This window comes from Strongylocentrotus purpuratus, unplaced genomic scaffold, assembly GCF_000002235.5.
Source record: "Strongylocentrotus purpuratus isolate Spur 01 unplaced genomic scaffold, Spur_5.0 spur5_scaffold_14, whole genome shotgun sequence".
Taxonomy (NCBI): domain Eukaryota; kingdom Metazoa; phylum Echinodermata; class Echinoidea; order Camarodonta; family Strongylocentrotidae; genus Strongylocentrotus; species Strongylocentrotus purpuratus.
Genome location: NW_022145599.1, coordinates 13,961,918 through 14,022,865, shown reverse-complemented (window position 1 = coordinate 14,022,865; position 60,948 = coordinate 13,961,918). Strand labels below are relative to the sequence as shown.

Sequence of the window (60,948 nt, the reverse complement as noted above, 5' to 3'; positions counted from 1 at the left end):
AAAAGTCAGTCCAACTTTTTGGTCAACAGTGTATGTAAGCACAATAACTTTGGGGGAGGAGTGGAGGTGCGTGGGACAGACCAGACAAGTTAGCTTGATAAGTTTTCAGGTACTAATCATTCCACTCCTTAATTTGAAAAAATGATTGATATGTCAGCACAGAAAAAAGTCAGTGGTTTGGATGTACCTGATTTAAACAAATAAATATAATATGTCTGTATTGTCATAAGCCAATCTAACCTCATAGTATGTCAACAAAATATGAAGTTATGCTCCCACATAATTATTGATAATTATGTCCTAAACATCTGGTGTTCAGCTTATACATTACATAAACTACTTGGAACAGTTTTAAGCAAACTATAAAAGCCATGTTATCTGCAGATGGCGTGTAAGTGAACTTTTGGGGGTGTTTTCGTGCGAAGCTAACCAATTTTTCCTATTTGCAAAATTATTAAATTTGGTTGACATGGTTAACGTTTATTTCATACATCTAATGTATCCTTTGTTGAGCTATCTTGTAAACAACCACAACCTAAGTGTATTAATTAAGAGCAATTGAATGTTTGTTTGTTTGTTTATTTTATTATAGCACGGTGTCATACTTCAGCCAATGCCAATGCCGATGTAAATATGTATGTTAAAATGGTATCCCGTGTGTTAAGCTATAAGAGATTATAAAAATGTACGTTTTCAATCGTTTGTTTTCTTTATTTTAAATACGTTGTTATCATCTGTTCTTTATTTTATTTTCATTTTCTTTAATGTATTTTCTATTGATATTGAAAATAATTACATTTACATATTTCTTTGTAAATGATCACGGATAATTCTTGAATGATCAGTTATTTCATGAGGATTAATTTGTATTTTACCTGTTTATATGCTTATGTATTTATCTATTTTGTTTTTGCTGCTGTTCCTCTTTTTATTCTTACCAAACAGGGCCTCATGGAAGACCATCGAATTGGTGATATCTCCCACACTGTATAAATATCAGAAATAAATAATTTGCATACATTGTATCTCTTTCTAATATATTACTTAACTCCTTAATCAAGAAAGTATTCATCATCCTACAGTAAATCGTCATCATAATGTAGGTATTCATCATCGTATCTGCCCCTGCCCTTGTCATATCTCATATCAGTGTTGTGGGTGTTGGGTTTTCGATTTCTAAGTTTCATGCAAAATAAATAGAATATTTCCATTATCCCCAACCAGTATTGAATGAACAGAACAAATATGCTTTTGGGAGCGTCGGGAATTGCATAGAAAAGATTCGATCGTGTCTCATGAATATACTTTTGTTCTGCTCTTCTTGCGGTAATTTTTTTTATTTGCCCCCGCACTGCTTTTTCTTTCGTGCAAATTCAAAGGATTTGCTCGGAATGTAGATATATTCGATTGTTCTCGAGCAGAACTCAGACGTCATTCATCAAATATTTGCCGGTCATTGTTGAAATCACAATTCACATATTACTAAATGCGGCGTCGACAAAAGTTCATGGAAGATTAGTTATTCAAGTTTAATGTATGTCTGTGGTGTACTGCCTTCAGTGATCTTGAGCATTTCGGGTTTTTTTCTAAGGAAGAAGAAAATCCACAGAGCGAAGGAAAACGAAGGCAACTTAAGACGATCGCAACTATTTTCAAAAAATCAAAGTAACTTCAAAAGTCCTGTCTTTTCACTTTTCTCTTCACTTCATATCGTGTTTTCTGTCGTAATGCAATATTTACAAAAAACAAAGGTTGTAGGAGGGAATGTAGGAGTAAAATCACAACGAAGATGACAAAAAGTCGTGGTATGTGTCGAAGTAATAGGGAATGATATCAGGTCAGTCACTTATCATTCGGAGATAAATGAGCCAGTTCGTAGATACTATCTGCGCATGGGCAGACAAAGGTCATTCGTACCAAAATTGAAAATTAACCGCGATAAATACTGGATAAGTGCATGATCATGAAAGTGAAGTAATCATTATTCATTTATGAACTGACGGTATATTTTATGGAACACAGGTGGAAGTATTCTGCTCAAGAAGGCAAACAAAAAGTATATATAAAGCTCATCCATGACTATGATTGTTCTAGAATGCACAAAGTGGAACTACTACATGTGTAAAATATCTGTGGATATTTGGGATCATTTTAAGTATTGTGGGATGGCTTAGCGAAATTATAGTGACAGGACGGACGAAAGCATGAAATAGGCCATTTTCGTTATGTAATCAAATTTAAAGCACAAATCTTTGCTAAGTGCCTCGTTACAAATTATTTCATTCACCTGTTACAAATTATTTTATGTCAAGAGTCAGAATGTGAATAGCATACACTAATTGTTGCTAGGTAGGAAACGGATGCTTGTCCTACCTAACAACACGTAATTTATGCAATATAAACTATTCGCTACTCTCTTCGACTGCAAAGAGCATCTTCTCTTTCGTTATTTTACTTCCGCTTTCGTAGTTAGCACGTAACATAAGTAACCCCGTACCTTCACAGATCTTTTGAACATAAATAGATATGCCACTTTGTGTGTTTGTAGTATAACTTCTCACATAATAATAATATTAGTAAAGATTTATAATGCGCCATGTCTGTCAAAAATGACACTCCTGGCGTAGTTGTGTGGCAATTGTATAATTGTGGGCATACGAACATCAAGTGATTCAAGAAAGAAAGTAAAATACACATAAGTTAAAGTAATAAAGGTGCTTCATGAATTTTGTTTGTTTCCTCCTTGGAAATAAATGTTCCACCCCTCCCCTCTGTGTCGTGGAATAAACAAGCGGTGCATAAACGAGTGATGATTGCATAACTTTCATGAACATGTAAATAGTATGTGTCTCAGTACGGTTTAATTAATAGTCCTCTTTACCAATGTATTTTAATGTATGCATGTTTCTCTCCAGAACCCCTAGTCACTTATTTAGTTTATACGCCTGTGCACAACAATGTATCTATAGATGAAATTCACTTTGCACACATTAGTGCTTTTTGGTTAGTCCTTATGGTTGTCAAAAGAGACTTTTATTTCAGAAGATTTCACAAATTGGTAAACAAGTCGATTTGATACAGATGAGCATTCCTGGTTACTTTGCTGATAGTACCTACAAACTGGCTTATTTGAAAGATGTAAAGAATTTTTGTTGGCATTGTCATCCTTTGAACAGATGTATGGTGCATTTAATTAAGTACAAGTGCGGTGATGAACACTGATGAATGATCATCTGCGCTAAGTGAATATCGGGAGTTATCTTTTAATGCCTTTCCTGTTTTTCTTCAGATGGAAAAAGAAGAAAATCTCTTCATAGTAAACCAGTTCATAGCTGCAGTCGGAGCATGAGCAGATAAAGTAATTGCAGACCAAATTGTGAAATACACGGAGACAAAATACTGGATGCGTACTCATAAAAGTTGGGTAATCATTATTCATTTATGCACAAGCAGTGCACTCATTATACACAGGTGGAGGTAATCTTTGAAAAGGGGGAAATAAAGGCTATTTATGTAGCACATCCATCGCTGTAGGAGTGATAATTACAAAATGTACAAAGTGGGACCTGTTCATGTTTTGAGATCTGTGGATATTCGGGGTCATTTGGGGCATGTGCTAACCGTGAACTGGTCTATTGTATTACGACTCTATTCCCGTCGTGCCCAAATGTTGGGGACTTGGTTTCTATGGTTTCACTATCAATATTTAAGGAGGGATTTATGTATGAGAAAAACAAATACAGAGGTGAGTTCTCTTTCTTTGTCTACGTTATTTTCTCCGGGGCAATACGTACTCCCGCAAACACACAAAAGCTCCCAATCTATACTTTGCAGAACAACAATGATGTCATAATGTGATTCATAATCCTTAAACCTTTGCCGTATGCGCGGCAGATTGGGGAAATAAGTAGTGCGTTCTACTATCGCATTCAGTTGTGTATATGGCCCATTGTTATGTGTTATGTGATGGCATTCAATGAATAGGACCAAAATATGATAACAACGAATATGATCAATCGATAAAATGGGGGTGCATCAACAGCGAGGCGTTCTCTACTCCTGCATGAGTAAGGTTCGTTTTGTCGAACAAAGGTAGGGAGTGTCCGTGGTCGAATATTTTGCAGCACTAAACCTAGCCTTAACGGCTTGGTGATTTCATAAATTGACAACCTCTTAAGGCTAGCGAAATACACTCATCCAATGTACAAGGTTTTATATGACCTCCTACTCCTCAAGCAAAATGATTATGCTGACATTTGCTGCCCTATACTGCTCTCCTTTAATACGCCAACATCAGTAAACAAGTGCAGTTTCCAACAAGATGGCTGCACAAATGGAATGGTCATTATGTCCTACCTAAAGAAGGGAGAAAAAAAAACGAAAATTAATCATAATTGAATTGTTTGCAGTTAAATGTAAATCATGAAAAGGTTTTATAATGTTTCTATCTGACAGCGTAGACGACGTTATCAATGTTAACTGAGACTCTGGAAAGTACTAAACTACAATCATTGACTGATATTTGATATGTAGCCAATTTTGTTCATTGTTACAGATCCCGATATTTTGAAATCATTAATTTAAGTTTCGAAAGTCAGTTGTAGTTTATGACATCGACTATTTTAGTTTTTCTGATGTTTATAATAAGATGATTTAACTGTCACTTTGGCTTGAGGTAATATTCATTCATTTATTGCAACCATGAGTTGGATTTCATACAATAAAGAAGACAGGCATAAAAATGGTTCACAATATACTTTGTACCATAAAACTGTATAAATTGACACTTTAAATACATAGATATGAAAAGAAAAAGAAAAAGAAATACTAAAGAGCAATCGCATTTAAACATAATTATAAGGTACATGGGTTTTCACTGGACCAATAATGATATATAAACTGACATCAACGTATTATTCAACAATTAAAATTGAGAAAGATATTGAAAGAAAGAGAGAGACAGTAAACCCAAATTGAGTGGTGGTATAATGCATTATTCCTAAAAATATATCCAGTCAAAATCAATTGATATTAAAAGATTATTTCATTTTAAATTATTTTGAAATTCATATAATAAGCAAATGTGTATTTTAAGTAAAACGCTTACACGGCATTTTAATTCAATATAATATTGGCAATAATTATTAATATCAAGTCAAATTATTCTTTCAGTGTTAAATTATGTTCAGAAATTTATTTGACCACTGCAACATTTCACAACCCTGAATCTGATCGAGATAATAGGGACTTTTAGATTTGCGTGGACTGATACGTGGTACTTCCATTCACGGCAGTGCTTTAACAGGACGTCGATCGTAGCATAGACCTATTGTCTTCGTGCGAATCTAAAAGTCCCTAATAATAGACCAGTTCACGGTTAGCACATTACTGCAATGACCCCGATTATCCACAGATCTTCGAAACATGAAGAGGTCACACTTTGTACATTTTGAAAAAATCACTCTTACAGCGATGGAGGTGCTATATAATGGCCTTTGTTTTCCCTTTTCAAAGAATCCTTTACGAAGAATACTTCCACCGGTGTATTATGGAGTGCACTGAAAGTGCATGAATGAATAATGTTACATAACTTTCATGAGCACGTATCCAGTATTTCGTCTCCGTGTATTTCAAAATTTGTTCTGCAATGACCTTTATCTGCTCATGCTCAGACTGCAACCGTGAACTGGCTTATTAAAGTGACGAGCGACAGAATCAAATGGGTTAGTAAATGATCAGATCTTGCTCGAATGCTTTTTATCACATTAGACCCATTTACATAGCATAAAACACGATTGAAATACCATTTACACGCTCGGAAAACCCCATGAAAACAGTCGCCACTTGTCGATACATCATGCTCTGCTAGTCCACAATCTGGCCGATTTAATTTTGATCTCAGTGCGACCTCCCCTACTTATTCACTGCCACCAGAAGAGGGCGTGATTCTTTTCAAAATGAGGACGCCCGGAGGCGGCGAAGAAAACAAATTGTTGATAACGCCACCTTGGGACGCTTGAATTAAGTGTAGGAAATATACACTTCTATTGTATACAACCGGTTAGATTCTGGACTAATGCTCTGCATGACCAAAACGTGAGCAAAAACCGGAATAGTTAACAGTTTTTTCTTCAGCACGAGCATTTACACTGAAATGGAATTATTTATGGTAGTTATCTAACAAATTCCGACTAAACTACAGAATGTGGAAAAACCAACGGTTTTTGCTTACAGTGTGATGTGTGATCTTGTTTAAAAAAAAAATATATATATATTTTTATTTCTGCGTTCAAAAACTTACAAATTCATATTCAAAGTACAAACATTCGAACGATAATAAATACAATGAATAAAATGTTTACAAAAGTAATCAAATAGAAAATCATGTACAATTATATCATGAAATAAACATATACGAAGCATACAAATAAGATAAGAAATATATAATAGTTTGAACATATTTGTGGCTTACACCCAGTAAATAAGATCGATTGATCGATCTGTAATTGAAAAACAAAATCTTGGAACCAGCGGGATTTGAACCTGCCATCCACTGCTTGCCGGGCAGCGACTCTACCACCAGGCCATCACTGGTCTATGGCACAGTCACGATGAACTAGAAACAAATACCCAAGCCCTCCTGATTCATTCTGACTCATTAATATTCATCAGTCCGCCATAGGACAATAACTTTATTAACGTAATGCTTCCTGGGAGAAATTTTAATAGTTTGAACATATTTGTGGCTTACACCCAGTAAATAAGATCGATTGATCGATCTGTAATTGAAAAACAATTTTTGTTTTTTTTTCTGACTTGTTTTTCAATTACAGATCGATCAATCGATCTTATTTACTGGTGTAAGCCACAAATTTGTTCAAACTATTGAAATTTCTCCCAGGAAGCATTACGTTTATAAAGAAATATAAAGTAAATATTTTCCAAAAAATTAGAGAGGTACTTTAGAACGCATGAGACCACGATCGTGAGCGGTTAGGCTCGACATATAAACACAAAGCCCCGAATTCACAAAGGAGGTTTGTCGACAAGCCTCCTTTGTGTTTTCGAGCCAAAGAGTATAAGGAAAAGTGAAATAGAAATAGATCGTTCAATTATGGAATAGGGGACTTTTGGCTTTATTGGTTTATGTGCTTGCAATAAGCAATTCCTTCAACTCAACCCCTCTCTAACAAAACAGGTTTACTATCTTCATTTGATACAGTAGCAAGATGTGCACCATAGCATTTCTCACCTCGTACAATGAATTCAATTTGACTAGAAATGTTGCCTTCATAACGTTTACCTCTCTTAGCTAAAATCCTTATCACGTGTATCTGACACTTGCACGTCAGCCTCTGTTATTACAGTTTTTGAGCACAATGATTCCCATGAACTTTGCTTGCCTTACAGTACCTCTTGGCAAAACATTGCTCCAAGACGGATCTCACACCATTCGACGGTTGTCCGATGCCAATTATTTTCATTTCTTAGACAAGGAGAATGGGTTGTTGTTTTGATACCACCCTTGAGTGTCGTTGTGTTCCAAATATACATGTCTTTATGTACATTAAAATATATTTACAAAAATAAAAATAAAAAAACCCAGAGTTTGTCAAATGAGGAACTTACCTATGCACACACCTCATCGAAAAAGTTGGTTCCATATGTTGAGGCATATAAGTGCTGATGTGAAGTTTCACTGTTGTGACATGCCGTGTATCGGTACTATTTGATGGAGACGTTTATATTTTGATTGGCAAATGAACCAGCAATGCAATTATGGGATTAAAGTGGATGTCACTTGGGTCATTCTTAATTGTCTTCCTTCTATGCAAATGCGTTGTTTCTCAGGGTACGTATACAATTCAATTTCCGTGAATTCCTTTTAGATATAAATTGTGAGATAGTTGAATTATATCTTTATAACACGCTTGAGACTGCTTAAATGATCTTAGCGTAGGCTTATAGAGAGTTAGAACCAAAAAATAGGTGTCTATTTTTACTGCAAATATTTGTGTTGCCCTATTCATGTCTACTCTTGGGTTCATACCACCTGGACTGCTGTTTATTGCAAATTTATGCAAATTTAAACAGGTAATTTGTATGCGAGTCATTCGAATTGTGACAGATCCCGTTAATGTGAAAACGTTAATTGAAGGCCGAAGTCACATGTAGTTTATGATATCGATGGTTTTAGTATACCTGGGCCCCGTATTATAAAGAGTAATGATTGATCCAAATCAATCATAAGTCCTCCAATCAATCGCAAGTTTGCAGTCTCCTATCACTTATGTAAATAGTTGCGAATGATATCAACTCTTTTTAAGACGGGGACCTGTTGTTTGTAATAAGATGATTTAATTGTTACTTTGGCCAAACGAAATATCAAGTAAAATGATACTTTTAATGTTAAATTTTGTTTAGATTTTGATCTGACCAATGTGAAAATTTCGCAACCTTGACTTTGATCGTGATCTATGTGTTAGAAGATAATATTCAAAGTGACGAGCGACATATTCAAGTGGGTTAATACATGATCAGATCATGCTCAAATGCTTTAGGTCTAGCTAGGCCCATTTACATAGCAGAAAACACTGCGAACCTCAAATAATTAGCTCTTATAAAGAGGGGGAGACAAATCCTAATCGCATTTTAAGCACAACCTCATCATGAAAGACTGAAAGAACCTTTAATAAGTTCCATACTTACATCAACTATAAATGCGAGCGAAGTCAAGAAAAGGTTGCTTCAAATTAGGGGCACATGTTATGGAGAAAGGAAAAAGGGGGTACTTATCAGGAGGGAAAAGGACATTTATTAGAAAAGTAAAGGACTACGTGCCAGAGTAAAAAGAGCTATGATCATATGTGAAAAGGGGCAATTATCGTACCTGAAAACGGTAACTCATGAGACTGGAAAAGGGGCATAGATTACAGAGGAAAGGGGGAAATTTATGAGAAGGAAATGGCGTTTTTATTAAAATAAAAAAGGGATATTTATGAGAAGGGGGGGGGGGGGTCACTCTTAATAAAAAGGAAAAGGGGCACTAATCCGAGGTAAAAAAAAGGGCACTCATAAGTGATGAAAAGAGAATTTTATTACAAAGGAAAAGGGGCACTTATCTAAGTTAAAGGAGCCCCCGTCAGATCTGAATATGGGCACTCACCAGAGATGAAAAGGGACACTGAAGGAGAAAGGGCACCTTATAAACTAAAAGGGGCACCTCTCAGACTTGAAAAGGGGCAGTCATCAGCTAGGGTTAGGGGGCTATTATCAGAGGTAGTTTAGGGACACTTCTTGTACCTGAAAAGAAGCAGTTTCTTTAGCTAAATAGGGGCACTTGATAATAGAAAAGGGGCTTTTAAAACGAAGAATATTGGGCAGATGTCAAAGGGGCACCTAACAGCTTCTGATAGAGGCATTTATCGGTGGCGTCAAAGGGGCATTAATCTTGAGGTAAAAGGGCACTTATTAGACACGAAAAGGGGCACGAGTCAAAATGAATGGGGGCACTTATTGGTAGTGAAAAGCGGCACTCATCGAAGCTAAAAGAAAAAGGGCAATCATCAAAAGGGGAAGGAGCATTTATTTAAAAGGGCCAAAACATCAGTCCAAAGACTGTTCTTCCATAAAGAAATAACATATATACATGTTAAAAGAAAGAAAGAAATAGAAACATCGTTGGAATGACAACTGCACCTAATCGTTCCTTCGCCACAAATCCGGGGTGCTTATATGCAACGAGATTGGTGATTATCAGGAAGAGCGTCGAAAGTTCTTTGTGTTTAATCTATTATCGTTTTATTTTAATTCACGAAGTGTTATGTGATCAATAGTATTGGTGAATATTTTTGATATTCAGTTATAACAATTTTATCTACTCGTTTATTTACCGTTTTATTTGAATGTTGGCCTTACATGATTTTACTACGACTGTAGCATTTTATTATTTCACTAGAAGACAGAAATGAGTTTAATTGCGACTTTGTGATTTCGTTATTTCACTTTACGCCTACGTGTTACGGACTTACTGAACAATAAAGTGAGTTTACACGTGATACATATAATCAGTCAAACGTTTACATTTATATTCCTCATCTAGCACCGACCGGGGTGTATTTTCAGGTTCACTTACTGAACTACATCACCGTATCATGGACAGCCCCGCTAAACCCGACTGGAGTGACTGGGTATGTTGTACAATATACAGCAGGGGGAGTGGATAGGACCGAGGTGATTGGAGACCCTACCGTTACAACAATAACCTTGCAAGACCCCAACCTAGCTGCTGGCGACCTGGGGAATGTGCTCGTGGCTTCTTTAATGGGTGAAGATGTCGATCCAGCCAACATCGTTCTAGCTGTCGCTCCTCCTCCAGCCGGTGAGTTTGATTTGGAGATTTAGATGAAAATATAATCAGAAAAAAACAAACTCAAATGGATCTTAGTTCCAATCTAGTTCAACCAAATCAAACAGAGCATGAAATGACCTTGATTTTAATATGAAAGAAATTGGAAAAAAATAAAAAGAGACAGTGAGAGCAAGAGAGAGAGAGATAGAGGGAGAGAGAGAAAGAGAGAGAAGGAGAGAAAATAAAGGGAATGGGGTAATAGGGAGCAGTGAGAGATAAAGAGAGAAAGAGAGATAGAGAGAGAGGGGGAGGGGTTTCAAGTTTCAAGTTTATTTGTTCCTCATTTTACAAAAATATATAGACAGACATATAAAATAAAAATAGTATATACAGTGCGTCCCAGAAAAATACGAAACCGAGAACTATTGATGTTTTATCATAACTTAATCACAATATAATTAATAAATGACAAACATTTGGAAAGCTTAGATCCTCTTCTTTCATTTGATGCAACTCATATAATGCATATTTCACAGTGTATATACAGTGCATCTCAGAAAAAAACGAAACCGAGAATTATCGATGTTTCATCATAACTGAATTACAATTATTATTAATAAATGATACATATTTGTAAAGCTTAGATCATCCTCTTTCATTTGATGCAAATCATTTGATGCATATTTCGTGCATGAGAGATTACAAACAATTTTGAAGAGAGGAAACCCAAAAGTCATCTGGCGGGTGGTATCTAAATTTCAAGGAGAAAATCACATTTCTAGAAAATTCAATTTCTGCCTTTTCATATGACACCTCAATCGGGAAAAAAGAGCCTGGAATAACAAAGTTCTGTTTGTTTAAAGTAATGCTTGCATTACAATAATTTGAATAAACTAGTTCGTTTTCACTGGCTGCCTGCCGTAGCAACAACCAGGGTTGACAAAAGATTTAACTCCGTTTCGTTGCAGATCAACCATGCACAAAGAAGATGAAAGACTAGATGCATGGCTGATCGTTAACGAAACGGAGTTAAGTCTTTTATCAACCCTGGTTGTTGCTACAGCAGACAGCCAGTGAAAACGAACTCGTTTAACCAAGTTATGGAAATCCAAGCATTATTTAAAACAAACGGAACTGTGTTATTCTTGGCTCATTGTTCGTGATTGAGGTGTCATATGAAAGGGCAGAAATTGAACTTCCTAGAAATGTGATTTTCTCCTTGAAATTCAGATACCGCCCGCCAAATGACTTTTTGATTTCATCTCCAATTTTTTTTTGTAATCACTCATGCGTGAAATATGCATCATATGAGTTGCATCAAATGAAAGAAGATGATCTAAGCTTGACAAATACGTGTCATTTATTCAATTTAATTGTGATTAAGTTATGATAAAACATCGATAATTCTCGGTTTCGTGTCTACTCAAATCTTATGATAGATTAGGCGGAATGTGAGGAAACTATTGAGAAATGGTGACAGGGTAAAACACCCACCAAGTCCCCCACCAGTATGCCTGTGACAGACACAGCAAATTAAGATAAGCAAAGATTGAAAAAGTAGGATTACACTGAAAAATATGACATTTGAGGGTTTTTTTCACATTTTCTACCCGAACAAAAATAAAGTTTATTTCTCGTTATTCAACTGAATTGTGGAAGAAATTGAAATAAAAGTGAATAACAGGTTGTATCAATAAGTTTGTATCATGAGGTTAGGAATCATCAAAATGGGCTCAGTCTTTCTGAAAATCACTGAACACATGTATCATAGACATTTGATCAAAAGTTTTAATCTATTTCTAGTCATATTTTGAGCATAGAGGAAGAAGCATTGCTTTAAAAAAAAAAATATTTCCCTGATAGGAATTAAATAATGAGAGAGATCACTAATATAATTAACCTAAAGCAGAATTCAACCTTCTCTTTATTAAAGAAGTTATCATTATTTTACAGCCATTTTTTAAAACTTTCTATTCTTGCATTCCAGCTATACCTCTTGCTCCAACAGGCGCTACCATACAACAGACATCCGATACAAGTTATACTATCTCCTGGGGTAACCCGGGAAACGTTGATGGATATGTCATCTCGTACGACCAGGGGCCTGTCTCTATAGAACTGCCAGTTGACAGGACGTCAGAACAGATCCTTGATCTCACACCGAACGTAGACTACGTTTTCAACCTGTACAGTCAACGGAATGGTATTAGAACTCAAGCACAACTCTCAGTCCTGCCTCCTGTAATACCTCCACCAGGTAATTCATAAAAGCATATTCATGCAAGCTTTCCAACTTTAATCCTTTTAAAGTTATAAAATCTTGTTAAAATGTGAACTACAGAAATCATAATAATAATAATACTAATAATAATAGCCTAATAGTCCACTCCAAATGTTATTAAACCGAAACGGAAATTCTTTTTGCCCAATTGATCGTGAGCCCGGCAGCCACTGAGCAGCGCCAGATCGACGTTGCTCTATACCTTATTGTTGAACGCCAAACAAGGTAGCAACAACTCCCATCTTTTAACGTCTTTTGGTATGACGCGGCCGGGGTTCGAACCCACGACCTCCCGGTTGTGAGGCGGACGCTCTACTTACTGAGCAAACACTCCGGTTAACATGTCAACATGAAGTAAATTTCTCACTTTTCTTTCATGATTTAACTCATTTCAACTTAAATATTGCTAAATAATTTATAATCCAACATTTAATTTTTAGGTTCCAGATAAGAAGTAAAAGGTGCATGCAAATGAGTTCATTATTATGATCTATTTGCATTTGAGTTGAGGCTGTATGCATCTATCAAACATAGCTGTCAGGCTGAGTACGATAGATGCATCATGCATAAATAGCCTCAACAAGAGCAGATATATCCTGTTATAAATCATGAAAGAATAATAACATGCTTCATTTGTTGTATACGACAAACTCCAAGATCGTTGTTATTTTATTGCAGAAGAAGTGTTTTTAAGATTGTTCAATGTCATTATTGATGGCAAATAAATCTCAAGTTTAGTAGACTTGTATTTTAGCGTGCAATGACACAAAATTGAGCGCATTTATTTCTACATGCATACACATGCTGGGATATGCAGGTTTTAGCCCACCTCATCGCTTACATCAGAATTGTCGAATAACGCGTGTTTTTCATTAAAAAAAATGTGTGATATCATTAATATAACATTAGATAAATCGCGCTCGACTGGGCTCAACCAGCCATTTGATTAAGATCTAGGAGTGCAGTTTTATAATAGTGTTTAGTCAAGAAAACAAATGTTCTATATTCCGTATCTCTTGTCTAAATGGGGCTACCTATTTCTGCAGGATATCAATCTCCTTTAATGTTTTATTGAATAAAATCAATTTATTTAAATTATAGATGATACTGGTATCACTATTGACGAACTGGGCGAGGACTTCATCAACTTTATCTGGGACCATGACTCGACACAGGGCATTATATCTTACGTCGTCACACTCTTTGCTTCTGATGGTACCACAACAGTGGTCAAAGCACAACCTCTTGTTCCCATGACAAGTATGACCCATCGATTCAATGGACTTACTCCAGGAACACAGTACGTCATTGATGTTGACATCATTACGAGTTCAAATCCAACTCCAAGTGATTTTGACAGAAAACCTCAATTTACACGTAAGCACAATAATTTTGTAAATACTGATTGTACCGTACATGTGAAAATATAGAGGTGTTGGGGTGATGTGGCGATTTCTTGCAATGGCACCTATTTTGTAATGTCTGTTGTCAAGACTTTGATCTACTTTTGCCTCTTTTGACCTTTCTGATAGGTTTGAGCTTAAGCTGGAAAGATAATGTCCGCATATTGTGGAAGCACAAAGAAACGTTATATCATATCATTCTCTCATCTTACTGCATTGTATTTATTTCCATGAGCTGTTTGACAAAGCTGATGCAGGGTTTTCCTTGCACCCTCTCCCCTTTCCTACGGCACGATTTTCTTAGATACAAAAGAGGGCTGCAAACAAATAAAGGTTCAGGTTTACATTGTAGCCCTCCTTTTTTGCTACATTATGTTTTCATATCATGTTTCGTATTGATCTAACATGTTAACGTTAGTTATTGTACTAGAAATATATAACCAACATTTGATTTATGTTGGGAGAAATAAATGTTTGAAACATGATAGAGAAACCACTACATTTATATATATATATATATAAACACCCAACACAAAAGGAAATTGGACATTATTTATTGTTGAGATTTCAACTAAATATTTGATATTATTAATTAAAATGAATATACAATATTCAGAAAACAATATAAATTCTTCAAAGCTCATAAAAGATTTTGTGCAATGTCATGTTCGCAATATGATACAAATCATATAACATTGGCAAAGGCATTGGGAAATCAAGTTTTTGGGGATAAAAAGAGAAATTAATGGGATTAAACTATATAAAGCAATTGATAAATAGTGAGGACGTGACGTCACAAACTGATAACCAAATTGGAAATGTGTGTTGTGATTTCCATTGTTCTATAATTTTACATACTTTTTCAAAAAATCACAACTTTCTTATTAGTTATCCGATTTTGCTCAAACCTTTTTTGATTGGTTTGTCTGATTTTTCTGCTTCTATTGAAAGTAAGTTGTTTTTTCAGTGGATTTGTACCCTAAGGACTCGTTGTTTTATGACTTTATTTTCAATCGTAGTGCATTCTAATCTGACATTGAATTTGGCGATGAATCCCTTATTTCCACCTATCTGTAGTTTATAAATTTCGCTGTCCATCTGGTAGTAATTGATCTAACTAAATTGGTGTAGCGTATGAAAAATTAAGGATCAAATATTACATTCCTCAATTTGTTTGTAGTGTGCATCAACTTTTTACATCTCATCATGTACATACACCTACCTTCTATTTTTTTTTAATACATTGTATATTTCTAATAATGTTTTAATTACACTTGATGGCAAAGAAAGTTAATAGATCCGTTTGAACATCATATTTTTTACAGGACCAAAGCCACCTACAAACGTCATCTTTTACCAGCTCAGTGATTCCGCCCAATTATTCAGATGGCAACCTCCGCTTCCGCCTAACAACTTCTTTATTGACTACTTGGTGTTAGCCGAAAATGCGAACACAGGGGTTGTCCTAGAGAACGTCCTACCCCAAGGAGCTTCGAGCAATGCTATACGTGGTCTTCAGTCAGGGGCTAATTATAACTTGGGCGTCTTTACTAATATCGAGCCTATTACGAGTGTCCTCGCCGATTTCACGGTTGTGCCATTAGGTAAGCGACTTGTCTATATTTTAAGTTCAAATAGAAATGTTAAGGATATATATTTATTAGTGAATTGGACACTACATTCAGGCCGAATAATTTATTAAGGAACAGCGAAGATCAAGAGAGAGTTGTGTATAAGTTGCAAATGAATGAAACAGTAGAACCAAAATAAATGGAACATTAGTTTTATCACGAGTTTTTATTCATAAAATCAATTTCCCTAAAACTATATACAGTCGGTACTGCAGGTGACGTGACCATTGGGGCAGTTACAGCTCGTGAACTGGTGGTTCTCTGGATGTCCCAGGGCATAGATGCTCAGTCCTTCGTAGTGCACCTGTTCAGTGAGGATGGCACACAGGAGTATTCGCAAACTTTCTCAGCTGGAACTTCATCTGCGATATTTGAGAAATTGACACCTGACACCCTGTACACCGCTGTCGTCGAGGCCATAACTACGGCTGGAGGCTCAACAACTGTTGGCTCTGACTCGGCAACAACCAGTAAGAAATGACAGAATCTTGTCAGCAATCCCACAAAAGAATACAAAGATAAAAGGATCAAGTAGATTAGTCTGTTGATTACAGCTACAAGCCTCATGTTAACTGGGTGGAACACACCAATGCTCCAATAGGGTCAATCAGTAGGCATTTTTACAGAATAGGACTTTTAAAAATATTTAATAACATTAATAATATTTGGTTCTTGTATAGCGCATATCACACATAAACGTCTGTAAGCTATTCCAAATTTGGAAAGTATTACATGTATATTTACTGTCTTTGAGGGGATATGAGACTATGCTGCCTAGGTGCTATTGTATTGCCTCTGTATTCAAGTCTAACAATTATGGTTATATTGAGAAAAGTAAAGTATAAGTTTGGAAAATCCTTAATACAACATTTGTTTGGAAAAACTTACAGAATGAATTGATACGGAAAGTGCTCAATATCTTATACTGTAATTTGTTAAACTTCCCGTTCTTTTAATTCTCGCTCTCTCAGGTCTCATTAATTTAAGTAGGAATTGTGACTTTAGACTCATAAGGCAGCAAAGAAGAATCTGAATATGTTGCTGATGTTTTGTTGATGAATATAAACCACGCAATTTTTAACAGCAGTAGATCAAATCACTCACTTCAGTCAGTTTCGAAAGTGCATTAGCAGGGAGAAGAATGTTCAACTATGCTATTGCCCTTATATAAGGGTAGTTTGAGCTGATGTTGGAGTGTATAACCCTATAGCTACCAGCCGGCATGCGTGATATATATAGCAAGATTATTTACTTTATAGCTTTTTTGTAACCGAGTAAACAAATATTTTTAGGTATTTGGCCTACTATTTATATGTTGAAATTTCATATAGCTTCCAGTAAAATGTTAGAAAAAGCAATTGCTAGCCTTTACTAGTTATTTTACGTTACAGTTCCAAGTGCTAGGAGATATTACAGTAAAGCATTCCTTTTTTGGTAGCAGAAAGATCTATTTTACGTATTACCATTGCAGGTCTACTTAATTTCTACTTACTGAATGGCAATGTTAATTATTGATCTCACAGATGTGGAAGAAACCAAGTTAGAAATAGTATTAAAGCGTATGTGTCTTATCTTGTCTAAAATACAAACTGAATTTCGCAGTATTGTGTAATGCTGATCGTAATAAGACTTAGGAAATCGTCAAGTCTTAACATAGCCCCATCATTTAGAAATAATGAACGAATCAGATACAGTTTTGGTCATTATGCAACGTAATACAAGTAAACAGATATCAAATTTTTACATTTCATGGTAATTTTACGCCGTGAATCTTTAATCAATGAATTGGTTTGATTTAACCGAATTCTGACTGTGTGTCATCTCGTATTGTTACAGATACTCTACCGGATTCTACTAGCGTAATTGTGGATAGCACAACTTCAACTTCAGCAGCATTGTCGTGGACCGCTGTTACGGCAGTCACAGGCTACATCATATCATACATCAGTCAAGATCGCTCGGATACAGGGACGTTTGTCTCAACTGGGCCCGGTACCATAGCCACCGTACCCGGTCTACAACCACAGACAACGTATACATTCTCTGTAGTAGGAACAGATGGAACTGATGTCGTAAATGTAGGAACAGCTGATGGAACAACAGGTAAGAAAGGATAAATGATGACCCCAAACCACAAAGAAAGCAAGACATGCAGTTAAATCCTATACTAAGTTGATCTTGGTATGTCATGTTACTAATTCATAATATTTGTGATAGCTCTTAACATGCCGTGTTCATCAGTAATTATTATCTCTATTTGTTAATCATGCTTTATTAAAAACATTGCTCACATTATTCCTACTTTAATGAAGCCTTGAATTAAACTCAAAGGTACTTTGATACATGTTCAAACTTGTAAATTTAATGGGGGAATACTTGCATGCCTTAAAAGTGTACAAACTACGGCAAAATGCGTTTATCAGCTCACAAGGCCGTTAACCATGGTCTGTACATGCCCATACAGGCGGTAAACATTCGACTTTGGCAATTCAAAGTTGTGTGTAATGCCGTTCAAATTCAAAACAAATTGACAAACTATACAAAACTTAAAACCTCTGTAACCTTAAAATGTGCTTTACATTTAGTTGTATTATATCGTCTGGTTATCCCTTATTCCCACCATTGCTCTAACAACTGACTGAGCACTAACGTTTACAATAAATGTACTGTTCAAAATGTCTTTTGTAGCGAAAGTGTCATTTTAAACGCAGGAATATACTGTAGTAAAATTTAGTGTCCTTGTCATGATGACATATCTTCGTTTCCGTCATATGCCTTGCTCAATGTAATAATGTCTCTGTTAAGTTATTAACAGTGGAGAAATCTTATTTTGGATACTATCTTTGTTACAAAAGTACACAGTCAACTACTTTGATACTTGTAGTATAATCACTTGTACTCTTCCTCGTGTTTCCCTGATCCTTGAAGTTAGTAAACCATTTATTTCATCGGCTTTTCGAGTTGGATGGAGACAAGATTGTGCATTTGACAAATAAGCAGATGTGGGGGATTTGTCGCAAGTAGGTATGATAAGACAAGAAGCTGAAAGGCTGTCCAAAGCGAATTTAGAGCCTTTGAATATAGGAGCAATCCCCTGTGAAAGCTAAAATGAATTACTTCAAACATGAATTATTACAGCGTAAATAATTTAAATCTATTTAACTAAATTCAGTTTGGTTTATCAAAAATACAGAATAATAGTCTATGAACTAATTGCTTAAAGTAATATCTTAAAGTATACAATCATAAGAAGTCCGAAATCACACTTTCATACAAGTATAACGTTTTGGAAACAAACCCTAATAATAATGCAAAATATAAGAAAAATCATTTGATGTATCATTATTATACAGAATTAACACAAGTATATGATAAAATAGTTAATTTCCAAAATACACAATTACGTGTGAATCAAAGACGTGATATCTATTGATTTAATGACCGATTGGTATTATTTTGGGAATCTATTACCTCAAGATAAAATCGTAAATATTAGAAAATTACCATTATGTATCAATTTAACATTATAAGATACAGATCATTTAAATCACAGGAGCAGGACATATCAATTTTACAACAATTGCATTGTTAAATAATAATAATAATAATAATTCTTAAACATATATAGAAACAAGGGGTATTATGTAATAAAAATGGTAATAGATGGCACTATGACTGGGCATTAATCAGTTTGAAAAGAGTGGGACACTTGATTCTTTATATCATTAAGTTCTTGGGGAATAAGACTTTAACCTTAAAATAATTTTACACTGAGACTAGCAAATTATGTTGTTGATCCGTAATCATTAGACTAGCTCCTAACTTGACACAAGGTGATTTTGACACAACGTTTAAAACTTCTGGTGCTCAGCAATCAATTGGAGAAAAGGTATGCTAAGGACAGAAACTTTACCGTAAAATGAGTTTCCAAAACTACAGGTGATATACCCCAATATAAAAGATGCTACCAAATCTAGACTTAGATTAACTTTGTTTGACTTTATGGCAATTAGATGTTATACCTACTTTTGCATGTCATTTTGTAAACATAACACTGATGACTATTTATAAACATAGAAATTTGAGCATATGTATCATTGCTTTAACATTTGTAAATGATTTATCCAGGCCCTAGATAGAAGCATGATTAAAAGTACATATGCAGTGCATTAGGTTTGTAATACATTGCTTTATAGATTCTTTTTCATTAAAAAAACGACATTTAAATGAATTATGAAATAATGATACCATTGACTCTGATCAAGTGTAGCATTATTTTAATGTATTGACAGCTTTACAGACGGGTGTACTAGTTGACTCAGTTACGGAGAACACCATCACGCTGTCCTGGACGAATGTAGATGGTAGTTTTTTCTACCAGATCTTTTATAGGCCTACTGGTTCAGCTGAGGCAGAACATATGGTGACTTCTAATGCTGGTACTACAGTAACAACGCTTACGGGACTAACACCGTCAACAATGTACGATCTTAGAGTGGTATCAGTCGCGGCTACTCAACTTCCACTCGGTAACACACAAGCAACAACAGGTTAGTGTTCTGTAGCCGCTAAGAACACAAAAAGTCTTCAGTATCAGTAAGGCTGACGGTTAATGACTTTTTGTTTTGTTTTGTGTATTTGTATGTGGTTAAATACTTAAATAGATGATAGCTAGGCCTCGCAGCAATTGCCTGTTGCACACAGGTGAGATTTGCTGACATATGAACACATACACACATACATCTACCCACCTCCCAAAAGGCACCTACACAGAAAAGAAAGCCTTTTCATTATGACCAATGCCCCTGCCTTATCAAAACCAGGTAATTTGTTCTTTTATATGCAAGACTTCTTTTGTCTGTGTTGTGTTACTTTTTATGTGGTAATAACATTCATTATCTTTTCGTCTTTTCATTCTTTGTTCCCGCTTTCAGTATACGTACGCCTTGCCTTGTTTTCCTATTCTCGTTCTCTCTTCTCTATGAACATGGGAAAAAAGAAAACCAAAACAGCCAACAGATGAAATGCTATATTGAGACAAAGACGCATGCCAGAGATAGATAAAGACATGACAGTAGTCTCCACTTTTTATTACAGACCTCTTGTCAGTAGTGAACCTGGACAGCATAACATCAGACACGGCGACATTGTCTTACACCGCTATACCAGGAGCTTTTCTCTACACAATTACATATTCAGATGGCTTGACTACAACTACTGCACAGTCTCTTACTAATTCGGTCATTATCCCTAACCTTAACCCTGGCACCACATATCAATTCTCGGTGACGAGTTCATCCATCAACGGACAGCTAGATCTCGGTTCTGTATCGGGAATAACAGGTATATTTTTGTTTGATTTCTCTCATAGAGTTCTTTCTTTTATTTGTTTTATTTTATTAGAAATGTTGCATTGGTACTATGTGTAATAGATAAACAAACACAAAATAACATACTTTGTGATCTGGTTTATATTAACAAATAATTACGATTAGATGAAAGTCTTCTGGATATGTGTTTTATTAGAGTGTTCAGGCAAGACATGGCTTTAAATTCAGACAGCAAATATTCTGAATCCAACGAATACAGTGAATGCATATATATATATATATATATATAATAAAAAGAATTAAGTAAAGTTTGAATCTGATAAGGATGAACAATTTGAACACTCTTGAATGCTAAATCAAGATAAATTGTTCTTCCAGGGTTGAGGGAGTTTCACCTTACATGTAAATGTCTTTCTGAGGGATTTTAACCGAGATAAATTAGGTCTACCTTTATGACAATCTTTAAGGCCTCATGAAAAGAATCAATCTGTTTTCAACTTTAACAGATTCAGATTCAAGACTGTTACAGATAATAGCAAATACACATCAACAACAAAAAGACATACAGTATGAAGAACTTTATATATAAAGATTTAATAGTTTTGAGTTTAAGAGCATACAACTGTAATCTTCTCACTCATATGATATTTCTGATTTACTTGTGAAATGATGATAAGAGCTTTATAAGTTTTGACACTCACCTAAACTTTGAAAGATAATTAAAACTTGGTGCAACCTCCCTGAGGTGATAACGTGAAGAAGAAAAAAAAACCCTCACCCCTTTTCATCCTGTAAGTGGCCATGCCCCACCCCATGTAACCCCTAATAGATGTCCTTCGTAACAGATAACGGGAACTATCGTCCTCTATAGGGGCATGAACTTCAGGTGAAAGGACAAACTAAGAGAAAATAATTTCAGATTTGAATTTACCATCAGTTTTAGGATCTATGAAATTGGAAAGAACATAAATAATAAACAGAGTGTCATAAATAAAGATTCACGTTGGTCATTACTAGTTTTTTGTTTTTGTTGCCAACATCATTGAAGTATTCTGACAAAACAGCTTTTTAACAATGACATGTGGGGCCGCACATACAGTCGGTTCGTCCAGACAAAATGTGTACATCTGGTTCCCCTGTATCTTCAAATCTCAGAATGATTGTGTTGCTTTCTTTGAAATATATATTACAGGTTTTAAACTAGCTTTGACTCTTACCTTGGGAAAATTTGTTTAATTAGTTTTCTTATTAAAGAAAGCAAACAATTCGAAAAAAAAGGGGGGGGGGGACTTAAAACTGCCTAATATTGATATTGTGGTGAGAAGAAGATTCACTGTTTGATTAAAGAAAGCAAACAATTCCTAAAAAAAAAAAAAAAAAGGGGGGGGGGGGGACTTACAACTGCCTAATATTGATATTGTGGTGAAAAGAAGATTCAGTGTTTGATAAATTGATTTTTTTTTTTTTTTTTTTAATATCTTACTTAATGACGACTTCAACAATATAACAAAATAAGTTATTTAAATTTTGTTCTATGGCAAAAGTGAAAATTTAAACTTAGCTTTTTGAAAACGCTATATTAGCAGCTCGTCACTATGGCTACTCTAATAGCACGTCACTACCCAGAAACACAGTCTGTAAAATCATACTGTTTAGTTTTATATACTGCTGCATATATATATGTTGCATTCAGTGAATTTTGAATGTTTGACCTAAAGGTTTACCTATGTATGGAAATGCTGGTAAATTGTTTCGTTCAAATAAATCATACCATTCAAATTCAAAAATATTGAGGATGCTTCTTTGCCATCCTAGTTGATACAGAAACTGATTTTTCTTGTTTATTTCATGTAGAATTTTTCCATTAATTTTCATTTATCATATTATTTCTGCCTCAGATATACTGACGGATGTCAATGTTGATAGTGTATCAACAACATCGGCAACGTTATCATGGACGCCTATTCCTGGAAGCTTTTTCTACCGGGTATTCTACACTGGGCCGGATGGAGTAGAACAGTCGGCGAATCCCGTTACTGCCACCACAGACACCATTATAGGTCTTACACCTGGAACTTTGTATACCTTCCGTGTGGAAGCAACTGATGGAGGGGGACAAAGAGTACTGGGCAATGTACCAGCCACTACAGGTATTTAAATGTTTCTAAGGTTTGAACTCGTGCAGGGAAGGAAAAATGACTTTTTGGTTTCCTCTCTTCAAATTTGTTTTAATCATATGAATCATATAAGTTGCTTCAAATGAAAGAAAAGGATCCAAGCTTTACAAATATGTGTCATTTATAAAACATCGATAATTATCGGTTTCGTTTTTTTCTGAGACGCACTGTATCAGGTTTTTGCAAAACGCTAAATGATATCTGCAGGCTTTGTTTTGGGGAACACTTGGAATTCGGGTAATACTTGGTAAGCAATCCCCAAACCCAACATCCCAATCAATACTTTACTTGGACAATAGCACTTTTGATTGCCAGCCTATACATGTATAATACGGATCACTAGGGGGGGGGGGGGGAAAGAAAAAACCCAACACCCCCCAAACTCTTAAAGGGGAAGGCTGTAAGTTTTCATCTGTGAAACACATATTGGCAACACTGACATATCTGACAATGTCCTCCCCAATTAGCTCAGTACAGAAAATGTCAAAAACTTTCATTTTCATAGTTTTTGATGAGGATAGGCATAAATGGCCTCATACAGGTGTTGTATTGAAACATATTTGCCATCATTATATCTTGGGTGCATGTATGATCGAAACTTTCTTTAGGGAAAATAGCAGCTATCTGATTTGTTATAGTACAGAATAAATGGGAGGGTACCTCACAAGATACGTCATACAGTTGCCAATATTTGTTTGATTGATCGCAACTTCAAACATTCATAACTTCCTTATTTTTCAGTTGCAGTGGATTGTATGATTGCTCCAACTATTGCTCCAACTTTTACTGACCGGCTCCTCTCCTACTTTGGTTCTCTTAAAACCAACTTGATATCAGGGTTGATGTTTCCCTTATGTCCTTCAAAGAGATATATACCCCTATACTGAATTAGAAGTAAATTTATTGATAATTCCCTGTGAGGCCTTCAAACATACACACAGTGTATTAGCCATTTTAGAGCAGTAATAACATCTTATAGAAGCTTCATTTATAGTTGTATGAATGAGTTTATTGATGAGTTTATAGATGAATTTATTGATGACATCGATTTAAGCCACTGCTTAAAAGAAAACATGGTGGTTTAAAATGTGATGATAAATTTTGCAGTTTAAAGAGAAGAATTTATTTCATGCCAACCTTGTCTGTATATTCCAATCGGTATTGACACATATCTGTAATTATCATGTCATTGAATTGCAATAAACCAGAAAAGGATGTTACGTTTAGCAGATATAATATTCCTCTGGATAAGGTTGAGTTCCGGTAAAGGTGAAAGTAATTTATAAGCTATCCTATTCTTAAAAGATGGGAAATGTAAGCAACAAACTAACATACCATGTGTTGTAGTCCCATACGCATATAATATCTGTGTGCAGTGCATTTGACCTTCGATAAGACTGAGTCAATTCTTCTATCATTTGGATGATTCCGAAACCTCAAAGAGTACATTAATGCTTAGTTGATACGTTATAAACTGTTTTCAAATGCTTCCATGTAGTTTCTTCCACGTTGCAATCAAATGATGAATACTCAACAATACCTTCGGATTTGTTATAGATGCTCTTCAGACTGAGGTACAAGTGGATTCGGTTACGCAAAACACGGCAGCCATCTCGTGGACATCTGTCCCTGGCAGCGTTTTGTATCGGATTTTTTACACTGGACCAGATGGAGTAGAGCAGCAGGCTACATCAACAAACCCTGCAACCACCCTTACCGGACTTACTCCTGCATCTCAGTATGCCATCAGAGTGCAGTCAATTTCCAGCACTGGACAACAATTAGACGTGGGCACTACTACAGCTACTACAGGTATATGCATGGACTGGGGGAGGGGCGCGGGACGTATAACCGTAATATTTATAGTTTTAAGCACATACATTTATATAATACAGTAAACTATTCCATATTTAACGAAGAACTAAAGGTGTTTACCCCGCTCATCATCCCTACTCCCATTCACCTATACCGGCACCCCCATCCCCATCCCCACCACCCTATGAGTAAGAAAAATCTAGCCTTTGACCTAGCGGCTTCGATTTTTGACCTAAATCGCTCGACGACGAACGCTCGATTAGGTCGGTGCCCGGACGGTGACCGCCCGGGCACCGAGCATACTTTGGACGGTGAATGAAAGTGAGCAGGCGCCGTCCGAATTTTAGCTCCGCGCTAAAACTTCAGCAACGACCGAGCGATTCCCTAAAAACAAGCGGTGCCCGGGCGGCCGCCGCTCGGTACCTGGGCGAAATTGGCTCAATACTCGCCGCCCGGCCGCCGAGCAGGCTACTTTTAGGTGATGTGACCCATATGGCTCCGTTTAGTCTCATTTCACGACGCCCCCTATCGTCAGAGCATGGTCAGCGTCAGCAGCCTAACATGTTAGCCTATGGACGTTTTTTAAAAAAATCGTTAAAAATTCATTTTTTGTTTAAACGAAAAGCACATCCACCCGACGTACGTTATCACTAGCTCTTTCATTTGAGCCCTCATGTCTCATTGACTTTTGAAAGTTCACCCACCGTAATTTTTCAAAATAGGTTGCAAGCTCGTCATTGCCTATTGCCTATGAATATTCATGAACGGTCAGACAATACAGCCTTTTAGTACGTAACGTATAGTGAATGGGAATGGGCGATGATCCGTTCAGGAGGTAGAGGTCAGTGGTTTGTGCTGGCAATGTTCACGCGAGCGAAAATGAGACAATCGGAGCAATATGATAGCTTTATGTAACCCCTGTAGAGCTCCTGCAATAATAGATGAAAGGAACTATCTTCCTCTGTAGGTGTGATAACTTCAGGCAAAAGAACAAATGAAGTGAAAAGAATTTTAGGATAAGAAGAACATAAATAATTAACAGAACATCTTGAAAATAGTTTCACGTTGGTTATTAAATTCAAACATCAAGGCTCAAAAAGTTTGTTTTTCTTTTCCTGCAGCATTTAAATATTCTGACAAAATATATTTTGAACAATTATATGAAGCGTCTAACGTAAAGGCGGGAGGGACTTACACACAGTGTTTATGTCAGACTCCCCTGTATCTTCAAAACACCATGTTTTTCATGGCCGTTGAGATGCCAGAGATAGATAGAGACATGACAGTAGTCTTTACTTTTTATTTCAGACCTCCTGTCACAAGTGACCCTGGACAGCATAACATCATACACGGCGACATTGTCTTACACCGCTATACCAGGTGCTTTTTCCTACACAATTACATATTCTGATGGCACGACTACGAACACTGCCCAGTCTTTTACAACTTCGGCTGTTATCCCAAATCTTAACCCTGGCACCGTATATCAATTCTTGGTAAGGAGTTCATCCATCAACGGGCAGCGGGATGTCGGTTCTGTATCTGGAACAACAGGTATATTGTTATTTTTCTATCATCGAGTTCTTTCTTTTCTTTGTTTCCTTTGTTAGAAATGTTTCTTTGGTACTATGTGTGCCAGATAAACAATCACAACATAGAATGCTTTGTGATCTAGTTTCTAAATAAAGTTATTAAGATCAAGTGAAAGTCTTTTGGGTATGTGTTTTATTAGATTGTTCATATTAGGCAAGAGGTGGATATAAATTCAGACAACAAATAATTTGAATCCAAAGAAAACTGAGTGAATTTATTGAAATGTTTTAAAGAATTAAGTTGTTTTTTTATACCTGAGTTTGGAGAATATATTCAAAATTTGGCAGGAAAGATGTAAAATGTTTTAGAACAAATCCCACGCACATAATATATCTGTGTGGATTGCATTTGTCCTTCGACAAGACTGATTCAGTTTCTTCTCATTTGGATGATTCCGAAACTTCAAAGAGTACATTAATGCTAAGTTGATACGTTATCAACGGTTGTCTAATGCTTCCATGCAGTTTCTTCCACGTTGCAATCACGTGATAAATACTGAACATACCTTTGAATTTGCTGTCATATATAGATGCACTTCAGACAGAGGTACGTGTGGATTCGGTCACCGAAAACACGGCAGTCATCTCGTGGACACCTGTTCCTGGCAGTGTCATTTATCAGATATTCTACACTGGACCAGATGGAGTAGAACGGTCGGTATCCTCAATAGACCCTACAACCACACTTACCGGACTTACTGCTGGAACTCAGTATGCCATCAGAGTGCGGTCAACTTCTAACACCGGACAACAATTAGAAGTGGGCACTACTACAGCTACTACAGGTATATGAAAGGTTAGGGGTGGGGTGGTATAACCCTAGGATTTATAGTTTTTAAGTATGTATACATGTCGTGGCCGAGTGGTTTAAGGCGCTTGACTGGAGATGCGAAGGTCGAGGGTTCGAATCCCGACAGGTGCAAACATACATGTACAACCGGCCATTTTGTAATTTGTGGTGAGAAGAAGATTTACTGTTCGATAAATTCATTAATTTCATATTCACATGTTATATCATACTTAATGAAATCTTATTATTCTTTTTTTTTCTATGGCAAAAACTTGAATTTGAAACTGGGATTTCTTTAAATGCTAAATTAGCCACTGGTTTCTATGGCTATCCCAATAGCTTGTATATACCCATAAACACAGTCTACAAAAGTATGTTGTTTAGTTTCATATACTGTTCAGTTTCATATAATGCAATGTTTTAGCTGTTTTAGCTGACACCCTATATGTTGCATTCAGTCAATTAAAAGATTTTGACCTAACGGTTTACGTGTTTGTGGAATTACGAAATATTAAGGATGCGTCTTTGCCATCCTCCTTGATACTAAAACTGATTTTTCTTGTTATTGCAAGTAGCATTTTCCTGTAAATTTTCATCCGTGGTATTATTTCTGCCTCAGATCTACAGACAAATGTCAATGTCGATAGTGTATCAACAACATCAGCAACATTGTCATGGACGCCTGTTCCTGGAAGCTTTTTCTACCGGGTATTCTACACTGGGCCGGATGGAGTAGAACAGCAGGGGAATCCCGTTACTGCCCCCACAGACACCATTACAGGTCTTACACCTGGAACGTTGTATAACTTCCGTGTGGAAGCAACTGATGGAGGGGGACAAAGAATATTGGGCAGTGTACCAGCCACTACAGGTATGTAATGTGTATAATATTTGAACTCATGCCGAATAGGCAAACAACACTAATGAGCAAATGAATCGTAAGACTTTCCGACTATTAAATTAAATGAAAAGGAAATATACATGTCACAAAAGAAAATGAAACTTACAAATGAATATTGTGGATGTATATGCATTACATCGCTATACATGGTAGCATATTTGTATGACTTCTCAACGAAGTAGCCGGAGGCATGATGTTTTCGGGTTGTCCGTCCGCCCGACCGTGCGTAAGTACGTCCTGTTCCCGTGATCGCGTTATTTCAAGAACCAAATGATAGATTCCCGCCAATTTAAAGCCATATATGTATCTCGCAAAGCCAATGAACTGATTAGATTGTGGAATCACAAGGTAAAATATAAAGTAAATAATCATGAACGATACAGAGTGTCCCAGAAAAAACGAAACCGAGAATTATCGATGTTTTTATCATAACTTAATCACAATTATAGTTAATAAATGACACATATTTGTAAAGCTTAGATCATCCTTTTCATTTGATGCCACTCATATGATGCATATTTCATGCATGCGTGATCAAAAACAATTTGAAGAGAGGGTACCAACAATTCATTTGGTGGACAGGTATCTGAATCCAAAAAGAAAATCATATTTTTATAAAGTTCATTTTCTGCTCTTTCATTTGACACCTCAATCAAAAAAAATGAGCCAGGAATAACAAAGTTCTGTTTGTTTAAATTAATGCTTGCATTTCCATAATTTGAATACACGAATTTTTGATACCCTCTCTTCAAATTGTTTTAAATCACTCATGCGTGAAATTTGATCATAGGAGTTGCATAAAATCTAAGCTTTACAAATATGTGTCATTTATTAATCATAGTTGTGATTAAGTTATGATAAAAAAGCGATAATCCCCAGTTACATTTTTTCCGGGATACACTGTATATTTATGACTAATGATTTATATAAAGAAGGATATATATATATATATATATATATATATAAACAGAGAGAGGAAGGTCATGATTGTTTACTCATTATTTGATTTAAAAAAAAAGGACCTGCCCCATATTTTCGATGAAAAAGTATCAATTCATCATGGGTATATTTATATTATTGTTTACAAATCACAGCAACCAAGTAAATCTCAATAACCTCTTAAGACCCCTTATCTAACAAATTCATAATATTCTAAACATCTTTTTTTCAATATATATATATCGATCAATTTGATTAATTCAAAAATTGCCATTTTCGCTTATGATATTATCATACTATATGGAAACAAATATTAAATAAAGAATACATCAATTAACTGTGACTTGACCAACGACATTTCAAGTTTTAATTAAAAAAAAACGCTGTATGAGATTTGGAGAAACACAGTCTATAAAACTATACTGACTAGTTTTATATACTGCAATGTTTTAGCTGTTAAATGACACCTATATGTTGCATTCAGTCAACTAAGAGATTTAGACCTAAAGGTTTACGTATTTGTGGAATTGCTCGGTAAATTATTTTGTGCAACTGAATCTGAAAAAAATAATTTTACTTTTTCGTCAAAGCTTGTGACAGGTCCTATATCTTATCAAATAATGTTCGAATAATCAGGACCAACATTTTTACACTGTCGCTCATAAAGTTGGAATATTTTTGTTTTACCCCAAATTATGGGAATATTTATGAAAAAATAAAAAAAATAATAGATCTAGATAAAAGTATACATTCTCTGATTTTATTGAATGACAATTTGACAATGTGTGTTTTGCGTTACTGCTAAAGCATGTGTATGCTATTATACTTATTAACTAGGGGACCTACGCCCTTAAGTCATAAATGACAGTAATGAGGATTAATGCCCCACAAAAGGGCACTAATATAGCACATCGACACGGTTTTGATCCTGGGGCCTCACAGTAACGGGGCCATTGCTTTGTCACTGAACCATGACTGTACGCAGCGGGGGCTGGGGTAGGGGGCAGTTTTCATAAATAAACAAAAATAAAGAAAATGCAATACATTTTCAACAATTTAATGCATTTTACCCAGGTTTCCAACATAACAAAATCCTCTGTGTGTCCATGCTTTGAGCCATAATGCATGGCCGTCCAGAGGATTTTTTTCATGTTGGGGGTTATTTATGGAAACTGTCCCCTACCCTAGCCCCCGCTGCGTACAGTCATGGTTCAGGGACAAAGCAATGGCCTCGTAACTGTGAGGCCCCAGGATCAAAACCGTGTCGATGCGCTATATAAGGGCCCTTTTGTGGGGGCATTAATCCTCATTACTGTCATTTATGACTTAAGGGCGTAGGTCCCCTAGTTGATAAGCATAATAGCATACACATGCTTCAGCAGTCACGCAAAACACACATTGTCAAATTGTCATTCAATAAAATCAGAGAATGTATACTTTTATCTAGATCTATTATTTTTTTATTTTTTCATAAATATTCCCATAATTTGGTGTAAAACAAAAATATTCCAACTTTATGAGCGACAGTGTAAAAATATTGGTCCTGATTATTCGAACATTATTTGATAAGATATAGGACCTGTCACAAGCTTTGACGAAAAAGTAACAATTCATGATGGGAATATATAATAATAATTTTAAACAATATATTACATAGGTCATTGAAATCAAAGCATTAAGGCTTGGAAAGGTTTATTACCTTTTTTCTTTTCCAACAGGATCATGGGTGTCGATCCCGGGGGGGGGGGGGATGGGGAGATATATCCCCCCAATATTTTAGGTGCGGGGGATGGCCTGTACAATCATCCCCCCCCCCAATAATTCACCATCAAAAAAAAAAAAAAATGAAGAGAAAAATTAATGATGATAGCCCGATGAGAGTAGTTAATATACACATTTTGCTATCTCATTTTCATAATACACACATATATACGAAGTAAATAAGACAACCGTATATGAGACAAGAATAAATTGAATTCCCGCTCATACGGCTTCATCAGGAATTGATGAATTTATTCAATTTGTTCAATCAACAGCATCATAGAAATGCAGTGCGCCAAATTCAAAGACGCAGCGTCAAAAAGCAACGAGCTAAATGTTAAGCGCGAAGCGCAAAAGTAACAATCTGCAATGCACATCAGACAATCCTGGACAGTGTAAACGTAGATGAACTCTGTGACGATTTCGTGATGAGATCGGAGACTAGGAGAAAGATTTTCGGACATTAGTATGACTTATAACAAGTTCACTAGTTGTTATGTTGTTTCCGTTCACCCTTTTTAAAATTCACGTCATTGTATCTTTATTTTTATTTTTTCACTCATTTTATTTCCTGATATTTCCTAAAACACTTTTTCATTTTTGGAGAAAGATTATTATGTCACAACTTATTTGTGACACAACTTATTTTCAGTGGGGAAACTAAATTCAGGCAAGGATTAATATGGAGAACAGTACAACGAATCGTCTTCTTTCTCTAATAATTTAGTGAAAAGGGTAAAGCTTATAGGGGGGGGGGGCAACTGAATTCAGACGTGCATGGATTAAGAGTAATAATCAAATGAAACGTCAAAGTACACGATACAACTAATCGTCTTCTTTTACTAATAATTTAATGAACCGTGAAAGCTTCCGCGCTACGCGCGGAATGGGCGAAATGAATACAGACAAGGATTAAGAGTAATAATTTATAAAACGTTAAAGCTAGGAAGTGGGAAACTGAATTCATGGAGGACACGATACTACGAATCGTCTTCTTTCTCTAATAATGTATTTAAAGGTGAAAGCTTCCGCGCTTCGCGCAGGAATGGGCGAAAATGAATTCAGACAAGGATTAAGAGTCGAGAATGGTACATAGAATCGTCTTCTTTCTTTAATAATCTAATGAAACGTCAGAGCTTCCGCGCTACGCGCGGGGAAGGGGAAATTGATTAAAACATTAAGGATTAAGAGTCGAGAATGGAACATCGAATAGTCTTCTTTCTTTAATAATCTAATGAAACGTTGATTCAAGCAAGGATTAAGAGCTGAGAATGGTACATCGAATCGTCTTCTTTCTTTAATAATCTATTGAAACGTCAAAGCTTCCGCGCTACGCGCGGAGGAAGGGGAACTTGATTTAAACAAGGATTAAGAGTCGAGAACGGCCCAACGAATCGTCTTCTTTCTCTAATAATTTAGTGAAACGTCAGAGCTTCCGCGCTTCGCGTGCTCACTACCGCCCCCCTAAAATATAATCCTGGCTACATCTTGGGAGGGGTGCAACTTGCCACACGCTTCTACCTCTTGGCTGCTTTGATCCATTGCCGAAAATATTTTGGCACCTATCATCCCCCCCCCCAACCACGGATACAAATCGACACCCTTGAACAGGATTTAAATATTTTGACAAAACAAGATTTTAATCGATTACATGTAGCATCTGACGTACATACGGTTGTGACGTACACATCATGTTTTTGTCTGTGCCCCCTGTATCTTCAAATCTCTAGTGGGTTGTGTGCCACCTTTTGGAGTAGATATGAAACTAGCTTTGCATCTTATTTTGGAGTTTGAAAAGAGGTCGGACGTACATGTCCAACGTAACTGCCTATATTTTATAATCTGTAGTTCAGGAGAAGATTTATCGTTTGATAAATCGATTATTTTTATTTTTTATATCTTACCTAATGACAACTTCAACAATAGAAAAACTAATTTATTGTATTTTCTTTTAATGGAATTGACCCGTAAATTATTTTGTGCAACTTAATCTGAAAAATAAATTTTGCGAAATATTAAGGATGATTCTTTGCCACCCTCCTAGATACTAAAACTGATTTTTCTGGTTTGTTTAAAGTAGCATATTCCTATCAATTTTCATCCATGGAATAATTTCTGCCGCAGATCTACAGACAAATGTCAATGTTGATAGTGTATCAACAACATCGGCAACGTTATCATGGACGCCAATTCCTGGAAGCTTTTTCTACCGGATATTCTACACTGGGCCGGATGGAGTAGAACAGTCGGGGAATCCCACTACCGACCCCACAACAACCATTACAGGTCTTACTCCTGGAACTACTTATAACTTCCGCGTGGAATCAACTGATGCAGCGGGGCAAAGAATATTGGGAAATGTACCAGCCACGACAGGTATGTAATGTTTGTAAGATTTGAACTCATGCAGAACAGGAAGAGAAAATATTGAGAATAGTGAATTATTTGAATTATTAAAAAAGGACTGCCGACTGTGCAATGAAATGAAAATGCAATATAAATTTACAAAGAAAGAAATGAAAGTGAAACCGTTCCACAAAATAATATTGTGGATGTATTCGCATTAAATCGCCAATGAATTGTATGATTGTATGAGATGAATGAATCATTTGAATTATTATTTTAAAAATGCCCATAATTCAATGAAATGAAAACAATTATTCATATAGTTTTAAGAATATACGTTTATATCATACAGTAAATCGTTCTACATGTTAACAGATAATTCTTCCCCTTCCCACCCCCATTCACTCATCCTCCATCTCGTATATAAGTAACAAAATTCAATGAAACTTGCATTTGGTTTAGTTGGTTGGTTTAATGGTCTATTTTGCAAGTATACACAGATAGCATGTGCCTGGAAGTAAGCCACATGTGATCCTATGGACTTAATAGGACTAATGTCCAGAGAGCAGTATCAAATCAACTTGGTCCTCCTACTCATGAACTAACTCTTGGGTCCGGGGAGAAAATTGAATGAATGAATGATATGCTGATATACTGAAGCATAAAGGATCATGTAATTCCAACAAGGTCTATCAGTCGATTTTGACATGTCAAGGAAAAAAAGATGAATAGAGTCTGGGGAACAAAATAGCGAACTATCTCAATAGGAAGCTGTCTGACAACTGAAAGCAACCTCATGCCTAGTTCTTTAAACAAATTAAGGATATTGATAATGGATTTAATTGAATAGAATCTAATGAAAATGAATAAAATCAAGTAGAAGAGCTGTTAATATGGGCTTGATTTCTCAGGGATTTTTCTTTTTTTGAAAATTGCCGTAATGAACAGAGGGTACAAATACATATGCAGTATTTACCTAATTATTGTTTTCTGGTTTCAATTTTTTTTTTGGAGGAGATGTATTCCTTTAAAGTTATTAAACAAGACTTTCCAACTATTAAATAAAATGAAAATGAAAAATGTGTCAAAAGTGAGAAAAGGAAAGTGAAACCGTTCAACAAAAGAATAGTGTGGATGTATTTGCAGTACATCGCCAATCGATTGTAAAATGCTTACCATAATTGATTCGTGATGTCAGTGTTCTGGGTTTGAAAATAGGTGGGAAATGACAGCAAGCCAGCACCTGTGTATTAGATAAGTTTTTATTTTTCATATTTGTATGTAAATATATATTCTGAAACCTAACAAGAATGCTAAGGTGCTGCATAATAAACCTTTCCAGATGCCTCCAGGCAGTTTCTTCCACGATACATTCGCTTGACAAATACTCAACAATACCTTGAACATTCTGTGTCATATAGAACCTCTTCAGACTGAGGTACGTGTGGATTCGGTCACCGAAAATACGGCAGTCATCTCGTGGACATCTGTCCCTGGCAGTGTAATCTATCAGATTTTCTACACCGGGACAGATGGAATACAACGGGTGGTTTCCACAACTGATCCTACAACCACACTTACGGGACTTACTCCTGGATCTCACTATGACATCAGAGTGCAGACGACTTCTAGCACTGGTCAACAGTCAGACGTGGGCACTACTACAACTACTACAGGTATGAGCATGGGCATGGTTAGGAGGATGTGAGTTGGGTGGTATAACCCTATGATTGATTGTTTAAAGAATATACATGTATATTATGCAGTAAATTTAAATATCTTTAACTTAATGACAACTACAATGATATTTGATTCAATTTTAATTTCATATAAATGTTATTTGTTTTAGTTTTGAATACATACTAAAATCAGTACCGCATACATTTAAAGGAGAAATAAACCCAAATAATAACTTTAGTTCTTCTGAGAGATTTATTGCATTCTTGCCCATCAATCTACAATATTACCCACCACAGTGTATGAGAAAGGCATAAAGTAAAGATTAAGTACAGTTTCTCAACAAGACATGGGCATCGCCATTCTCTTGATTGCATAATGTACTATGCGGAGTCGTTTATCAACTAAATGTATTCAAATTTATGGATGCTTCCTTCCCTGACATGTGTGGTGTTGAAGCATTTCATTCACCTGCTATTATCCTTTGTACTTCAATTGCCAGAACGCAAATTGCATAAATAAGTTGATGCTGTTCTGGGGTGAATGTTTCGCATAAATGAAATAGATATTTCAATTGCTATATTTTAGTATTTTTAAATAAATGAGTTACAATTGTTACCCGATAATGTACTTTTTACCAAAGGTAACTTTTAAATTCTTAGCTATGATTTCCCCTCAATAAAAAGTAGAGGTTTTTTATTGGATTAACAAGTCTTTCCAATTAAAGCTTGGTGTGCAACAACGCCTGGTATGTCACATTTTCAAGAAAATGGCTGCGCCCATGTCACGCAAAAAGGCATAACATCACGCCAAAAAAGTTTCATCTCTTATCTCTTGTACACGTTCGTAAGATTTATTGTACATCAAAAGACAGGAACTCGTCTCGTTTTCAGAATACCTCCACTTCTTATTTGGGGTTAGTTTTTTTTTTAAACACGCATGGAGGCTTATAAACTCAATTTAAACAGGACTGGTTCACTTCTGAATACACAATTAAGTCAGTAAAACATACATGGAGAAATATAAACTCATGAACTTAGGTTTAACAGAACTGACCAGGGCTCCAAGATAAACTAAGTTATTTTAACTAAATATTTTCCTTTGGCAAAAATTTCAATTCAAACTTAGCTTTTTGAAAATGCTTTGGCAATTTGAATGATGCTTCTTTGCCACCCTCCGTGATACTACATTTTCTTTTGATTTGTCTTTTCATTGAAAGTAGCATTTTCCTATTAATTTTCATTCACGGAATTACTTATGCCTCAGATCTACAGACAGAAGTCAATGTTGATAGTGTATCAGAAACATCGGCAACATTATCATGGACGCCAATTCCTGGAAGCTTTTTCTACCGGGTATTCTACACTGGACCGGATGGAGTAGAACTTTCATGTTGTATTTGTAAAAGTGCTGGTAGCCCGTCTCAAAGTCCTACTGTGCATTGTGTCTGGACCCAATGTTCGAATGTATTCCCTTTTCTCGAGTACTTAATGAATTAATGACAAGACATATTAAATGAGACAGTAATTTATCTTTACGTTATAACAATTTTTTTTTTTAAATATTGTGTGCATTTTAAAATGCAGATTTCCCAAACAGTGTTTTTATGGATCTAATAACGGCAACCATTGTATTCTGGACACCTATTCCTTGCCACTTTATCTATTAATAATCAAATTTGTATTACAATTCTAATTTAATTCGTATTTTTAATGCTTAACGTGACATTGTCTTTTTTGTACGTGTGCTCGGACCGCAGATCTTCCAACTGAAGTCAATGTGGATTCAGTCACACAAGACTCCGCCACTATCTCATGGACACCGATACCTAATACCATCTTATATAAGATATCCTACACTGGTCCAGATGGAAATGTAAAAACTGCTTCTGCAACTTCAGAGACTGTTACACTAAATGGCCTGCTTTCAGCAACGGCATACAATGTTGATGTAACTGCCCTCACGAATACAGGACAAGTGGAAGTTGGAAACACAGTTGCAACAACAACTGGTCAGTGTTAAAATAAGAGTTCCTAATCCCAAACAATGTTTTCATGCACATATTATTACAGTCATACTCCTTGTCCTAATTCCAAGGTTCCTATATTAAATAAAAATATACAGGACAAGACAGAATAACAAAGCTACACTCTGAATCTTTGGTTACTAGAAGCCATGTTACCTTTTTTTTTTATAAATAAACATATAATCTTTTTTAGAGACTTCTATATGGAAAATACGTTTGCATCTTGTCAAAATATAAGGGAAGATACAAATCAAAGAGCCAATAGAAAATGACAATTCTCTCTTTTAAAATATATTTTTATGCTGCATTATTATTCATCATTTTTGCAGGTGTGAAAAAACCTCTTCTCGGATGTTTTACTTATCTATGTTAAAGAAAGATACATTTTGTTCTTACTGTGAGATAATATTTTTTTTATAAATACTTGCATTATGTAAATACTTGTTACAAAGAGACTTGCTTTAAGGGAACCATTAAACTCCATATGCAAGGTACTGTTCCCTAAACATGGTCGCAACGGGCAATTTTCATCCCCTTTTGTATATTTCGTAAAAGTCATGTTTGGATTATGAAATATGTTACATGTTTGGACATTTTAAAATGTGATGGACAAGGCAAAATTGCCCTATGTTTATTTTTTGAAAGTCTTAGCAATCATATATATTTGACATTTTGATCTAAACCCCCTCTGTTGTAAATTAGTTACATAATTAATATGAATCAAGTAAATGTGCATACAAGAGGTACCAAGGAACTAATGAATCAGAACAATCTTGAGTAAACACGGCTTCTTCCACATCTAAGATTACATTGTTTACATTCCATTTTCCCCTTAAAGTTGATATTTTGCAAATGCAGATTTTCCCTCAATATGTGTTGTTTCTGTCTTCCTAGGAACTAATCCATGTGCTACCAATCCTTGTCTAAATGGTGCAACATGTGTGGATGAAATTACAATGTCCTCATGCTCCTGCCTGCCAGGTTTTATCGGTTTTTTGTGTGAAACAAGTAAGTTTCAATTCATTTCAATCAGCGCTCAAAATACACGGGGGCGATGGGCGATTCGCCCCCGTGAGCTCCATAATCGCCCCCGTCAGGTTGCCCACGGGGGCGATTGCAAAATTAAAAATCACCCCTGTGGAATTATAAAATAAAGATCATCTTCTCTTATATAACTTTAACACAATATTGAGTATTAATTTTCAAACCTTAAACCAATGAAATGGAACTTAGATGGCATTATATACCTCACTTAAGAAATCCAGCCATCTGATTGGTCGAATTGCATTCATAAACTTCAACTGTTCCTGTAAAATTCTCGGTAACCATGCTTAAAACATTTCAATATTTTTAATAACCATGGTTATTAAAAATAGTTGGTCAGCCTCCATGGTTACCCCATAGGTTTACATGTTAAAAAATGGTTTGAGCGATGGAGGATGCCGTATGTGTGCGAAGGATTGGTCGGTAATTTCAATACAATTGAATCTCGATCGATCTTACCGACAATTTTATCTTGCATTGTTGACATGAAGACGAAAATAAACTTCCAAAAACAAAAAAACAACATCTGCCGATAGATCTTGATCTAAGTTCGTGCCAATATGCATTGCAAAAGTAAAAGAAGAGTCCGTATATGGAGCTTTTGCGAAGCATTCATCACACGCGAAGCCGGTTTCAATCCATTTTAATGTATATATTGGAGAAAACTGCCAAGCATGTTAACGGCGGGCCATAGCCGAGTGGTCTAAGCGTTGGTTTTCGGTACACCTCTTGTTATACGCAAGAGTTCGAATCCCGTCTTCGACAAAACTGATAAATATTTTTGATTTTTCATTTTTTAGTTTTTTTTTTTCGGCATATAAAAGTATTAATGACTGCTTTAATATTCGAGAAATAGTTGTTTTCATACGCTCTCGGGAAGGTTACAATTGGGCTATTCCCCTCGGCAAGCCTCGGGGAATAGCACAATTCTAACCTTCCCTTGAGCGTAATAAAACAACTATTTCTCTCAAAGCAGTCATTAATACTATACTATTTCTCCCATCTCTATGAGTATTACGGATACAAACAACGGAAGCTCGCAGTGCACAGCTAATGCGGCCGTCATACTGCGCCGGTAGCACCGGTGTGCACGCTGACGCCCAATATCTGCTGGAGCTGGAGACGATCGCGCAAGGAATGAAACATGGAGAAGTTTTCGTTGTAAAAAGTGTGAATCCTCTGAAATCTGGTTGTTCTAAAAGACCAGCAAATAATGTAACTTGACCAATAAATCAATATTGAGAAGAAGATCAGCAAAGATGTTGCAGGGGCGGTTCTATGCGGTTTAGAGGGTTAATGTGCATATAAAAATGCTATCATGTGTCCAGACCTACACAGTAGTAGTAGATGTCAGTAGATGCCAGGAAAACATCACTAACGGGGGTTCAAAATAGCACCCCAAAATCGCCCCACCCCCCCATCCGTCCGCGCGAAGCGCGGAAGCTTTGACGTTTCATTAAATCATTAGAGGAAGAAGACGATTCATTGTACCGTTCTCGACTCGGCTCAAGGGTTTTAGGCACTTAATTACGGTCAGCTGAGTATCAAGGGGGCCCGCCTTAGGGCCCTCGGTTGGGTTCAGGGCCAGAGCCCCGGAAGCTCAGGGGTTTTAGGCGTTTAATTACGGTTAATAACTTATTTTGTTGTGACACTGGCAGTTAACTATTTTTTCTTTCTTGCTCTCTTTCTCTCCATTTCTCTTTATAAACTATTTCAAAAAAAGTGGAGGGGGGAGGGGGAGGGACCTCGAGGCTCCCGATCCCCGCCGTTCCGCGGGCCCTGACGTGTAGGTCCCTAGGCATTTCAAGAAGCATATTTCTTGCCTGGCTGTAAATTTAGGAATTTGTCATTTTACAACAAACGCATAAAAAAGTATAATTTACTAAAAAATCTCGGAAAATTATGTCATTTCAGCATTATGTGTAAACCACCGTTATGGAATAAGAAATAAACCACGTTGAATTTTATTTTCCCCGAGCCCCCTCGCCAATCAGTTCGCCAGTGCCCCCCCCCCGATTTATACTTTGTTGGCAACTGATCTCCCCTACCCTTTTTTCTCTTGTTTTTCCTTTTCCTTTCTCTCCTCTTTCCCTTTCCATTCCCTTCCTTCTCTCTCTTTTAGGATTGCTGGGGGGAGGCAAGGCCCTTTCGGCCCCTACCCTTCTCCACACGTTGCTGGCGGGATTAACCGCAACTGATCTATCTCCCCTTCTTTTCACCCTTTTTTTTTTTCTCCTCTTTTTTGGTTCCTTTTAGCTCTCCTTTTTTCATTTTCCTTCCTTCTCTCTTTTTTTTTTACCGGGGGCGGGGGGAGGCAAAGGCCTTTTGCCCCACCCCCATCCCGATCCGCAACTTGTTGGCGGGAAAATTGCAGCTGATATCCCCCTTATTTTATTTACTTCTTTCTCAATTTTCCTTCCCTTTATCTCCTCTTCAGTGACTGGTCCCTCATTATCTAGTGCTAAGCCAGTTACAGAGAATTCATGATTTCAACTGATGCCTGTCCCTGCATTGTAAATTTTTTTTCTTCAAATTTCATTTAAAAATCTTTTCATATTTGCATATTGGCATATGGGCTATGGTTGGAGAGTTAGATGCGTTGAACAGCGTTGGTGTATTATGTGGATTTATCATATTAAATGTTTTGAATATTTTCAGCGAATTGAATAATATTGAAAAGGATGCAATTCATAGTTGTACTGGATAATTCTCACTTAACATATTCTCTCTCTCTCTCTCTCTCCCTGTCTTGCATGAAGAAAATATGAAAATAATATTTTGCCTTGATTAAGAAAAATTGAAAATTTTATCAGTATTAAACAGGGAAAAGGAAATGGGAGGAAATGAATCAAAACAAACATTGAAGAATACAATTCAGTGTTCTTTCGTGATGCATAAGAATGAAAGTACATTAAAAAGTGAAATAATAAATTGAAGAGCGATGATAAATCAATTCTTTGACGTTGATTGATTGAATAAAAAATAATAAAACAATAAGGTCTGAGGGTCATATATCTTCGAATATAAGAAATTTTCATCCACCATCGTGTTGATGGACACTATTTGCAATTTAATTTTAATGGGGTGACTTGTCGGTTACGAGCAGAAGGTCATTTCAGGTTTTTATATTCTATAATATTAATTTACAGATATCTAGATAGAGACACTTCGTCACATCAAGCTGCGAGAAAGTATATCATCATCTCACAGAATTCTACTCGAACACCGCATCGAAATTCTTTTCACCCTATTTTTCTTCTTCCTCTTTTTTTGGTCCCTTTTAGCTCTCCTTTTTTCCTTTTCCTTCCTTCTCTCTCTTTTTTTTTAGCGGGGGCGGGGGAAGGCAACAGCCTGGGAGGCAAGGCCTTTTGTACCCTCCCCCCACCCCCGATGTCCTTCTTCCCCCTTTTCGTTTCTTCTTCCTCTTCTTTCTTTCCCTTTCTCTCCTCTTTCTCTTTCCCTTCTTTTCTCTTCTTTTGCGGAAGGGGGGAGGGGGGGGGGGGACAAGGCACGCTCACCCCCGCTGAATTGACCCGCAGGTCTCAGTGACGGGTAAACTTTTTTCTTCTCAATTACTTGGTCTAACCATGAAAACCGTCTAATTTTTACTTTAGATTTTCAAACAGTAACAGTTACGACCTAAATTAGGCCTAAGGCCAAGGGCTGTACTCTACATTTTAATAACAAATTAACGTTAACGTAAGACTTAACTTAAACTGTTGCATCTCTGTGATACAAGTGGGAAAGGAACACTTTTTTTGTCCAAACAAAAATAAAATCTTTCCCCCTTTTTTTTTTTTTTTTTACTTCTTTGTTTTCCTTATTTTTTCCCCCTGGATCCGCCATTGATCACGGGGATAAAAGCATACAGCTAGGTAACAAGTAAATTTCTAAGAGGGAAAATGCCGACTTAAATAAATGATAATGATAAAACACCAAGTAATTTAGGAGTTTCATGGGTACCAATTCAATGGAAATTTGTATTAAAATAAGAGCCTCCGTCAGCACTAAAAGAGCCCCCTTGAGAAGGCTTACGGGGGCTCTATTTTGGGGGGAAGAGCCCCCGTGGACACAAAAATTAATTTGAGCCCTGATTTCAATATATTAACCCATTTTCTACTGGAAACGGGTTGCTCCTTTATTAAAGCCTATGGACATGGACGAATGCAGTAACCAATATGTTACGATCAACCCAATTGGTGTATGCTGCACTAAAATTGAAACCTGGTACTGGGCGTTATATGAAATCGTGTCTAACATGGTTAGTCTGGGATCTTACATTTTCCTGTGTTTAATAGGGGCTACGGGCTTACTTAACCCAGGGGTCGGGTTAAACTGTAATAATAACATACAAACCGAAGACTTTAAATAAGTTGGCACCACCTTATTTCTGAAACCATGAACATTTTGATGATTTTGTAGCACTCTGTCCAGCTTAAACTTGTAATTTCTTAGTTTACCTATCTCTGAATACATGCGGCCAGATATCATTGTATGTAGTTAACATATTCGGCAGGAAAATGAAAATGTATTGTATTTATTTGTCATCTGTTTGGAAATCATTATATTTATTTATTTATTTTATTTTTCGTTTATTTTGACAGGGTAGCCCTTTCAGTTATAAAAACTGCTCGACCAAGGGGCCCTGTATCAGCATAATTAAAAACATATTTTCAAAACATATAAAATTTAAAGTTATAATGAACACACAAATTAAAAAATTCATTTTTTGTTTAAACGAAAAGCACATCCACCCCGACGTACGTTATCACTAGCTCTTTCATTTGAGCCCTCATGTCTCATTGACTTTTGAAAGTTCACCCACCGTAATTTTTCAAAATAGGTTGCTAGCTCGTCATTGCCTATAATACACATGTGAAACAAGTCTAACTTTGGACTCAGTTTACCAAGCGATTTGAAGATTATAGGTCGAGCACACGAAACATAAAACGCATGAATTATCATAGATCACTTCTGCCTATTTCATTATGTCCATTTCATCCAACCCCCCACCGTAATTTTTCCATTTAGTAAAAGCAAACATTTTGCCGAGTTTAGCAAAAACATGAATATTCATGAACGGTCAGACAATACAGCCTTTTAGTAAGTTACGTATAGTGAATGGGAATGGGCGATGATCCGTTCAGGAGGTAGAGGTCAGTGGTTTGTGCTGGCAATGTTCACGCGAGCGAAAATGAGACAATCGGAGCAATATGCCTACAAGATCCCCTCACCAAAAAGCTATCCCATTGATCACTCCGTTCTTCTGCCTCTACCATACTAGAAGTCCTCAGAACCCGAACCACCCATTATGGGGATCGTGCATTTGTGCATAATGCACCAGTCCTCTGGAACAAGCTGCGAAGTGCCATTCGAAACATTCAATGCCTAGAAACCTTTCAGAAACATGTTAAAACGGATTTATTTACTAAGAGTTACTAATGATATTATGTTGTTAAAATTCAGGAAAGAAATTTGTGTATTTTGTTTTGTATTTAAGTTATCAGATAAGTGCGCTTTATAAGTATTTATTATTATTGTTAATATTATACTTGTGCTCAAAGTTTTTGCTTGCTTCAATTGGCTATTTTTATAATTTACTCATATTTAATGCACAAATCTTTGTTAAGTGCCTCGTTAACAAATTATTTTATACACCTATTTTGGATACTTGTATCAATAGCCAGAATGCGAATTGCATACATTCCATGTTGTTAGGTAGGACTAGGACTACCTAGGAACAATCTGATGGATATGATGCTTAAAGGCGAACGTCCAAATTAAGCAAGAGCTCAATCTTTTTTGACGAATCTTGAAAAAAACGTAAGCAAATGCTTATGAGAACAAGTAAAAGGTTCGTTTTATGCAAGCATTTTAAAGCAAATGCCTGATCCGAAAGCAGTTTGCGGACAGCAAGCAATTGCTTGTCCTTGTCCAAACATTCCTACTTGTTATGCATACGATCCATTGTACTCAATTTACGCTGAACCTTTCAGGTAAGTTAAACAAGATTTACAATAGAATAACAATTGTGCATTGTCAAGTTTAACAATGCCAAATCAATTTATTAACATTTCAAGAATACAGTTATATAATGGATTCTTTAAAGATACAAAATTCTTTTAGCAGATGATCAAATCGTGTATTTTTGTAAGAAGTACATTACATCAATATCATTTTACAGATATCGATGACTGTTTGCCTACCAACCCCTGTTTAAACGGTGGCACCTGTATAGATTTGGTCAACGAGGTCTTTTGTGTATGCCGGATCGGTTTTTCGGGTACAAATTGTGAAATAGGTAATACCATGATTTTTCAGTTTATTATGATCGTACTGTTAAGCATGAATGAATGGAACTATATACGGAAAAATATAACTGAAACTATAAACTATATCACCGACATGTGTCTTTTAAAGAAATGACAATTTTAATAATATAATATCTTTAGGACGTATATCGTCGGTGGTGTGACAAAACCTCGTATCTCAAAAATCATGAATTTTCAGGAGAGCGAAACAAACTTTCCTGTCTCAACAAATTTAATGCTGTGACACCGTCCTTTTTTTTTTAAACTGGAATATTTATACAATTTTTAATGTCATTGTTGAAATACTGTAAAATAATTGTTTTTATATTTGAAAGTGAGTTACGAGGTTTTTGCTTTTATCTACATTGAGATACGAGTTTTTAGTTGTTATTCAAATTGAGATACGAGTTCTTACTTTCAACTCTGAATGAGTTACGAGGTTTGGGTTGAATAAGTTACGAGGATTTGAATACACTAACTTCGGTACTGTTAGGCCGTGTGTGAGTTACGAGGAAAAGGAATTACGTATCTTATGTTTACGAGGTTTTGTCAGTGCAGCTTCAAAGGGGGTTAAAGTTACGAGGTTTAGTTTAAGGGTGTTTGTGTGGATTTGCGAAAAACCGAGACAGGAGGCGTTCCATGGATTTATCAGGTGGTGTCGTAGGCCATTAGCTACAAAATTATGCAAAAACATCAAAATCTCAAAAAATTGAGATACGAGGTTTTGTCACCCCACCGACGATATGTACAATTTCAATAGATAAGAGCTTGAAAATATTATTTGTAGATGCTGATGCACATGCTGTACTAAGTTCCCTATCCGGTGAGATTTGTACTTACAGCCGTAACACAATATATATTGTCTCTGTTCCTGATTCATGTACATACCGAAAAGGAATGAATAAAATTGAATGCTCCAAACATGGAATACACCAGTTTACAGTTGTGTGCGCCATTTTAATTGGCGAGTAAACAAAGCCAATGACCTAGAGGTCAGTGGTATTTATGCGTAAATTAAGATTGCGCCCATGCAAATGATGATATGCGCGCACAACGCAACGCGCAGGCAGTGATATCATCATCATTTGCATCAGTCCAGTAGTGCCGTGTTTGTGCCATCGAACTGGATCGACCAAATCAATTGATTCATAATATATATATATATGCAATATTTTTTCCCGTAACATGAGAGTAATCTTAATAGTTTCATACTATTAATTGAATGTAATGTTAACTGTAATTGTATAATTGTTTTAAATGGGGGCACGCTACAAGAGTCCTATCTCGCGCCCCGGGGCAACGTGTCTGACACGTCCGGTTGTAGCAACTACTCCGAAGATCAAGATTACATTAATCTTGATCGAAGGAGACACGAACGAACGATCATTTGCATGGGCGCAATCTTAATTTACGCATAAATACATGACCTCTAGGTCATTGGTTTTGTTTACTCACCATTTTAAATGGCGCCCATGTCTGCGCATGCGCACTGATACAACTGTAAACTGATGTATTTAGGCTTGTTCTCTCTGCAGACTAGGTTATGTTTCTGCTATCAATATATTTAAAAAAGTTAATTACAATAATGGTGTTGAATATGGAATCGTATAGTCCATGATAAAACAGAATGTCAACGTTATAGATATATGTGCACGCATTTAAATAACATATACTTGATGTCATATTTCTATAGACATCGATGAATGTGATCCAGATCCGTGTGTGAACGGAGGGTGTGTTCCTACTGTAGGATTGGCAACCTATACCTGTATTTGCGATCAAGGCTTTACTGGACAAAACTGTGAAACTAGTAAGCATTACATGTCTTATTTTGTCAGTATAGTTCTCAACTGCAGCTATCGGTAACAAGAGTTGAGAATATCAAAGTCACAAAAGTTCATTCAGATCTCTTTTTTCAAATTCTTTTCAAATATGAGCGTATCCAAACGTCATTATTACTAATGCTACTCTGACTATTGTAATGCTTAATAATAAAGTGAGTTTTACCATCGAGTTATGTGATTTCGATAAAAAAAAATCATTTAAACAGACCTACTGCAGCTTTACTTTGACATGATGTTTATGCTTGAAGGATTTTCTTATATTTTGTAAACCTGAAGAAAGTGATTTTGCCATTATGTGTCATATAAGCTTAAAATTGGAAGAAAACTTCACATTGCCTAAACTGAGAAGAGAACAAATTAAAGAAGGGAAAACCTTGTTTTCATGTCGTTATGGACGATGATAAACCAGTCTATTCATTTATGGATTCCCTTTTTTGTATCATACTACATGAATTAGTAAATTGTATTAAAGAAAATCATAAACATGGAATAACAAAATGTGATTTAATTCAAATGTACCAATTACCCACAAACATTTTTTCAGTGTTGTTATGGTTTCATGTTGCTACGCTATACTCAACATGTGAGCTCCAAATGTAACTTATGAATAAAAGATATATTGCAAGTTTAAGTGCACTATGCATTAACACAAAAGTAATTTGTGAGTAGTCTAGGCGATGCCCCCATTACACGTTTGCATAGAATAAAGACCTGTATGGAACCCAAGTCTGACTTTACAGATTCATTACGCGAGGTTCTAGTTTTTCGTTATCCCTTTCTTTGTGTTAACCCTATAATGCCAGATAATGTTTTAAAGGTTAGTTCTAGCTGTAAACAAATTGCCTTGTGCCTATTTTAGGCCATATGGTACCCTTTAAAGAATGAATAAACTTGTGTTTTTACCTTAATTATACTTATCACTCTCCTTAACCCTTCTTAAACGTATGTAGATATAAATGAATGCAACTCGGTCCCATGCCAAAATGGTGGTACCTGTATAGACGCTCTTGCAAGCTATGTGTGTCAATGTACTACTGGTTTCGACGGGCCGAACTGTGAAACACGTAAGTTAATTATCGATGACTATTTCAAGTAATATTCGTTACTTGGTAGTAGTGTAGATACTAAAATAAAGCACCAAAAATATTCTACATCCTCTTGCCCAGGAAGTACAGACCATGTCGATATCAGTAACCTGGACTCGTCTCAAGAGCCCTGGATATGTACACATGTAACTGAACTTAATAAATCCAAATTAATGTATTTTTTTTTGTACTGGTCTTTATGTTGTCGGGTCTTGAGATAGCATTAATAGCACTCTTTAACATTATTCTCTCATATATCAGGGATAAAGCCTATACAACTTTACCATTATTGCTAAGTGTAAACTTCTGGAACCAAAATTCACATCCTGAACTGCTGAAGCCTGGCATGGCATAATTTACATACGAAGAGTTTAATTCCAAAAGGAGCTAAATCCACTTTGATGAAAATTGAGTTATTGGTATCAGAACATTGTACCCGTCTCTCTAAAAAAGTATTTTCCTAAATTTTTGGAGCAATTATGAAAAAACGCACCTTCTGATATCACTTTTCCATAGACGCATGTACAAAATCTGGTAAATAAATTATTTTTTCTTCCAAGTTACAAAAGTGGACTTGGCTCCGTTTGGAATTAAACTATTCATATGCATGTTGCGTTCTCATCCGCATTGCGAGCCACAGGCGAGACAACACTTTGCCTTTGCCTTATTTGATGTAGGCATCACTAATTACCAACATCCTTTTGGCTACAGTTTTGAATTTGATATAAGAACGCAATGATACTACAAAATTACCCTGCTAGAATTGTAAAATCTATATCCCCATGTGCGACCTAAGGTAGTGGACTTAAAACGCTTTTTCGAACATTTCGTTCTCACAATAAGGTGTTTCTTAAATATCAATACAATATATAAATTGTATCTTGTGACTAATCGATGCCATTCTATGACCAATTCTTATTGCAACATTTTATTTTTCCAAATAGCGACAAACGGGTGTATTAGCCTGCCTTGTATTAATGGAGGAACATGCGTGGATCTTGCTAGTTCATACGCATGTACCTGTTTAATGGCCTACACTGGAACTAACTGTGAGATGGGTAAGAAAAGTACTGAATTCATTAAAATATCTCGTCAATCGTTTGACGTACATTTCAAATGGGCATTTGGTATGGAATGCTTCATATTGAAATAAAATATATGTACTATGTAATATTATGACACAGTCTTGTAATATTGGAAAGTATGGTTCTTATTCTGCCAGAGATATGAATCATGAAAATACTTGATATTTATTAACATTCAGTAGAACAACTTAAATCGTACTAAATTGAACTAATTTCAAGATTTCCATTATAAGAATTAATAATACATACACGTGGTTACATAATAAAATAAATACATGCATCAAGGTAAGGTACAATTTGCTCTTTACATTCCTTTACATTCCTGCAGAAATATTTTGAATTGCTTTTTTATCTGTCCGTAAACTTGTTCATATTTTCAACTTCTTAAGCCTAGATTTTAACCAAACTTGGTCGGGATCATCCTTAGGGAACGGAGATCCAGAATTGTTAAAATGAGGGTACGTCTGCCCAAGAGGGACCTAGGGCAGCGCCCCCAAAGTTCCTTAGTGGCAATAATTAGACATTTTCTTCTTCTTGAAACCCCATGGCTGAATTATAACCAAATGTTGTAGGAATCACCTGCAGGGAAGAGAGTTGTTCAAATGGGGTATATGACCCCAAATGAGGACATGGGGCAGCCTTCAATATTCACTATCCAATGAGCAATTCAAGCACGGCATACCAACAATTCCCACCCACGAACTATCGATAAAATGGTAACAAATTGTTGCATTAGGATCAAAGGTATCTCTTCAAGATACTTTGTTACCTTCATTTTTGGGTTCATATTCTGATATATAATGGAGTGCAGATATGATTAAATACCAATAGTTTAGTATGGATTCTGGATAAACATTTTAGGACTATTTGTTATGTAAAGAAGACCTAAATGTGTTTGAATGGCAAACGTGCACCTGCATGGGACTTAGGAGCAGCACCCTTAATTTGGCCTACTGTTCCAGTAGGTGCGCCTAAGATCAGCGGACCTCTTGTCTACTGTAATATATAGTTGGTTGTTAACTGACATACAAAGAATAAGAACGCTCACAATTTGTTAATCACCTTTCCCGTAACTCAACCTTCTCTTTAATGTGGCGTCCTAGTGCTTGTCTAATGTGCGGATTATGTTGTAACAGTAACTTGGCATAAATCTAACAATTATAAAAAAAAATATGTTTACGTATACACATGAACTCCTGAAGGGATGGTGATGGCTCAAACATAAGTGTGTGCTTTTGAGATATAGTGACGAATGGTAATATCTTTAACAATGTGAAGTGCATCATATTATTAAAGGTACTGTGTCCCATTCGCAGGCTCAAAAAAACGAAAAGGTTAAATTTCAACGGCATTTGAAAGATAATACTAATTTACAAGCTCCTTAAAAAAGAGGGTTAAAAAGCGGGCTTGAAATGTCTTTAAGTGGGAAAATAACGACTATTTACATGTAGTTGTCGAATCGACTTAAGTGCTACCAAGTCAGTAAGTAATAGTCTGATTTTCAGACCATTGTACCGAATGGTCGTACGTTTTGTGCTGCTCAAAGATTCAATCAGTTTAATTTTGGCCATTACAAGAAGTGGATTATTGATGTACACAAATGCTCATGTACCCTTTACAGCTCATTTTATGTATGTTATTACCAAAGAAGAAAAAAGCCAGTCTAGCAAGCAAACGGGTTTCCTTGCAGATAGGACATACATGACATATTCATAATTCCGGTAAGTTGTACAGAATTTGATGTTGGCTGCAAAGGGACATATTATCTTCAATGTAAGACGCTTTATTAATTATTATTATTATTAGTAGTAGTAGTAGTACTACTACTACTAGTAGTAGTAGTAGTAGTAGTATTATTAGTATCATTCTTATTATTATAACTATTATTTTGTATTATTAATAATTTTGTTACTATCATATTTAATTGTATTAATATTATAAATGTTATCTTCATTATTACTACCAACATCATCAGCATCTCTCACATTATGCATGAAACCTTATTACAGATGTGAATGAGTGCCTATCAAATCCATGCTTAAATCGTGCAACGTGTATGGATATGTTGGGGTCATTCCAGTGTCAATGTCTTCCTGGGTTCGAAGGACTAACGTGCGCTGTAGGTAAGTAAATGCAATTGCAAAGGAAAGTAAGTACATAATAGCAGTCAAAATGTTTACATTGTTAGTAACGAAAATGACGAATTACAATGATGACAGTAATATGCTAAAAGATCACAATGATGCTAATAATAAAATGAAGCCGATAAAAGGATGGACGGTTTCATTTGTATAAAAATCCTAAATATATGAGGTGGGGTATAATGGATTCTGTAGCCCCAGTCAATTTTGAAATTACCAATATTTGGGCATTAAAGAGGTCTTATTGTAATTTTAAGAGTATTTTAAAAGTACATCTATATTTAAATCGCATCTGACACGGAAGGCTACATTACTCTGTTAAATGCGAATAAAAATAAGGAATACGATATTGATATAACAATTCTATTCTATATTAATGCTAGAAAAAATATTTTTGATAAATACATTGTTGTAAGTTATATAATTTGACCTCCAAATTAATCATTTCCCTCTTTCAATTATGTAACAACCTCGGCCACTGGCCTCGGTGAAATACAACAGTCAGGACATTCTGAATTTTTCTGATCATATATTTTGTTATAAATATTCAAAATATTTACGATACGTGATGCCTCATTTATATCATTACTATGAATGTCCAAAACTTGTCCTGTCTCGCTTTGCCCGTGTGACATATTTACAAGACAGGAGAGCTGATATTCTGGCAAGAGACGTAAGCCTGCCTTGCAAAGTTGCCCTCACTTCTTTGAGTATAACGGTTACTTCATGATACTTGTGAAAGAATAGACCAGTTCGGAGATAGCACTTGTACCCATGACCACCAAATATCCACGGATCTTTTAAACATAGAGGAGCCCCACTGTGTTCATTTGACAATAATCACTACCAAAGAGATGATAGTGCTTCAACAACATTTATTGTTCGCCCACTTGATATAAAATACTTCAGCCTGTGTTTCATAGAATGAAGTGTCGGTGCATGAACAAAGAATGATTTTGTTACTGTCATGAATACGTATCCAGGATTCGTCTCGGTGGATTTTTACAGTTTTGTTGAAATTAATTTTATCTGCCCATATGCATACAATGTATAGTATCTGCGAAGTGACTTTTAATAATAACAACTTTCTGGAACGTCTGATATTAAATGTCAATTAAGACCTGTCACTTAAACTGACTCGGTGACATTGCCTCAGATTACATGACTTTTACGAGCCGATTGTCTATCTGATTATCAAGCTATTTATGAATGGAAATCTAAATTTCATTTTTTGTTTTCCTAACGGTTTTCTAACACTACAGTCTACTGGGAAAAATGAGTATGGTAAAACCGGTCACTCAAAGATTTTTTACTTTTTTAAGCAACTTCATTATCATTTTTAATCGCAATTTTTTTAGGGCTTCAATATTACACCATATCACAGACACTAATAACACGTAGGGCCATGCATCTCAAATTTAACATTGTTAAACGGTGCCTTTAATGCAAAAGGTTGTTGCATTTTCATTCCTATTAGCGATTTTTTTTTTTGTATTCAAGCTGTTGTTTCTTGTATATCTCCTTGAATGTTCAACCAGACACTGACGAATGTGCAAGTATTCCATGTCAGAATGGCGGAGAGTGCCTTGATTTTCCGAATGTGTACATTTGCAACTGTGTTTCAGGCTTCTCTGGACTAAATTGCGAAAGAAGTAAGTATAGTACGTTTGAAAAGGACTGTTCCAGTCTTCCAATAACTATATGATGGGGGATTTTAAGCTATAAGGCTAAAAGTCCTCTAATTCAGCATAACTTGCGATCGACAAATGTCATAAACCCTATTTTATCAAAAATTTGTGGTTTTCTTGCCAACTATATTGTTGCTACAGGTAAGCGTGTGATCCTGTAGTGCCATTTCATGTTTGGGTAGCCGGCGACTGAACTGGCTCCCCCCTGAGCTCAGTGGGAGGGTGCCTAATAATAATAATAATAATACTCATCTTTTAAACAGCGCTTATCACAATCACTAAGCGCTTCCAAACTTGGAGATTATTACCCCGGCTTTAGCCGGGCTGCCATTACGGCGCTCAAGCATTTCAAAGAATTAATTCCTGCCAGGTTGCCATTTACATTACCTGGGTTGAGTGTGGCAAATGTAGATCAATGTCTTGCCAAAGGACATTAGTGCCGTGGCGGGACTCGAGCCGCGGAACTTGTGATCGAGAGTCCGGCGACGTTACCACTCGACAACGGCACCTCTACACGCCTAGACCCTACTGTATGATTAAATCAGTAACCTGCCAAAGAATGGCCAGCTTTAGGCTCAATCAATTATTCTACAGTATGTCCAATGGAATACAGTGTATAGACGATACTTTTGTACTTTTATGATTATACTCTATCATATTTTGTTACATGTGATTTCTGAAAGACAAATCAACTTGAACTTGAAGATAAACGTCCTACCCCACAGTGCGGGAAAAACGGACGCTTTTAAACGATAATGAAGATGAAAGTTCATGTCATATACAAATTCCTGAACAAATTTTGTTCGACGAAATGGAAGGGCCCATAGTCAAGGTCACATAAAATAAGTGAATGCAAATCTTGCTTTGGTGGCTGACTAGAGTGATGTCCACCTCTATGCAAAACTAATGATAACATGAAAAGACAACATTTCTTAAATGTTGGGGCTAGCCTCAGTCATATTCATGTTGCTTTAGTCTCCTCAGAAGTTTGGTTCGTTGTACGCATTGCACCACATAATAATAATTGATTCTTATTGAGCGCTATTACAGACAAACTGATCAGAGTGCTATTACAACAGAAAAGAAACATACAAATCATAACGATCAAATAAGGAACAGGGATTAAGATATCATGAAAGAAATGAAATTTAGATGCTCAAAACATACATTATGGATTCAAGATGGATTCAGTTGGGTTATAAGTTTCTATTTGAAAGTGTATTTGCAGCTTGCTTAGTTGATGAACCTGCATAGCTTTTGGACACTTGGCCGTGCCATACTGTCTTGGAACTGAGCTACTTGGTAGGTGCAGAGATTATCATGGGACAGTATTTTCGAGGATGTAAAGATTGGTCAGAAATAATACCATTATCTTTATATTCAGGATACAACTGTATAATTATTCACCTTTTCTCCAATGAACTTCATATGATCTAATGCTAAAATACAGAAACCTTACAAAATAATGATTTTCTTGACTTTTTATTTCTACTTAACGGTGAGGGGGTGGGGATTTCGCAATAATCTGGGAAGAAAGCATGACAACGTTTCAGGAAAATGATATGAAACATTTTGTGTGTGAAAAGTCTTTAATATACACCAGTGGTGTAATGAGCAAAAACGTTTGGGGGGGGGGGGGGGGGCTGACAAAAAAAATCTGAATCACCCCCACTCTAACATGCAGGCCCCGCTGAACGTTTCTCAAAGTGGGGTCTAGGGGCAAAGTCCCGGCGGCGGTCAAGGGGCGGAGACCCCGAAGCTCAAGGGGTATGGGCATCAGTGGCATGGGGTGAAATATATGTAAAACGATGAAGCAACAGAACGAGGCTTTAACGGCGAGGGAGCGGAGTGACCAAACAGGGGGTGGATCTGTGAGGGGGTTCCGAGTAAGAAGCATTTGCAATTTTAGAACCAAATTAGACGCATTTCCAGGCACTTCCTTGAGTAATATGACGTAAAATTGCTTTCTCCTACCCCTTCCAAGAGTAGGGATCTTTTGCAATTCGAGAACCACATTTGGCACATTAATGTCCACTGGCAGTACCTGGAACAGAAAAAGAGGCCTTCTGATTGGTTAGAAGTTAGAGAAAAGTGATCTGTCACGTCGTGAGACGTTGTATAAATTATGCTTTGATGCCGCACAATGCTCAAAGACGGTGGTTCGGTACTTCACCAGTAGTACTAGCAAAAAATATCTCGAGTGTATAAACTGTGTCGATATCAGGGGCGTCAGTAGATCTTTTTCAGTGGGGAGGGGGGGGGGGGTGTAGAGGCTACCGATTACCGACAAAACGAGCCACCAATTACCGACAAACATAAAAATGCCAATGTCCAAATGTCTAAAAACTTAACCCTTTAAACCCGGGGCCAGGAACTAAGTCATTTTTCAGTTTCCCCCTCCCGTGCGAAGCGCGGAAGCTTTGACACTTACATTATTAGAGAAAGATATTTAGATAACTTATTTGTGACACTGGCAGGTCAATAATTGGCGGAGAGTCCAGGGAGCAGAGCCCCCAGAAGCTCAGGGGTTTTAGGTATTTAATTACGGTTAGATGAGCATCTAGGGGCCCTCTGTAAGGCCATTGATGTGGTCCAGGGGGCAGAGCTCCCGGAAGCTTAGAGGTTTTAATATTCAACTACGGTCAGATGCGCATCTAGGGGCCGCCTTAGGGCCCTTGGTGGGGTCCGGGGGCGGAGCCCCCGGAAGCTCTGGGGTTTTAGGCATTTAACTATGGTCAGATGAGCATATTTTGATACCTCATTTGTGACATTGGCAGGTTATTTTTTTTCCTCTCTCTCTTTCTTTCTTTTTCTCTGTAACATACCTTTTCAAAAAGTAAGGGGGCTTGAGTCCCTGAGCCCAGCCGTTTTGCAGACCATAACACAAAGGCTTCTAAATAAGCATATTTTTCGCCCGACTGTAAATTGGGGAATTTCAAATTTTCCAACAAACGCACAAAAAGGTATGACTTACAAAAAAATTGAGAAAAAATACCAGAAAATCATGTTATTTCAGCAACATTTGTAAATCACTGGTATCGAATAATAACAAAACAGATACGCTTTCCCATTTTCGCACAATATGTCCACGATTTGCACCTATCGCTATTATAAAAATCTCCATTGATAAAATAATATAGGTGGCGTGCAATGCTTAGGAAATTTAATTCCTGTTAACTTTCCTTTTCTTTGAATGGAATTTTATATGAGATTTAATTCAGGTTATTATTATTGTTATGTTCTTTTGGGTTAAAAAATATAAAAAATGTAAGTATGGAACATTCGTTCGCAAATATGTGAATGCTCAGCCCGAGTGGTGGGTACTGGGTAGCATGTAATCTCCCGGCAGTGCTTTGCACAGTAGCTTCTGAAAAGGAATTGGTTTACTAGTGTTACTGTTAGTGGCCACTATTTTAGGCCCTTAGTGACTATAAAACAAACATATGCTCTTCCTGGCTATTTGGGAATGGGTCAGTTTGCAAGAAATAATGAAGAAACAAGCATTTTGTTGAAAATCATGTGATATCACGAACATTTATACATCACTTGTGAAAATAAGTCATGGTTCAATTTTTTTTTTTTTTTTTGGGGGGGGGGGGGGGGCTAGCACCCCCCACCCCCACCAGTACGCCAGTGGTTATCAGAATCGGTTTCATATCCCCTTTGAATGGTTTGAAATGCCATCCCAATTATATACACTAAACTCATTACAATTTGACAAATAATAACTTTGCAATTATGTTCATTCTTTATGGGATGTCGTCTGCTTGGGCAGTATTGGTCCATATTGTGACGTCATTAAAACATCGTTGTTTTTTTATCGAATCTCTCGTACATCCTATCTGCTAAGGAGGTGGTTGTATTTGTATTTTTATAAATCACCCGATATGTAGTTGACCTAAAACTTGTACGATGGCCATCTATTAGCTTACCAGTTTCTAGAGATACTGGAGTGTTGGCTCAGTCAGTTGAGCGTCCGCCTCACAACCGGGAGGTCGTGGGTTCGAACCCCGGCCGCGTCATACCAAAAGACTTTAAAAGATGGGAGTTGCTGCTACATTGTTTGGCGTTCAACAATAAGGGATATAGCAACGTCGATTTGGCGCTGCTCAGTGGCTGCCGGGCTCACGATCAATTGGGCAAAAAGAATTTCCGTTTCGGTTTAATACAATTTTGAGTGGACTTTAAAATATTATTATTATTATTAGTTTACATATTTGTGATTTTCTTTGAATTTGCACTGTAATAATTTTTTTCAAGGTGATAGAAGAAAATGTATATCATTATCTCCATTTGCTATCAAAAGATTTTGCTCCTTTCGGAAAATAGCTCTTCAAATGTTTTACATGTAGAGATATAAATAAACAAAGAAATGGATGAAATCAATAAACCAAAATAGATACTGAGTATGAATTAGTGATCAAACTGAAAGTTTGGTCTCCAACATGCCGCCATTTTGACAAAACCGTCTTTCTCTTTAATGATACAATATTTTATTACTTGATTTGCATTATGAAAGAAAAAAAAGCATCATCAACCCCACATAGCTTTAAAAATCACTTCAGATTGAACTGGCCAAAAGTCATGTGATATTCTTGCTCAGATGCTTTCCTTTACCTTTAGGAGCTCTTTATATTGAGGAATTGGTTGATAATTTTTTCTTGGCAATAATGCCAAAAGTAAAAGAGTTAAACAAATACACAACAGTAACTTTTAGCGCGTTTTGAAAAATGTTTTAGGAAATATCAGGAACTAAAATGAGTTAAAAAACAAACAAATAAAGATACAGTGATGTGAATTTTAAAAAGGGTGAACTGAAACAACATTACAACTAGTGAACTATCTTATAAGTCATACTAATGTCCGAAAATCTTTCTCCTTGTCTCCGATCTCATCACGAATTCGTCACAGAGTTCATCTATGTTTACACTGTCCAGGATTGTCCGATGTGCATAACAGATTGCTACATAGTTGAGGCGCGTCTGAGTCATTGTGTTGCGAAGCCATGACTTCAACCTGCGAAGAGCTAAAAAGCTCCGTTCACATGGGTTTACCCATAAGGGTCCCATATGCTTCTTGGGTGCAGATGCCTTAGGGACCAAGATTGTTTTCCATATGGGGCCCATGTTTCAGAGAATATGGGACCCATGTGGGTCCCACACGGGCTTGCTACCTGGGTTATTATCCTCTCTGTCTCTCATTATCTCTCTCTTTCTCCCACTCTCTACTTCTTTTTTTGCACTTTTGCGCTTCGCACTTAACATTTAGCTCATTGCGTTTTAACGCTGCGGCTTTGCATTCGACGCACTGCATTTCTATGATGTTGTTGATTGAATAAATTGAATAAATTCCTCAATTCCTAATGAAGCCGTATGAGCGAGAATTCAATTTATTCTTGTCTCATATACGGTTGTCTCATTTACTTCGTTTTCTAATATATATGTGTGTATTATGAACATGAGATAGCAAAATGTGTATATTGATGGTCATCTTGCAAGTAATAACCTTTAACTACTCTTATCGGGCTCTCATCATTAATTTTTCTCTTCATTTTTTTTAATGGTGAATTATTATTATTATTATTTATTTATTTATTTATTTTTTTTTTTTTGGGGGGGGGGAGGGGGGGGTATATCCTCCCCGGGATTGACACCCATGGCTGGGAGGTATATCCCTAGGATTGATAGTTTAAAGAATATACAATGTATATTATACAGTACATTTAAATATCTTCCTTATGCCTAGGTCACATTTGCTGCGGCGGCCGTGCGGTCTAAAACATCTACGTTCAATAGCAATTATAGGACCGCTGCAGCATTCCCACGGTCACATACGGTAGCGGTTACAGATGCTAGGATAGCCGCACGGAGACAGAAAATCTGCGACAGCCGTAAGGAGTTTGAAGTGACGACGCACGGTCGCCTTAGTGCGTCCTTAAGGCGGCAGTAGCTCTTTGACAAATTTTAAGGAAGACGCAATGTAGCCGCAAGGTGACCGCAAGTCGGCCGAAGGGGGACCATACGGCGACCGTGCGGCCAGACTGATTCTACCGCTTCACCCCTGGAGTATATAAAACGCAAGGCTACCGTACGCCCGACGTACGGTCGCCGTGGAGCCGCTCTACAGCATAGCTATGGCTTGTCTAATCGTTACGGCGAAGCTAGAAATGAAAACGGCCATAACCCCGCGTTATAATCCCACGGCGACCCGTACGGCCTGTAAAGATAGGGCTACGCCCTAGGGTGACCCTGAGGCCACCGCAGATTCTCTGCGGCTGCCACAAGTATCTCTCGATTTTGGGGGCGTACGGCCGCCGTATCCTAGCCGTAGAGCAAATGTGACCTAGGCATTAATGACAACTACAACAATATTTAATTCAATTTTAATTTCATTTTAATTTTATCTTTCAGTTTTGAATACATAATAAAATAGGTATACATTTAAAGGAGAACTAACCTCCCAAAATAACTTTAGTTGTTCTGAGAAATGGATTGCATTCTTGCCCATCAATCTTCAAGATTCCTCACCAAAGTGTATGTGAAAGGCATAAAGCAATGATAAAATACAGTTTCTCAGCAAGACATAAGCATCGCCATTTTCTTGATAGCCTAGCGTACTTTGCGGATTAGTCTATAAACTAAATGTATTCAAATTTATGGATGCGTCCTCCCAGGTGTTTGTGGTGTTGAAGCTTTTTATTCACCTGCTATCATCCCTTGTACCCCAATTGCCAGAACGCGAATTGCATAAATAAGTTGGTGTTTTTCTTGGGTAAATGTTTTGCATAAATGAAATAGATTTTCAACCGCTATATTTTAGTATTTTTAAATGAATGAGATTCAATTGTTACTCTATAATATATTTTTCACCAAATGTAATTTTTAAATTCTCAGCTATGATTTTACTGCATTACTTCTTTCCAATTAACGCATGATACATGTGCAACAACACCTGGCATTTCACATTTTCAAGAAAATGAATGCGCCCATGTCATGCAAAAAGGCATTACATAATGCCAAGAAAGCTTCATCTATATCTCTTGTACACGTTCGTAAGATTTATTGTACATCAAAAGACAGGAACTCGTCTCCTTTTTCAGAATACCTACACTTAGTATTTGGGGTTAGTTATTCTTTAAACACGCATGGAGAATTATAAAATCAATTTAAACAGAACTGGTTCAGTTCTGAATACACAAAGTCAGTAAAACATACATGGAGAAATTTAATATCATGAACTTAGGTTTAACAGAACTGACCAGGGCTCCAAGATAAACTAAGTTATTTTAACTGAATATTTTCCTTTGGCAAAATTTTCAATTCAAACCTAGCTTTTAAAAATGCTTTGGTAATTTTAAAAGCTCGTCACTACACAGAAACGCGTTCTAAAAGATTATACTGATCAGTTTCATAAACTGCAATGTTTCAGTTTTCAAATTAGACCATATATGTTGCATTCAGTCAATTCTGAATATTTAACCTAAAGGTTTACGTATTCATGGAAATGCTAGGTAAATTATTGTGTGCAACTTAGTCATAGAATTAACTTTACGAAATATGTATGATGTTTCTTTGCCACCCTCCTTGATACTACAATTTTTTTTCTTTTCATTGAAAGTAGCATTTTCCTATTAATTTTCATTCACGGAATTACTTCTGCCTCAGGTCTACAGACAGAAGTCAATGTTGATGGTGTATCACCAACATCGGCAACATTATCATGGACGCCAATTCCTGGAAGCTTTTTCTACCGGGTATTCTACACTGGGCCGGATGGAGTAGAACATTCGGGAAATCCCACTACCGATCCCACAACAACCATTACAGGTCTTACTCCTGGAACTACGTATATCTTCCGTGTGGAATCAACTGACCAAGCGGGACAAAGAGTATTGGGAAGTGTACCAGCCACGACAGGTATGTAATGTTTGTAAGATTTGAACTCATGCAGAACAGGAAGAGAAAATATTGAGAATAGTGAATTATTTGAATTATTAAAAAAGGACTGCCGACTGTGCAATGAAATGAAAATGCAATATAAATTTACAAAGAAAGAAAGGAAAGTGAAACCGTTCCACAAAATAATATTGTGGATGTATTCGCATTAAATCGCCAACGAATTGTATGATATTTATCATAATTAATTCGTGATATCAATGTTCTGAGTTTGAAAATAAGTAGAAAAATGAGGCAAACAGCACTTGTGTATTAAAGATCAGTTTTTTATTTGTGTATATTTGTACGAAAATGTATACATATATTCCGAAAGCTCACACTAAAAATAAATGCTTAGGAGCTACATAATATACTGTTTCCAGATGATTCCAGGTAGTTTCTTTTAATATATGTTAGTTTGGAGAATATATTGAAAATATGGAATTTAAGTTGGGAAATGTTAGCAACAACCTAATACGCCATGTATTGTAGTCCCATATAAATATCATATCTATGTGTAGTGCATTTGACCTTTGATGAGACTGAGTACATTTTTGTATCATTTGGATGATTCCGAATCTTTAAAGAGTACATTGATGCTTAGGTGCTTCTTTGCCTCCCTCCTCGATACTAAAACTCATTTTTATTGTTGTTAAAAGTAGCATTTTCTTATTAATTTTCATCCACGGAATTAATTCTGCCTCAGATCTACAGACAGAAGTCAATGTTGATAGTGTATCATCAACATCGGCAACGTTATCATGGACGCCTATTCCTGGAAGATTTTTCTACCGGG

General features: G+C 36.4%; 1 protein-coding gene across 1 annotated transcript; it reads left to right on the top strand.

The window, feature by feature from the left end:
* Positions 1 to 4,024: 4,024 nt before the first annotated feature.
* On the top strand, positions 4,025 to 35,025 carry LOC592568 (tenascin-N-like). Its single transcript, XM_030985085.1, has 13 exons — positions 4,025 to 4,067; positions 10,103 to 10,381; positions 12,360 to 12,608; positions 13,734 to 14,009; positions 15,361 to 15,639; positions 15,870 to 16,136; positions 17,503 to 17,769; positions 22,895 to 23,146; positions 24,731 to 24,985; positions 26,297 to 26,542; positions 27,111 to 27,365; positions 27,990 to 28,241; positions 34,739 to 35,025. Exons 1-13 carry the CDS (start codon positions 4,025 to 4,027, stop codon positions 35,023 to 35,025), a joined length of 3,207 nt encoding a protein of 1,068 aa, XP_030840945.1.
* The last annotated feature ends 25,923 nt before the right edge of the window (positions 35,026 to 60,948 follow it).

What these genes read in the sequence shown, in the direction of transcription:
- LOC592568 (XM_030985085.1), top strand. Translation starts at nt 4,025, where the DNA reads ATGGGGGTGCATCAACAGCGAGGCGTTCTCTACTCCTGCATGA. An exon ending in TCCTGTAATACCTCCACCAG is followed by an intron (nt 12,609 to 13,733) that starts GTAATTCATAAA and finishes TTTAAATTATAG; the next exon opens with ATGATACTGGTATCACTATT. An exon ending in CACTACTACAGCTACTACAG is followed by an intron (nt 27,366 to 27,989) that starts GTATATGAAAGG and finishes TTTCTGCCTCAG; the next exon opens with ATCTACAGACAAATGTCAAT.